At 36.9% G+C, this 72,089-nt stretch overlaps 2 protein-coding genes, 1 long non-coding RNA gene and 1 pseudogene across 4 annotated transcripts; 2 read left to right on the top strand and 2 right to left on the bottom strand.

Annotated features, from left to right (window-relative positions):
- The first annotated feature begins 31,857 nt into the window (after nt 1-31,857).
- On the top strand, nt 31,858-33,752 carry LOC148844395 (uncharacterized). The gene is made up of 2 exons (XR_016103645.1): nt 31,858-31,990; nt 33,042-33,752. It is a non-coding gene; the product is annotated as an uncharacterized LOC148844395 (long non-coding RNA).
- A 115-nt stretch (nt 33,753-33,867) lies between these two features.
- LOC148844394 (squamosa promoter-binding-like protein 3) lies at nt 33,868-41,035 on the top strand. Of its 2 annotated transcripts, XM_088959192.1 has the most exons (8): nt 33,868-34,528; nt 34,723-35,213; nt 35,304-35,487; nt 35,746-35,882; nt 37,813-38,079; nt 39,336-39,587; nt 39,665-39,723; nt 40,760-41,035. In XM_088959192.1, exons 2-8 carry the CDS (start codon nt 34,799-34,801, stop codon nt 40,841-40,843), a joined length of 1,398 nt encoding a protein of 465 aa, XP_088815318.1. In that variant the 5' UTR covers nt 33,868-34,528; nt 34,723-34,798; the 3' UTR covers nt 40,844-41,035. The 2 variants fall into 2 exon arrangements, with proteins under 2 accessions (XP_088815318.1, XP_088815317.1); XM_088959191.1 differs by having other exon boundaries at nt 34,723-35,487.
- Nucleotides 41,036-44,855: 3,820 nt separating this feature from the next.
- Nucleotides 44,856-62,053, bottom strand: LOC148844393 (ranBP2-type zinc finger protein At1g67325-like). Its single transcript, XM_088957650.1, has 10 exons — nt 61,605-62,053; nt 61,058-61,103; nt 52,354-52,469; nt 49,940-50,213; nt 49,614-49,684; nt 45,989-46,040; nt 45,791-45,900; nt 45,644-45,668; nt 45,397-45,548; nt 44,856-45,191 (listed from the first exon to the last, which is right to left on the bottom strand). The coding sequence occupies exons 1-10, from the start codon at nt 61,611-61,613 to the stop codon at nt 45,189-45,191; spliced, it is 858 nt and encodes a 285-aa protein (XP_088813776.1). The 5' UTR covers nt 61,614-62,053; the 3' UTR covers nt 44,856-45,188.
- Nucleotides 62,054-63,985: 1,932 nt separating this feature from the next.
- Nucleotides 63,986-66,663, bottom strand: LOC148844392 (putative E3 ubiquitin-protein ligase ARI2 pseudogene; annotated as a pseudogene).
- Between the last annotated feature and the right edge of the window lie 5,426 nt (nt 66,664-72,089).

Raw genomic sequence — 72,089 nt, 5'->3', positions numbered from 1 at the left:
TCTTTAGGTAGTGAGTAGGTCAATGGTCAGTCAAGGGTGAAGACAGGATTACTCTCTTTTCTTTTATTCATGGGTCCAATTATTTGAACCCAGGGCTGTAAACTGCTAAACCTTAGCTACCCATCAAAGCATAAGCAGCCGGTTGGTTGGCTCAGTTCTCGGAACACTGACACCTCCTCCCCACTAACACCACACACTGCTAGGGATAGTCAGAGCACAGCACAGATGCTTATTGGGGCGTGGGGTCCTTTCCATTTTTTTTTATTTTGAAATTTTTGTCACGTTTTTTTTTTTTTCCTTTCCTGTTCTAGCCTCTAGGCAAAAAGTATGGGCTCCTCCGGCCCAATTTTACTCAAGAACGGGCCAAAACCGAAGGCAAAAACGCCTAAATAGACACTCACACATTGCCAAAAGCCCATTGGTCCTTGGGTCTGGAGAAGGACAACACACTGGGCATACCCTCCTCACCTACGCTACGTAGTTGTTTAATTAATTTTCAATCAATATATAAATAAGAACCAGATCGCTGCCTCTCCTGTCATGTGGGTCCAAGTTGGGCCGTTCCACACTTCCACCTATATTCATGAAAAAGACCAAGAAATTAATAAGACTTTGAAAAGTCTAACCTTCTTTTCGTTTATTTGTTTATGCATTTTGTTTTTCTGGGACAGCCTACTACCTACTCCTCCCTTCCTGTTTCTTTTGCATCTGTAGTCTTTTAGCCATAGCTATCTAGTGAATCTAGTTTGTTGGATGTGAGAATAGCATGAGTCCTCCTCCATTCAACCCAAAGATCAGAACAGATGAACAACTCCTGCCGAGCTGTTGCCCCAGCGTGCAGCCAACAAGGCAACGAGCAACCGTTAAAGCCAGTGGAATTGGGATCTTCTGTAAATTAAAAAAAAATTATTTATTTATTTATTTTGGAATGTATTTGATGGTAGATGATTCGGATTCCAATCTAGTGGTTTTGCTGCATGCACCTGTTATTTATTTATTTATTTATTTTGGTTGATAAATCCAAAGAGATTATAAAATACCGTGCACCATGATTACAAGCATCACAAAAACAAATGAAGTCTAATGTCCACGGAAGTTCATTAATAGAAAAATATCAATCACTAATGTGGCGTTTGATAAATCTGAAAATTCAGATTTAAAAAGTTAAAAAAATATAAAAAGTGTCTGAAATCTGAAAAGATGTATAGTTGTTTTTTTCTACTTTTTAGAGGATTTGAATCCATAAGTTTATTTGTATTCGATGAACCTTTTATCATCTGAAATTTACTGATTTTATTATTTTACCCCTAGAACATACTATTTGGAAATGTTGAGTTCAATTTGCATTATCTCATAAAAAATAAATTTTAACCTCAAAATAATATTGAAATAAGACAAATAATAAATAATAAATTATTAATTAATAATTAATAAATAAAACAATTAAAATTTAAAAAATTAATGACTATAAAAATATTAAAATAATTAATAATTTACACAAATAAAAACTAAAAATATTACTATTACTCACCGAACCACCGTTATTACATGTTGTAGCAATGGTGGCGGTGGTGGGAAGACAGCGGAGAGAGAGAAAGGGGGGTAAGACAGGGGGAGCCGCCACTGCAACTTGCAACAGTGGTGGTGGGAAGACAGGGTGGAGAGAGAGAGAGAGTGAGAGTGCAGCTGCGGTGGTGGCAATGGAGCTTCGTTTCGTCGCAATGAGGGTTCAGTTCGATTTACATGAAGGACAAAAGCATGTAATATTAAAATTTTTTAAGGGCATTTATGTCTTTTATGCACCTCTAAATTAGGTCTAAGCGCATTAAGCAACTTCTCCACCTCTTAAAAATTAAGATCTAAAATCCAATTTCAGATCTATAATAAGAGGCCATACCAAATGAAAGTATTTGAAAAGCAACATTTTTAGATTCAGACATCTGAAAAGTGCAATCAAACGCCACCTAACTTATTGATGAATTGATTATTCTGCCGCACCTTCCGAATAAGGCAGCAAAGGGAGGGTGTTCTACCAACATGAATTGTTTTTATTTTCTCAAACAAAAACACCTGCCTTGTCAACAAAACTAATAATTTTTGCTTTGCGGATGTGGCAATTTGTACACCTCATTCTTTTTATAATAGCAAAAACCTTTTTTTTATTCAAACTTTCCCTCTTGGGGAGTTTATCTCTCATGGCCAAACATAACGCATATATATAAATATACCAACCATCTTTCTCCCCCTAGGGTATAACAATTAATTAAATCTTTTCAACCAAATCCTTTATGAACACTTAATTGATTTTATTACAGTCCTAGTTGTTTGACTCCCAATCCATATTTGATTCTACTTTTGCACTATCCACTATCAACACTCCATCAATCCTACACCCAAAGTTCTTTAAGGGCATATTTTTTACCCAATTAATCATCATCCCGCAGTTTACATGTCTGCCCCTTTTCAATTTTTTAGGCCATACATTTCTTTTTGGCCCTGTTCGCTTTTTGGTAAGTTATTTATCCAAGTAAGTGTAATTACCTAGGTAAGTTTTTCCTATGAAACACTTACCTAGGTAAGTGCATTTACCCATATTCTTTTATTTTTCAGGTAAATAAGGTAATAATCATTTTAGTCATAAAAATTCATTATTAAAAGGGGCATTTTTATCCCATTCAAGTGTTAGTAACTTTCCTTCTAGGTGGGAAAGTTATTTACCCATCTAAGAGATAGGTATTACTTACCCAGGTAGCTGATACCCTCATACCCAGGAAAATAAACTTTCCCTAATCTCCACATTAATCCGAAAAATGAACATGAGATTCTTGGCCAATGGAAACCAAAATCCCATTGACCAATTCCTCCCTCCCCACCCCAAGTTTTCCTTCTGGTTGAAGATATCTCTCTAGGCCCATAATGTTTTCTTCCGTAAGATTGCGGGAAGAAATCTCATTTTTTGAATATTCAATTGACTATTCTTAGCTTCATTAATTAGCTACATCTTTCTTAATCCTAAACCCCCATTTGATTTAAGCATGATTGCTTTTTTCCATTTTTCAAGATATATATATATATATAGGGATTTTTTTTATCATTTTTATTCCGCATAAGAACATATGTTGAAGCTTGCCCATCTCTTTTTAAGTTTGCTTGGGGAGTTGATACAAGCCCATCTGATATTGCACCATATTTCCAATATTAGCCTTCAACATTGTAACTCTTTCCTCAGTAGATAGGATTCGACCCCGGCCTAAAACTTGTTTTTGACTTTTTGCCACACTCTAATTGAACAATGATCTTTCTACCATTAACTCCCTTCGTAATATGGGATCAGTGACAATTATCACTGAACTTCCATTTGCAATAAGACCCTCCTGAACTTTCATCTTGCAACGAATATCCCTTGATCATTAAGTCAGAAGACAGAAAGCATTAAATTACCGAAATAATGAAAATACCCATTTGAATTTTCTTTATTTTCTTTTCTCACCATTTCTCTTAAACCCTAACTGACCCACAAATACCTCCATTGCAAAGTTCTTCCAAATAATCTCAAAGCCTTGTCTGCGAAGCACCTCATAATTGCCGATTTTTGTTCTTACAATCTTTCAAGTCATCCAATATTGTTTTCAAATCTGCCAATTGATGTGTAGAATTTTCTATTGCTAAAACAATCAGCTTTTCGCCCTCAATCCGACTTCTTTGAAGGTATTGTTGGAGATTGGTTTGGGAAAAAAATGCAATTTGAGAAACCACATAGGATTTTTGTATGCCTGTGAATAGATTTCATGTTGGTTCTTCACTTGCTTTGCAAATTATCTAAAAGGGTTTCATGGAATCAGGGATTGACAACTGAGAAGACTTTGAAATTTGCAATTTTCTTGTTGCATAGAAATCAAATAAATAAGAAAAGGGTAATTTGAAGATTTAAAAAACTTTGAACAGCCAAATTAGAATATTTTTCGAAGTTAACAAATGGAATCCCAATGGAGGGCATATTTGTGACAAAGTGAAAGTTTAAGGAGTCTTTATCATAAATGAAAACTTAAGAGGCAATTGTCATTGACCCCATAGTACAAGGGGTCTTTGTAATTTATCCTTTTTAGTATCTTAACAATAATTTTTTTTAATATTTCAGAAATGTTTTTGGAAAAAAAAAATATACAGCCAAAGAAGAAGAAGAAAAAAAAAGAGCTAGAGATAGAATGAAATCATACCCTAATATTTGGTGCAATCACTCAATCTAGCACACTACCTTAGAGCAACAATTTTTCTCCGTACACGGTAATGAGTAAATTAACTGCAACAGCTTTCATGTGTTAATTAATGCAGCTATTAGCCATCAGGTTGCTTCTTTTTTACTTTCTCTTGAGTAAAATTCTATAGTGCATGAACTGTACCGTATATCAAAAAATGAAAGGTAAATTTCTTAAATTATTCTTATGGCTTAATTAATTGACTAATTGTGTTCTTATTTTTTGAAAATTAATTTACGCTACTCCTATTGTTTCTAACAATTGATTAATACTTTTCTTATCATTAGTGTTCATTAACATAAAAATAAAAAGACTATTTTGCCCTTCATTTTTTTTCAAAATTTCAAAATAAAATAAAGAAAAGAGGAAAGAAATGCTGAACTCAGTGACTCTGTAGGCGATCTCAGCACTTACATCCTTATCATTTTTGCACCTAAAAACCCCATTGGTAACATCGGGTTCTGCACCTAAAGACCGGGGAGATGAGGGAGAGAGGGGAACAAAGATAGATAAATAGATATATATAGAGAGAGAGAGGGGAACAAAGATAGATAAATAGATATATATATAGAGAGAGAGGGAGGTCGGTATTGAGAGAGAGTGAGAAGGCACTTGCCTTCTGTTTCCTCTATGTTTAATCTATCAATCGGATGGCAATGGAGACTCCTAATTTTGAGAACAAAGAAAGGGAATCAAGTGAAGAATTACTGGATGTTGCGTTTTTCCAAGAGAAAGTACTCTTTCTGCATATTCTATTTAAGTCTGGACCAATCAAAGATCGTCGGACGGGTGGGGTGGAAGAGAATTTGGTCGGTGGAGAGCAAAGACGGATGGTGGATGAAAGCATGGAAGAAGGTAAGGCAGTGGTCAGAGATCATGGTGGGGCCTAAATGGAAGACATTCATCCGACGATTCAACAAGAACAACAGAGGCAGCGGAGGTGGTAGGCTTGGGAAATTTCAATACAACCCCTTAAGTTATTCTCTCAATTTCGACGATGGACCAAGGAAGAACGGTAATCTCGATGATGAGATCAGGTACCGTGATTTCTCATCCTGGTTTGTGTCGATTCCAATTTATGCGAAGTCATCTATGGATCTCGGCAAGGACATGCCAGCCTTCATGTAAGGAACGCATGCCATGGGTGAAGGATGCGACACAATGCGCTACGCCAGCCTTCATCTATGTGGACGACAGAGAGGTCAATCTCTCCATCCCAGGTGCTGAGTTGTAGTCTTACTTGATGGGCCATGCCTTCAATAGGTTTGGCACCTGTGTTAACTGCTTTGAGCCAGGTAGGCTCTTTGGAAATGGCCAAGTTAAGTTTCTTGGCCTTTGCGATGGATATGAAGTTGTGAGTGCCCCCTGTGCCAACTAGGGCCCTGGTTGGCCTCCTGCAATGGTTACATCAACATACTTCAGTCATCTTTTGACTGAGGAGGGCTGTTTGAAGGTAGCCCCTTTCTTCATCATGGCATTGAAAAGTTGGAGGGCGCCCACTCTTGGCGCCTGGGTACTCCGTTCCCCATCACTCTGCTCGTCATCACTTAGCTTGGCAATGAGGGCATTCAGCTTCGCTCACTTTGGGCAATTCTTGGTGAAGTGCTCTTCCCCACAAATGTAGCAAATGGGAGGACGGCTTGGTCTCCTTTGATATCTGTTGTTGTAGTAGCTTTGACTTCCTTGTGGCTGCTTCCCCTTGTGGTGCTCACCTGGTTTGTGGTTGAAGGGTGGCTTCTCTTTCGGAGGACTGGATTGTTTATCTCCCCCACTCAAAGGTGTGGTACGCAAGTTGACTGGTCTGCTTCTGTCGTCATCCGAAAATCTCTGTTCACAAAGTTGTTCGGCCACAGCCATGGCAGAGGCAAGGTCCTGAACATTGCGTTGTTGGAGCTCGAGCTCGGCCCAAGGCTTTAGACCATCATGAAGTTGAACAATAAGTCCTTGTCTGACATATCTGTGACTTCTAATATGAGGGCTGAAAACTCTTTGACATAGCCATGGAGGAAGATGACGTGCTTGAGAGTCTTCATCTCACGACGAGTGAGGTATTCCACATTCTCTGGGTAGAACTGTCTCTTCAACTCTCTTTTAAAGTCAGCCCAGGTATGGATAACACACGTACCACGTTCTATATCAACACACCTTCTGCGCCACCACAACATAGCGACATCAGTCAAATACATAGTAGCAGTACGTACCTGAGTCATTTCATCAGTCACATTGGCGGCGGCAAGGTACTGTTCCATTTGCCACAGGAAGTTGTCGAGCTCTCGTGCATTGCGGGTACCCGAATAGGGGGTTGGCTCCCTAATCTTGATGTGGGAGGGTGTATGTGTAAAGGAAGTGCTGGCTGGATTAGCGACGGCCCTCTTCAGGATTGCACATTCTGCTTTGAGCTCCTCTAATTGAGCATGGGTGTCGGAGGAGGAACATGCGACGAACTTCATTGAGGCCCACTCTGCTCTCATTTCATCTAGTTGGGCCTAGACGGCCATTAATGTGGAGGTGCTTCTTCTCCACGTTGCCCACTCATTCTTCATCTCGTCAAGCTGGACTTGAAAACTATCAAGCCTGTCTTGGACCTGCGAGTTGGAGGAGCTTGCTTCTTGTTGGCGTGCAGTGCTGCAAATTTGCTTGAGCGTGCCATTGATTATGTCTCGGACCTCGTCCACGACTCCACTCAAGCGACCTTCAATCTCGACCAGTGTGTTGTCTATGGATTCCATGTTTTGATGCAGCTCATCTATCGAGTCTCGCATCTCACCTACGGTGGCTTCGCAACGTAGCGTGCGCAACTCAATGGCTGCATGCTTGTTGGAAGATTTCTCACGTTTGCTGGGCTTCGGTTCCTTCTCCTTGCTGATGTCATCGACGGGTGCATCATCAGCCTCATGGGCTGTGGAGAGTACATGCTCGATCTCCACCGCGATGTCCTTGTTGTGCTTCATGTTGTCACTCACGTCGCGGGTCGAATGGCTTAAGAGGAGCTCCTGCTCTGATACCAACTGTCACGGGGATAATCGTTGGGGCCCCGTGCGGCACTTGAAAGGGGCGAGTAAGCCTACGCAACAAAGCAGACACACACAAACAGGCAACAAGATGGAACTCGAATTAGCAAAAGGCTACTTGTATTGCAATAATCAGTGGCAAGCACAAGCACACAGTACAGTGTCGAGGGGATCCCGTGCTTAACCTTTACACGCTTATGAGCTCACTCGACTACCTACCTCCCCTCAAAGAGTACGTTAAGCTTTTGGGGGAGTGACAATAAGAAACATCTAAAAGGTGAAAAAACATACTACAATATTACAATAGTGCCATTGGCAGTCCCCCATACAAAAGTACATGCATAGCTTACCCATGACACACACTTGGACGCTGGAGTGGCGGCTGTAGGCACGGTGGTTGGCACTTGATGGCGCGGTGAAGAGAACACTTGTTACAAAGGGGCGGAGGATGCAACGCAAGGCGCTCCCATCCCGTCGGTTGAGGTTAGATTGCCTTCTCGCTCCGGTGGCGGTGATGACCCCTCTTCGAACAAAAACAGAGGAGTGAAGGTGAACCAGTGACACCCCTCTGGCCATTCTCTCCCATTTTTCTCTCTCTCTCTCTCTCTCTCTCTCTCTCTCTCTCTCTCTCTCCCTCTCTCTCTCTCTCTCTTTATCCATTCCTCTTTTTACAGTTACATCATCGATCTCTGCTCAAACTAGAAGCGACGACGACATTTTCTCTCTAATCTCTCTTCTTCTCTCACACTTTCTCTTCTTTTTTTCCTCCTTCTTGTCTCCTCTGCGTCCTCTCTCTCATTTTATTGCTTCATCATTGTTGCCACTACTGCAACTCATTGTAGTGGTGGATCTGAACATGGAAGATAACCAAAGACTAATTCGAGTCGATTAGTTTGTTGTGGATTTAAGGAACACCAAGCTTCTAATCAAAGTGGTCCCTTCTTTGACCCATCTCCTACATTCTGGATGCCCGATCGACCACACTAATCACTTTAAAGCATGTCAAAATCCTAATAAACCAAATTTGAGCCCAAATGCCCATAAACCCACAATTAAATCCACATGATTACCTTTTAATGGTCTTGATTATGCCACATCACCATACTTGATCCCCAATCAAACTCCATCACGTGAAACAAAACCCTCAAACAAACTACCACAAAAGATTTTAATCCTAAATTCTTGGATTTAGCCAACATCCATAAGAGATCCCATTTCGACGCACTAAACACTACGATGCTCCTCAAACCTAAAACCTGTGATCTCTATATACCTAACACGATCAAACCCTTCCAACAACCTCATAATCTCGATCCATACTTACCCACCAAATTTTATCCCAAAATTCTCTCATTTGACCCAACATCAAGCATTGGTTCTGTTTTGGCAAATCTTATTGATTAAAATCTCATTTGTCACAAATCTCCATCATCCAAATCTTATTTGACCAATCAGACCCCACTACCATGTTCAGAGACCCAAAGAACCCCAACACATCAAATTTCATGGCCAAACACTTCCATTTGACCATCAAAAAAGTAAGATTCCTTTTAAGACCCTCTCATTGATTGGAAAAACATAAGACCGTGATCTGAACTGGACCAGTAAATCTATACCTCTGATCAAAGATCCATCACTTTCTTCAAATTCAGTATGTTCAAAAATGCCTACCCACCAAATTTCATCCCAAAATTCCCTCATTTAACCCTTCATCAAACAAAGGTTATGTTTCAGCAAATTTTAATGATCCGAACTTGTCAACCATAGATTTCAATCATCTCTACCCCATTTGTTCAATCATACCTCACCACTATATTCAGAGACCCCAAAAAACCCCAACATGCCAAATTTCATGACCAGATTTATCCATTGGACCGTTAAACTAAAGAGATGCCATTTTAATGTACCAGATTGGATCACCACATAAACTGTCCAACCTAGCATCTTAAATGGGAGGGGACTGATGTCAGCTCCTTACTTGACCCCCTTAAAACACATGGACCAATGAATTTGAGCCTAATAGGATTAAAGAGCTCAAAATACCAAACAAGTTCCCACTTAAAACTAAGAAATGACAAAACATCTTTTTAAAGTTTATTAAATTTATGTTTTTTGCCATTGTCAGCCCCAAATACGAGGCTGCAATGCATGGGACGCCTTAATCCCTCATTGGACTCATGAAACTCATAAGAAACCACCCAAAATCGAGAAAATATGTTGCACAAAGAATGAAAGGTCAACTGCAAGCCCTTTTCTCTCAAAATCATTGCCTATTTCGATGAAAAAACTCTAATGAACCACAAACACTATAGTTGGTTGAGTTTCAAACCCACTTCTCTCCATTTTCTCTATAAATAGAAGCCCAACTCGAATTTGAGAGGGAGAGATGACATTTTTTCAACTTCTGTAACCCCCCATTCTATTTAAAATCCCGAAATCCCTGAAGCCAAGCTCAAGCCTCATCCCCTGCTTTCCTAACTTAACACCAAAAATGTTCAAATCAGCTCCTGCCTTGCTCAAGCTCCATTTGAAGTCCTTTCAGTTATTGGAAAATTGGTTTCAAAGTTGTACACGAGAGGTAAGCCTCTCACCCTCCCATCTCTCTGCTTAGGTCTAGTTTCAGATTGCTTAAAATCCTTAGATTCTGGGAAACTTGCATTCCAACTTCCTCCAGATTGAGAAAAAGAGGTAGAGAAGCAAGGGTCTTAGGAAAAATAGTACCTAAGACCCGATAACATTACCTCAAATCAATTCTGGGCAAAGTTGGGAACGTTTTTGTTGAATTTCAGGATCTTTGAGTAGTCCCGTTAATTGGTGTTTTGTCAGAATTTAAGCCTGAATTACTCCCGTAGTGAGTTGTTATAGCAACTTGGAGAAAGGGTGCCTAACACCTTCATTCTCCCAATCCTTTGAACCCAAAGCCTTTCGGTTCAATGCCTTTCCTTGGCAAAGAATGGAGTCACTATCAAGGCCAATAAACCATTTTCTAAACCCGAAAATGAGGGCCCATTCCTCTAAAAAATGGGTGGCGATTCCAAATCTTTGAGCCGGCCATGAGTTTCACGGAGCTCACGAGAGAGAGAGAGAGAGAGAGAGAGAGAGTTGGGGGGGGCTCAGAGGACGAGAGTAACATTGGGTTTTAAAAAAATGTTATAGGTCACGTGGAGTCACATGTGAACAGACTATGACGGATCATTAACGGATGCTAATGAGATGAGTAGAGTTAGTCAATTGTCAAAAATAGTAAGAATAGCATTAGTCAATTTTCAAACAATAAGGGTGCACTTAGCCAATTAAATAAACCATAAGAATAATTTATAAAATTTACCCAAAAATGAATCAGTAGTAATAATGTGACAGTAACCAATAAAAATTTAGTAGATCATGTGACGTCTTTAACATTATTTAACATTTTAGGATCACGACCACATGCTATTGATTGAAAATTTGATTTATAGTATATCAAATATTCAAAATGTATTGTAGTTGAAATCTTTTTCAATTGATTTATAGTACATTTCCCTACTAACTACGACGGACCAAGCAATTCTATCTTGTATTAAAGGAGGATCAAGACCCGCCATTAGATGGCCCCACCTAAGAAATCAGCATCGTCAGATAATTCATCTAATTTTTCAAAACTTCTAATAGGCTTAATCATATTATTTACAGATTGTCTTTTGCGGATAAATTGTTACATATATGAAAACAAAAATATGAGTAAAGTTACGTAATGAGTACTGAAAATAAATTCTGAAATTAATTTTCATCCTTGTTTTTGATACTTATTGGAGATAAAATTTGTCTTTTATTCTTAATTCCCAACAGGAATGGATTTCTCGTGGGGACCTGAATCCCTAAAATATTTTCAGATAATAATTTTTTTAAATAAATAAAAAAATTTAATTATAAATTATATTTTAAATATATTTTGATATATATAATATAAATAATATATTTATTAATCTCCATCCTCATCTTCACGTATGGGGAAGTCGGGTCCCCTCAGAAATGGGGATGCAAAAATTGCCATCCCTAAATCTGACATACTCAAATGTTCGTTCATTAAAACATCAAGTGACAACAAGTAGTTCAGTTCAGCTAATTCAGTCATTTTAAAACAATACAGAGCAGTTCGTAGTTCATTAATTTTGCGCTTTGTTAAAGTTAACAGTTGAATCTTTTTCACCATCTCAAAGTACTTAAAGCACACACTTGTTTCAAAGATGGCTTTTTGTACATTTTATTCTTAGTAGTGACATGCTAGTGGGACCCATTAAATATTGGTGGACCCAGATGCTTTAGACATACAAGATTTTGCCTTTTTTGACTTTTGTCAAACTAATAGATGAATAAGACGAGATTAACCGACTTTTTTCTCCCTGAGCATGTAGTCTTAAGATTGTGAAAGATAATGGAAGAATAATTAAAACGTACGTTATAAAGAGGATAGCTAGTATGATGAATACGGAGCTTGGACCTGATACATCCACACCCAATAAAAGGGTGTCTCCAATTTGAGAGAGAGGAAATGAATAGTAAGGGATGAGGAAATTAAAATATATGGGTCATTACAAATGTTTTTAAAATTGGACCGGTCTGGACAATTGGACCGAAAAACCAGGATGACCGGTTCCATTTTACTCCCAAACTGCTATTTAGTAAAAACTCATTGATTTAGTCAGCAAATCACTGACTTGTGGTTGAACCGTCGAATCGGTTGACCTAGGAATTATTTTTGACCTTTTTGGGTTTTTTAAATTTTTTATCTTTTTATTTTTTTATTAGAGCAGGTCGTCCGTTTGGACCATTCAACTCGGGAATCGGATCCCAGAACGGTTCCCTGTCCAATTCGATTTTAAAAACCTTAGTCACCACTACTTAAAAATAAGTAAAGATAAAACTGATTTTAAAATAAAAAAAAAAATCCATAATATGGGAAAACTAGATATAAGTGCCCATTTGGGAGGATAGAAGTGTAGTGGTTTCTGGGTTTTGAGATTTTCAACATGGGTCCCACACGAACAACCTATAAACTATTTTTAGTGAAAAAAAAACAGAGACTTACAAACAGGTCTAATATAAATTTTTTATTTCCACTGCAGAGTTATAAACATTTAAAATGTCAAAAACCCACATTCTATGCATCCATACCCTAATGGCACCTACTCCAAATGTACTTTGAGCCTATGAATTCTGACCCTGAGCTGAACCATCATATTCAGCCAGTTTGAATAACTTATCAGCTGAATCTTCAGCTCAGCCCTCCTAAACAGATGTTAATATGAATGGGCTAAGCTGATTTTGCTTGATGTGGTGTTTCTCCAATATGGTTTTTTTAGGGATTTTTGGACTTGAATTCCCCTCATAAATGTGATTTGCACCCCCTCCCCCCATAAACCACATCCTGTCCTTAAATCCGGCATCAATCCACGGACAGGATTCTAATCCACCCCTAGAAATCCTAGCTCCACATAAGGGTGGACTGAACGGTAAAAAACACTTTTTTTTTTTTAATTTATTTATTGTGAGTTTTAAAAATGAAACGAAACGAAACCAGATAATTTGAAAAGAAATTGGCTCTCTAAACAGAAAACATGTTTTTAGTTATATGTATATTTTTTGTTTCCAAAACTAAATAAAAGAAATGTTTTCTCAAATTTCTCGTTTAAAGAACATGTTATCATCTTGTTATTTAAACACGTTTCTATAAATCATATGATTTCTTATCTCTAGTGGACCTCTCAGTAGGAAACCATATGGTTGGAAAGCAGATTTATCTCAAAAAAAATTACAGAAAACATGTCCTTGATTTATATGTGTTTTTATTTTCAAAACTGAAACCAAAACATGTTTTTAAATTTCTAATTTAAACATGTTTCTGTCTCGTTGGTTAGTTCATATCATGTTCCATTAATTATATTGTTTCTACACTACAAAATTTATTTATTTTTAACCATTAATATTTTGATGGTTTCAAAAGAAACAAAACTAACTTGTTTTTGCTTTCAAGTTCAAGAACATGATTTTGTTTCTTTTTTTCTTTTACTGATGTGGAAATTTCAAAAAATAAAAATTAAAGGCATTCATGTTGTAGAACACTTATTAAATTTGTTTTTTTTTTTTGATGGTTTCTAATACATGTATTATATTATTTTTTGTAAGACAAACCAACTACTTTTCAAAACAGAAATACAATTCAATAATGTTTTTATTTTTTTTGCTGATGTGGCTATTTCAAAAATAAACAAAAAACAAGATCATTCATGCAAGACATGTTCTTGAACTGTGTTTATTTTTTAAACTAAAAAGAAGTCGGTTTTGTTTCAAAAAAATAAAAAAATAAAAACAATACATTGAAACCATCAAAACGGTGATTTTTAAAACAAAAACACATTTTATAAATTAGAAATAATATGGTTTATGGAACATGTTCTTTAAACTGGAAATTCCACAACACATTTTTGTTTCAGTTTTGAAAACAACAAACACATATATATGACCAATGACACGATTTTTTGCACTTTACTTTTGTTTTAAGAATCAACTAGCAGGGACCCATGTGACGCACGGAAAAATCTGAAAAATTTAATAATTTTATTTTTCATTTAATGTTAATTTATAAAAAAATAATTATTTTTAATTGAATATGAACAAATATTTTTTAATAAAATTTGTTTTATTAATAATTTATAGTAATTTTAATAATTTTTATTCTTTTTATTATTTTTAAATAAAATTTTGATTAAGTTTGAATAAATAAAAATAATTATAAAATCTAACATTTTTATTAATTCCATTAATAATTAACAATTATATAGGAATGACAACGGGGTGGGTTCAAGGAAGGGCACCCCATCCCTTTCCCTGCCCCATAGTTAAGACACTCTACCCCATCCCTAATGTCATGCGGGTTCAGGGCAAGGTAACCACTCCTCAATGTTGGGCGAGTTCAGGGGCAAGACATCCCACTCCTCATCAATGATAGAGAATCCTCAAATTTTCCTACCCCATCCTTAGTATTGGGTGGGTTCAAGTAGAGGTGTAAATTGAGTTGTGCTAGGTCGGCACGACACAACTCGCATGTGGCCTACACAAAGTGCGACTCGTGTTGTGCTGGCCCACAAGGCATATCGAGTTGTGCCTCCCTCCTATAGGATAATTTGGGGGGTCGGTTTGGCACAGCCCATGGCCCGAGCCCACACGGGCCCGTACCGTGTTGTGGATCGGACTAGTCCATGGGCCGGACCTTGGTCCAAGCACTCACTCCTCATCCAAGGTTTTTAAAATTGGACCGGATAGGGAACCGTTCTGGGGTCAAACAGTCCGACTGCTCAGTCCGAACAAATGACCCGCTATGACAAAAAAAAAAAGAAAAACAAGAAGGCCAAAAATTGTTGTTTGGGTTGACGGTTCGACTGCCCATGTCAACGGTTCACTAACCAAATAAACGTTTTTGGACAAAAAACAATTTTGAGGTGAAACAGTGTCCGGTTCCCAATTTTTCCAGTCTAACCATCTAGTTTGATCCAGTTTTGAAAACACTGTCCTTGTCAACCTAATATTCAATTTGAAGATAAAATGGATCAAAAGGATATAGTTAGCATTAACCACATGGTAAATGTCTAAAAGTACACTAAATTGTCTTTAATATTCAAAAATGTAATTTTACGAAAATTTTAAAACATTTATTGTACTAGTGTAATTTTGAAAATTTATTCAAATTTATTTCATTTTTATTAAATAGTTTATTTTCTTTTTAAATGGTTTACTTACAAAATTATACTAATTTATCTTATAATTTCTAATATAAACTAACCAATAATTTCCCTTTTCCAATATTATACTAATTTATCTTAATAATTTGTGTAATTGTTTGTTCAAATTATATTTTTCCATTCACCATAGTCATTTATCTTTAATAATTTTCAATAATTTGAAATGAAAATTACATGATTTTTCAATGGTTTTCCAAAATCTATTAAATATAATAAAATTTCCTAAATTTTCAAAAATATTATAATAATTTTCAATAATTATTGAATGCATTTTAAATAAACTTTCAAATACTTTATATCTTTTAATTTTAAAAATGTTATTTTACGAAATATAGTTTTATGAAAATTTTTGAAAAATTTATTACATTTGTGTAACTATGGGAATTTATTTAAATTTTTTAAAATTGTTATTAAATATATATTTTTATTTGGTAGTTTACTAACAAAATTACACTAATTCATCTTTTATTTTTCAATATAAATTAATTAATAATTTCATTTTCTAACATTATAATATTTTGTTCCCCCATTTTTATTTGGTTATTAATTATAATAATAACAATAACTAAAATTTTATACTTTTTGGTAATTGTTAAATATAATTCTCAATTTTATATAAATTAATTAAAGAGTTTTCAATTTCTATAAAATGTTGTTAATGAGTTAATTAATAACGATATCTATTAATTATTGGTAATTTACTATCCATGTTTATTAACTTTTGGTAATAACACTATTTAATTAATTTTATGGAAATTAATTAAAGAGTTTTCAATTTCTATAAAATGTTGTTAATGAGTTAATTAATAACAATATCTATTAATTTTTTGTAATTTACTACCGTATTTATTAACTTTTGGTGATAACACTATTTAATAATCATTGAATATGGGTGGTATTAAATATTAACCATATTTAACTATTTATTAATTAATATGAATATTTTAAATGATGGAGAGTAGATATAGATTGGGGATGCATTTTAGGAATTGATTAGGGAGGGGCAACATGATAGTTTCCTATTAGTTTAAATGAAATACCTTAGGAGAGAGATTATAGAAATACTTTTAGGTAGTTGGGTGATATAGCTTAATGAGAGTGGTGGGAAGGGGAGAGGAGAGAAAATTAAAGAGAGTGCAGGGTGGGAATAATGGAGCAAGGAGAGCCACGGTGACGGGACCGGCTTTGTTAAGCGAAAGTTAAACAATAGAAATACATAAGAGTATATAATTGTTTTATATTTTAACTTTTTAATAAATAATCCGATCAAACTCAACCCGAGTTGGTCGGTTTTCTAGTATTTCATATTGGCTTTGGTTTAATAAATATATCTTAATATTTTATATTTTAAATTTAATTTTTTAATAGGGAAAGTAGAAAAATTCACATACTTCTTAGTCTAAAATATTTTATATCATAGATTAAATTTTTGTAATTTATTTTTAATAATATCATTGTAATTTATGAAATTTAAAGTTAATTTTTAAGTTTAAATCTTTTGAACAAACAAACTAAACCTAAAATAGACCCAAATCGATACAACCCGAGTTGGTGGATTTTCACTAATGGTCAATTGGTTTCAAGTGACAAATGGTGGACTTGACCAGATCGATTTGGTTGGCGATACAGCCTACAACTAAACTGAACCAATCATTGAACACTCCTAATTTCAACTAAATTTATAGCTTAATTTCTAATAAATAACAATATTTTAATCTCCAATAATTATTGAAACTTTATAGCAAACGAACACAATCATTGAAAATAAATTTATAATGAAAATATAATAGATATATAATAAAAATACAATAATTACAAAAATTTAATAAATTCTAAAAATATACTAGATTAGTCAATAAATAGTGTAATCTCAAATAATAACTTAATCTCTAATAAGTATTAATCTATAAATTATAAAGAATATATATAATTATTAAAAATAAATTTATAACAAAAATACAATAAATAAAATTTTAAAATTTAAATAATAGTTGTCTAATCTCCAATAATTATTGATAATTTTCTATTAAATAACAAAATAAAAATAGATTTATAAATAATAATTGAAAATATATTTATAAAAAACAATACATAATTACTGAAAATAAAATAAATATTAATTATAGTATATATAAATATATAATGTAAATACACTATTATTGTAAAATTATTACTAATAAATATAATTTTGTTGATAGTTATTTTGTATAATTATAAATTGATATAAGTAAAATTAGTTATTTATAATATTATTTAGTTATTGGAATAATATTGTTATTTAAAATTTTAGAATATTAATTATTTATTGAATTTAATAATCCATAAAATTATAATTGTACTATTATTACATAATTTTCTATTAATTTTGTAAAATATTAAATTATTATTAATATGAATATTATGAATTCTATTATAATTATTTTTCTACTTTTAAGAATTTTTTAAACTTATTACATAATTTCGTTATTTTAACTATTTAAAATATTGTCATGTTAAATATTTTGTTATTTACATATTTAAATATTTAAATAATATGTAAAATATTTAAAATTTTTCATTATTTGAATTTTATTTATTTTAATGTTATTACGTAATATTAAATATTTTTTATATTATTTATCTATTTTTAATGTTTTTAATTTAATATTTTAGTTATTGAAATATTTAAATAATGTTTAATTTTTAATGTAAATTTTTATTATTTGAATAACATTTAAATTGAATAATTCGTAAAATTATAATTTATATTTTTACTACATAATTTCATGATGAAATTTATAAAAATATTGAAGTATTAATAATATGGATATTATTAAATCTATTAGTTTAAGAGATATATAGGAGTTAGAGATAATTTAAGAGATAAATAGGAATTAGAGACAATTTAGGAGGAAGTGGGGAAAAGTGATGCCACTTGGCTAAACATTGGAAAAGCAAATCCATCTTTCTTTATGGTTGTTAGAAATAGTTAAGCATATGTGATTTTCTTATTGGCTTAAGTGATATTATGTGGATTAAAATATATATATTATTTTCAAACCATCTAGTATTGTTTTGTTTTTTTAACTTGCAACAAGAAAAACAATTCACATTGAACAGCACCCCTTTAATATGGCATGAATCCTAAAAATTTCACAATCTGCTGCTGCTCTGTTTTGTTATATCCATGGGCCCATAGGCAATGTTGTACCATTCAGACCGACTAGAAATCAGAATGTTCACAGATCACGGTTTTTCCATTGTTTCCCGATTTTTATGGTCCAACCATCCAATTTGATCCTAATCTCACAATTTTTTTTCTCTCTAAGCGGCTACACAATAGGGCAGGATTTGTAAAACCAACTTGGAGACTGAACCGGTCAGGGGTCCAGTTATCGGGTCGAATAGTCCGATTGTTTGAATTGAACAATCAACTCGTTCTGACAAAAAAAATTAAAAAAATAAAAAATGATCAAAACCGTTGAACGGTTCAAACAGTTCAAATGATTCAATCACCTAGGTCAATAGTTTACTGACCAAATCAATAGTTTTTTGAAAAATTCGGTTTTGAGGAAAAATAGAACTGATCACCTGATTGGTTCCCGACCGTCCAATCTGATCGGGTTTTAAAAACCATGCAACAGGCGTATCCCATCCCCAAACACATAAACCCCTCAACCCAGTAGATGGGATTCGATACCAAGTCTCCGCTCCAATAAGTAAGAGAACTTACTAAGATAATGATCACCTTGAAATTTTATTAACCATCATACAAACATACAAAAAAAAATTGACCCGTCTGACATTCCCCCAACATTTCAAGGCTTTCTTGAATTGAGTGAAAGGTTGTCTCCACTACAGAGCCTGATCACATTACAACACAACCCCGGAGGCTGGACTGATGTTGGACTTAGCATCTGAACTCAGCTAATCAAATCAACACAAAGCCTTATTCCAACCAAACCATACGTGGCCATTTATAGTCCTTAGCTTTAAATAACCCCACGATTTAATTAAGAGGAAACTTATAATCAGAAAGCCATGAGACTTTACGAGCACAATGCCATTAGTATTAGTACATGTCGGTTGTTAGGGCTCATCTTCTTTATCCATTAAAAAGCTATCAATTAGCCATTGGATGGTGGGTCACTAGCTCTGCCATTGTTCAGCTGTTAAAATTAATAATTAGGGTTATTTTGCCTCTTTTCACATATATTTATAATCAAATTTTTACAGTCGGAATTGGAATTGGAATCAAAATCCAAATTTTCTGAAATCGAAATGGTTTATTCCCATAATTTGTTTAGTTTAGATAGAAATAAAAATGAAAATTAAAATTAGCAGAAATAGGATTTTATTCTTAAGAAAGGAGCAAGAAATGGCCATTCCCTCAAATGAGAGAATGCCATTTCAACAAAAATAAGAATTAGATTCTAATTCCGTCCAACCAAACAGTTGAAATCTGAATAGCCCATTCCGATTCCAGACCCCTATTCCCGCGAACCATAGGGGGCTTAAGCATCATTTTTCGGTTTTTTCGGTTTTTAAAATCTACAGGTTGATGTATAATTGGATAAGCATCACAAGTTGGTTGATTAGTGCAAATTTAAAAAATAATTAAAAAATGACAATTAGGTGATCCCCTAGTTCTTTGTTATATTGCAATTTGAAAACCTGCAACTCTGCCAATTGCCATGGACGAGGATAGCATGTCTCCCCGAGTCTCAAACAATTAATTAAGTTGTGACTAGTGCAAATTAATAAAAAAAATGTTTTCCCCTTCCTTACTTTCTTCTTGCTGTCAAATCAGATCCCAAAAATCATTTATCGGTTTTTAAAATCTACAGGCTGATGTATAATTGGATAAGCATCACAAATTGGTTGATTAGTGCAGATTAAAAAATAATAATAATTAAAAACTGACAATTAGGTGATCCCCCTATTTCTTTGTTATATTGCAAATTGAAAACCTGCAACTCTGCCAATTGCCAGGGACGAAGACAGCATGTCTCCCCGAGTCTCAAACAATTAATTTAGTTGTGATTGGCACGGACGAAGACAGCATACTCAGAGCTTTGAGAAATTCTTCATTCAAGAAGAAGAGCTGGTATGGGGTTTTACCACATAGAGAGATGACGGGAACATTTGGTCTATTCATATGGTGAAGAATCTAAGGTGGTGTTTGGCATGGACGCCATTTTCTGAGAAACGGTGCTATGTAGGTATCACATAAAAAGAAGTGGTGTTTCAGAAATCGGGAAAGTGTAGTACTACATCTTATTTGGTACTGTTTTTTAGAAAAAAACATTGCTTCAGATAACACCTTGGAAATCGGGAAAGTATAATATGAAAAAATGTCAAATTTAATGTTACCTCAGAAAACAACCCATTGCTGCAAACAGTACTGCAACGATGTAGCATAAATGTGGCATCATCTTGAATGTTGAATCATATGACTATTGCTAAAAATGGTTCTACAGAATACCAAACAAAACCAGTGCTATTTTTCCAAAAATACAGTCTATGTGGCAGCACTGCTTCCAAACAAAACGGTGCTTACAACTCGGCCATGCCCAACACTTTTTTTTTTTTTTTTGAATGAAGATATGAACAAACATTCTTTTGTTACATGGGAAATATGGTGTATTGATATTTTTTGTTTTAATGTTTTTCAGTTTGATACATCTATAAATAAATATGTTACAATGACAAATCAATACTTTTAATTTTTAACCTTGATGATGGGAAAGAATTAATGAATTATGGAGCTGAAAATTCAACAAATTGAAAGATTTGATGCAAAACCAACTATGTCCATTGTCATTTTTTACTAGGGGTGCTCACGGTTTGGTTAACCTAATTATAGGCCTAAATTTTAAATTGAACTGATAAATACCGATTTTTTGAAAAATTGATAACTGAAATCTAATCGAAGCCAATTAATTTGGTTTGTCAGTTTTTCAGTTTTTTTTGACTTTATAAAGCATATTGCAATATATATAATATGGGTTCGATGATATGGAAAAGATATAATATCTGAAAACCGTCTGGTCAATCAATTAGAATCATAAACATGGTAGCCAATAAGGTTTTAATACCATATCTGAAAACTGGTACGTTCAGTTTGTCCAAAATACTGAAATGAAACCAAATTGACTGGATCAGTTAACTGGAAGATTCGACTCGACTTTTCGGTTTTTCTTGCTCACACTTATTTTCAGCACGGGCTTGCCTTAAATTGCATATTTTTTAAAACAAAATTATCATCATCCTTGGAAATCTTTTTAGAATGCTATTTTGTTGGCCATCATCATTTCGTGATTAGCTCTGTTTCCAATAATGTGATTATGCCTTAATTTAATCGTTAGATGAAATGAGTTGTTGCCCTTAAACCACGTAATTCTACATGGGGAACCAAATATCTTCTTGCTGATGTTATTTATTTATTTATTTAGTTTTCAAAACTAAAACTAGAAATGTGTTCTTGAATAGGTATATTAGTTTTTTTTTTATCTATATTTATACTATGAACATAAAAAACCATTTGAATGTGGGTTGGTACGATATCAGCCTTATGAAAGTGAATATATATTTTTTTTGTTTTTAAAAAGTATTTTTTTCTGTTTCAGAAATAATATTATTTGTTGAAATCAAACTAAAAACATTTTCACTTTAATTATTTTGAAAAAGCATACAACATTTTTTTTAGGCTCTGTTTGATTTGTGAGAATAGGGATCTGGAATCAGAGTTGGAATAGATTATTTCGATTCTAATTGTTTGGTTGGGCAGAATTAGAATTCCATTCTCATTTCTACTGGAATGATATTTTTCCATTTGAGGGAATGGCCATTCTCTGCCCCTACTTGGGAATGAAATCCCATTCCTACTGATTCCCATTTTCATTTACATTCTTGTCTGAACCAAATAGACTATGGGAACGGACCATTCCAATTCCAATTCCAATTCCAAAGGATTTTGGTTCTGATTCTAATTCCAATTCCAATTGGAAATCAAATGAACCCTTAATTGCACTCTAGATCCAGTGTGTTTGGACTAGAAAGGATTTTTCTTTCAAATCCACTCATTTTGTGATATGTCAAAAATAGACCTGTTCGTGGGCCGAGTGGCTTGACGGGCCGGCCTGTCTCGACCCCCAAACGGGCTTGAACAGGCTTTTTGGCCCGCAGGCTTAACCTCGGGCCAAAAAGCCTGGCCCGCATAAAATTCGAGCCGAACTCGGGCTTTGCCAAAATAGCCCAGCCCGAGCCCGTCCCGGCCCGACCTATAGTTAAACCTGAGTAAAAACCCTATGTGATGTCCATTTGAATAATTTTTTTGTTATTTGAGAATGTTGTTGATTCAATTGTAGGCCCATTGTTCATTTAAATAGGGGAAAAAGCATCTAAATTAAAATAGAAAATGTCCATTTGAATAGGAAAAAATTTGAATTTCTTTTATTAGGTCGGTTTTTGGGCTCGGGCGGCCTAATATTTTTCTGTTAATAAAGAGTAAAACTTGGCCCGGCCCATTAACAGTTCTAGTAAAAAAATATTGCACGAGCTATTTGTTCTTTCTGTGTCTTCTTCTAGGTTTTAGCTAACGGAGAGTTTAGACTTGGTGGAGGAATCGAGGAATGTGATGAAAGAAAATGATGTCAAGTATGGTGAGAGTTTCTGCCTTTTAAAGATTTCTAAATGAGAGATGGAGCTAATGTGGGAGGTTAATAGGGCCAAAAGGCTGCCGGTTCTGATCTTCTGGAAAAAGGATTTGATTGCATAAAAGATCACAGTGGGGAAGGGGTGCATTGGTATTTTGAATCACACGCTTTCTATTTTTTTCTTTTTCAAAATTAAAGCTAAGAGGTATGCTTAAGCATGGCTTAACATATAAAACAGAAGTTTGGGTATTAGTCTTAAAAAAGCAAGGTTTTTAAAATCGAATTGGACAACGAACCGGTTAGGGTCCGATTCTCGGGTTTAACAGTCTGATCATTTAAACCAAATGGATGGCTTGTTCTGATAAAAATTTAAAATAAATAAATAAATAAATAACAGTCAAAACCGTTGAACGGATCAACCACCCAAGTCAGCAGTTTGCTGACTAAATCAACAACTTTTGGTGAAATAACAGTTCAGGGGTAAAACAGAATCAGTCACCTAATCGGTTTCCAATTTTTCCAATCTGATCATCTGGTCCGGTCTGATTTTGAAAACCATATAAAAAAGGGGTATCAGCACCCTGCCGATTATACACGAATATGGAGTGTATTGTGTGTATTGATACTTTTAACCTAACCACAGTAACTTGATAGGGCATCAGTCTGTTTACCGAGGAGAAAAAAAAAACAATTCATACCAATATATTAGAGAACAGAGAGTGAGAAAGCAATTATCAACTAAGAAAGAAAGAATAACGGAGACGGAGACGAAGGAGTAATTGTTGCCTAAGGGTATCAATGGACCAGTTTTAGATTGGACCCCGTCTAGTCCAAAATCAATTTGGATAGACCAACAAGACATATTGGATTGGACCAATCTGGTCCAAAATATTTATTAAATTGGATTGAACCTGATCCATCTGTAACAAATTTATATTGGATTGGATTGGATTAAACCAATATCTGGTCCATTGATATAATATTAAGAATATATGTGTCAATGGACCGGGTTTGAATTGAAACCATTCTAAATCAAAATGAATTTGAACAGATTAGACGGTCCAAACATTGAAATGGACCGGTCCAAATTGGTCCAAAACATTCATTGGAATGGATTGGACCTGGTCCATTTATAATGGACTCACATTGGACTCGGTCGGATTAGACCAAATCCAATCCAATTGACACCCCTACTCTTGCTTATCCATTTCCATGAAAATTGCCCTTGTTATTCTCAAACCTGCATAAGCACACCCTTGATCCCAAACCCATTTAATTTTTCTTCCTAGCTTCCCAAACCCACCAGGTATCAAATATCAGGTATTCTAAGGATAAAACCCAAATCATATAGGGTTTTAATCTAAAATCTCAAACCCTATAGGATTTTGATAAACATGTTCTATTAGGGTCGGGATGGGTCAAATACCTAAAAATTCAAAGAAGATTGCCACCCCCCCCTCTCTCTTTCTCCACCAAACAACAACTGCTTTCTATTTCCCTCACCAACCAGTCAACCCTCAACCCTTCTCTTTTTTTAACCTTCTTTTCTTACTTTCACGGGTGGGTTTTGATTGGTCAAAACTCTTTCCATATCATATGTTTTTTGCATCATAGATTTTCCTTTTTAACTTTGGGTTTGACTATGGAAAAGATATGATATGAGAAAAACAACTGACCAATAAACTAAAATTACAAACATGGTAGTAAATAAGGTGTTATTTATCAAAATTCATGGATGGATTTTGATTGGTCAAAACTCTTTTCATATCATATATTTCTGTATCATAGGTTTATTGACTAAGTCAACAATTTTTGGAAAAATCCGAATTAAATGAAAAACCAAACTGGATAAGTGGTCAATTTACAGATCAAATAGTTCAACCACCTGAGTTAACAATAGTTTTAAAACCATGACTCGATGGGTATCAGCCTGTTTCCGAAGGAAACCAAATTGTATAGGTGAAAACAAAATAAAAATAAAAATATAACCACTACCTTGTTTTGTATAAAGGGAAGGCTCTATCAAGTATTGATTGGATCAACAACTTTTATTTACTAACTATCGCCATTATTAATCCTTGTTTCAAGTGGAAGATTGGGTTCTAAAAATGAGGAAATTATCCTACAACCCTGCAACAAGAACAACGTTAAGAATCTTAGGAGGATTAAACCGGATTTTGTTGATTACAATGACTGAATCATTTCAGTTTATTCATCATCTTCCTCCCCCTGTTCCTATTGGGTAAAATACAGTGGACGTGTTGTAAAATGAGTGGAGTTTTGGAGTTTTTTTATTTTTATTTTTTATTAATGATGTGACATTTTGGAAAAAAATAATATCATTCATTTTGAAGAAAAATGGAAAAGAGAGAGAAAAAAAAAAAGAATAGAAAAGAAAAGAAAAGATTCTTCCACACAGAACCCATATTGGCTTCCTATTTGGAGGCACAGACACAGTGTCCTCCTTAGGTCAAAACCATTGTTGGATTGAGTTTGTATGGTCCAAATTGCCACTAAGATCACAGTGTGTTGAGGTGGGATTTGTTTGGCGAACACCCAATTAGTGGACATGTTGCATAGAGCACTTGTACTGCCCGTTCCTGAAATCAATGCAAATTTAATTTAGGCTGTATTTGGTTGTATAGGGTTTTTTTTTTCTTTTTCTTTCCTTTTCCTACATTTTCTTCAAAGGCTCAAACCAAATACAGTCTTAATAAAACTGATTATTTTTGGACAATTTTTCCCATGTAACACTACCTATGTTCTTTTGATCATGAAACTTAATAGGTGTAAGTTGGTAATTTACCATTTTTACACATATTTTATTCTCAAAAGGGCAATTCTGTCTATTAGTGTTTTGACATTTTTCCCCAAGTTCATATTGGCGCCCCACAGAGTGTGTCGACCTGCCAACGGGCACCTCACATGCACATCTCAGCATGCATTGGGAATATCTTCCATAGTTGTCATTTTGGGAGGTGTTCTCAATACATGATTGGTATATGTGTTGTGGGGCAAGTTCAGATCTACTCCTCATAGAGTGCTCCTCGCATTGACCTCACAACATGTCTCAATCGTACATCAGGAACATCTCCCGTACTTGTGCTTTATTATTCATGGGAGATATTCCCAATACATGGTGGGATGTACTTGTGAAGTTGGTGTGAGGTGCATTCAGTGAGGACATATCCCAATTCCTGAGGGGTGGAGATGAAAATTCTTTTTCCATCCCTACCTACATGGGAGATGGGTATCATAGGGACTGTTTGGATCTCCTTTCCACAAGAATCTTGCTCACAAAGTCACACCTACTCACAAGACACCATAATTGTACATCAGGAGATGCTCTCAATGTATGGTTGTGGTAAGTATGGATAGGTGTGGGCAAGATTCTTCTTGGTAGGAGATCTTTACTACAATAGGAAAATTATTTTACCATAAGATCTGTACTTATTAAAAAACAAATATGGAAAAGTTGGAGAACTTTCACATTGATGAATGCTTCTCCTCTATGTTGAAAGGAGACCACACATTAAGGGGTGTTCTACGGCATAGATGAGAAATTGGGTGGTGTGTTTTCATCTGCACCATAGGTGTGGTGTGGATGAAAACACACCACTCCCCAATAAGGTAATTGTTTTGCATCGTTGATATGACAATGCAAAACACACCACTCCCCAACAAGGTTTGTTACATTTCAGTCCACACCTTGTGTTATGATTCCATGCATCTTAATTACAATATGGCTTAAGACACGATATGACAATAATTGGAAATTGGGAATGATGGTAGATAACGAGGGTAGGGTGCAAATGGATCAGATCATGATTTGATCCAATCCGAGATCTGATCCTATTTGGTTGAATTCAAATCACCCATGTTTGGATCTTTGGGTCGAATAATAGGATCCAATTAGAAATCAGATTGAATTTAGATCACCCCTATCAAATCCTAGAAGATTCGATCCGATATATATGTTATATTTCATATAAGCATATATAATACATATATATATATATATATATATATATATATATATATATGTTATTTATTTATTTATATTGTATTTTTCAAAATTTGCTATATTATTTATTTTTTATAAAAAACATGTATATATATATATGATGAAAATAATTAAAAAATACTTGTATTTTTTGTTTTTTCTTTATTTAAATTGGTATAATTTATTTTCTTTTAATAATTTCTTATTTTTAAAGAAAATAAATCAGACTAGATTAGATTTGAATATCCAACTTCCTGATCGGATTCAAATTTAGATCCAATCGAATCGAATATGCAATGAACAATGTTGGATCATATTCAAATATACCTTGATTCAAATCCAATTTGATCCGTTTGCATCCCTAAGGGTGGGAAATGGTGAGCAATGGAGATCTCCCCAACAATGGATTAGCAGTAGCAAGCCTTGTAATGACCAATGAAATCAAATGGTAAGAGTGAAATATTGCACAAAAAATAAAAACAAAATGACAGTGAAAAATGGAGATGAATCACTTACATATGACGACCCAATGATGCAGTGGTGTTCGGAGTAACAACAGTGCATGGTGTGAGATAGAAAGGTAGTAGATGCGAGCTTCCCAGTAGTGAGCCCTAATTGCAATGGTAATATGTTGAGAGTAGTGTGAAGTATGAAAAGGCACACTATAAAGTAGTGCAAAGCATGAAAACAAATTGAAGATAAATGTCCACGATAACAATGGACTGTCCACAAAAAATAGTTGTAAACAATGTTTTGCCCTGTGGTATAGACCAGTCCACGATATAGTATGATTTAGTCTACACCACGATGCAACCGAACCTTTGATTTTGGGTGGCGTGATTGAAAACACAATATCTTGTGGTGCATCCACACCATCCAATACCACCTAAAGTAAAAAATACAAGAGCATATTTACCAATATATATATAATCTATTCTAATATCCAAACCAAAAGTGACCTGACTACGATATAACAATAATCGAGGGCCCATTGAGACTTCATGTATTTGATGATCATTTTCTTTTATGCTGAATTGGCATAGCGAGTTGAACATTTGTTTTCCGGTCTACAAATGATGGCTAGCTAACGTGACAATTTGCTATGTTGCCCTCATATGACATAACTACCTAACAAACAAAAGATTGTGGAAGAATCCTCTCTTTGAAAAACTGTATAATATCTTGATCTACAAGGAGGAGATTTTGACCTCTTCTTCCATCCAGTCACTCAAAGCAACCCAATCCTGAGACTTTCATAGACCTCTTCTTCCATTAATCGTACTTAATCCAATTTTTTAGAATATTTTTATGGTTTGATCCTTCTTATGGATTTTTATTGATCTTTGGATGTTATTTTATCAAAACCCCACTTTTGCTTCAGTACCCCTCTCCCTTGAATTTTGATTGATTTTCCTAATTCCAATCAACGTTTTAAAAAATGACTCAGAAACGAAATCATTTTGACGATTGGTTTTTGGGTTGACGGTTTGACCGTCCAATTCAAATGGACGGCTTTTTCTGACAAACAAATTAAAAATAAAAAATGGTCAAAACCGTTGAATGGGTCAATAGATCAATGGTTTGACTGTCTGGATCAACGGGTTAATGACTTTTTTAATGGTTTTTGACCAAAAACAGGTTTGGGGTAAAGCGGAGCCGGTTGCTTGGATGGTTTCTAAGCTAAACGGTCCGACCATCCAAATCAATGACTATTCAAAAACCTTGATTCCAATTATGAGCTTTGGCACTTAAAACAACAAAAAATATAAATAAATAAAAGCAAAGGATCAAGAATAATCACTTTCAAACCAACCAATTAAGGATTCATTTAGTTGATAGCCAAAATCGGAATTTGAAATCACAATGGTCTATTCCCCCACCTATTTGGTTTAGATGAGAATTGGAATTGGAATTAGAATCAAAATTAGCCGAAATAAGATTCTCATTCCCAAGGGAAGGGGAGGGAATGACCATTCCCTCAAAATGGGATAATGCCCTTCCACTAAAAATAAGAATCGAATTTCAATTCCAGCCAACTAAACGTCTGATTTCAGATCCCTATTCTCGCAATTCGCAAACCCAGACAGACCCTAAGCGGCCGCTTCATTCCTATATATATATATATATATATATGGAATTTCCCTTTTAAATCCTTTTTTATTTGGTCTGACCAGAATGAAGAAGGTTAAACCCGACCCACACCATTTTTTATGTGCTTTTGTGCTTAATTAATAACTATGATTTCAAGTGAGCTCCCAAAGTGTAATTAATTCAAAATGTCGGTATATCTCTCTATATAAAAAGAAAAAAAAAATCAAATGTCGGTAGTACTTAATCACACCAGACTAAGTACACCACATAATAGTCAGATAATTAAATAATTAATTAAAGCCCTGGACATTCAGAGAGCTGCTGGTGGTCGCACAATCTAATGTGCGCACGTGGGTTACCCCATCTAATTATGGAAAAGTGAGATCTCATACCCACAGTTTGAATCACAAATTTCCAACCAATAACTCATGTGGCTCCAGCCTTAAACCCACACGGTTGAGGCTTTTTTTTTTTTTTTTATGATAAATCAAGTGCTCAAAAAGACGGTCAATTTTTTAATCAATAATTATATTATGGTATCCAATTAAAAACCCGTTTTCAAACAGCATGCTCCAAGATCCATGACCCACCCACCCGTCATCCACATGGTGCCAGCGTGGAAATACACAGAGGGACTGCCATTCTGAATCACGATCATCTTGTATGGATGGATATATGCTTGCCAGGTGGCAATGTTGACTTACATTATTATGCTTTAAAATGGGCAAATATTATGGTGTAGAAGGGTAAATAATAACAAAATATTACAGCTTATGTTTTTAATATTATTAAAGTCTTTTACACGATTCTTATGAAATATGAATTAATGAAAAGATAAATAGACCACGTGATGCTTTTAACATGATTAGTTGATATGAAGATTTAACTTCCGGTAAATATTCATTCTACATCATAGTAAGATTATTTAAAATGTTATAAAGAATCAAATCAGATTAAAACTGGAATGATCAATGGCTCACGATTTTACTAGCTAATCGGGCAATGACCTTGCTCAATTTATAGAAACCATCCTTATTACAATTTGACCAGAACTCAAATGGGTGATCGGTTCCCACTTCTTACAATTTGACCATCCATCTATTTCCTCACAATTAAATCTGTTCATGGGTCAGGCTTATGGGCTCGAAACAATGTAAAATGTTAATCAGCAAAGCCCTAAGTCTGGCCTGTAAATAGGTTCAATCACAAGATTACTTTAGGCGATATTTGGCATTGATGCTGTTTTTTGAGAAAATGGTACAGTGGCACTACATCAGAGAAAGTGGTGTTTCAAACAATGCTTTACTGTTGGTACCGTTTTTCTAAAAAAACTGTTGTTCTTGGTCATGCTTTGAAAATCAAAAAAATGTGGTTTGGAGCAATATCAAATTCAATGTTTTCTAAAAAAACGGCGCGGTGCTGTTAATAGTGGCAATGATGTGGCATCATCTTGGACGTTGGATAATATAAATCGATATTGAAAACATTACTGCCAGCACTGATACCAAACAAAACTAGTATTGTTTTCTCAAAAAAAAATGCCTATATGACAACATCGGTTTCAAACAAAAAATAAATATCATTTTTAAGAAAACGATACTTGTAACTCCTCATTCCATTTTTATGAGAAAATTGTGCAATGTTCCGACCACCAATACCACACACATATTTAAAGTATATGATTATGCTTACAAATCAACTTCCACTAACATCCATAGCCTTAATAAATTAAAAAAAAAAGTCATCAACTAATCCAACTTGTTGAATTGAAAACTAACATAAACTAATCTAATGATAACCACCTAGAATCTTTCCTTGTAATCTAACATTAATCCATTATTTGGTTCTCTCTTGCTGAATGTACCTAGCACTCAAACTAAGATCATATCTTTTGGCACTTCTCTAATTATAAAACCCAACAAGATGCAGTATATCGTGGGTGGGCCCCATCACCCTAAGGAAACTTTCTTTCTTCTCCCAGTTTTGAAAACGTGCTTGGATGAAATAGAGCGCACTTAAAAATGTGAATCAAAGCATCAAGATCACCAACAAACAAAGCAAAGTGGGGGCATATCATATAGTACCCATGATGAACGGGGCTCACAACCAAACGGGCCTGGATTGGATCGACCCGATTGAGGTGGTTTGAGTGGTTTCTAAGGCAAACACGGATGCGGCATGAACCGTGGATCAGGGGGAGTGGGACCCGCACCGGCGGAGAAAAAGCAGGGGCAGAGGCACTTGATTCCAAAATGCCAAAATGGACGTCCAAACAAAGCCCATGGAGGAAGGACATGATGGTAATAATGGCGAAAGATGTCTTAGTATTTCGCCACGTCATAATCATGTCCCCCTCTTTCCGGCTTTCCCACCTCCCCTCCCCTGTTTGACCTCCCTCCTACAACACGGCGCATGTTAGAGAGTTCCGAAAACCCAAGTAGATCGGTAGACGGGATCACAAACAAAGAGAAGAGAAAAATATATAAAAAAAGAAGCGCATAGAGCCCCCCCTTCCTCTGCTGTCGCTATCGAGTATCTATGAAAATAATAAAAAGAAGAGTACTGACAGTGGCACTTTTAGTAGTTTTACCAAAAAGCAAGGGTATTTCCGTTTAGTCAACAGAATTCTCTGTTTGTCCTTCCCAAGTCCCAACCCTAAACCCATTAATAAAATAGGTGGAGGACCGCTCGGCCTTTAGCATCACACTTCAATAGTTCAATTCCACTTCCACGTTACAGTAAACCCACCCTATCCGCCTGTTTACACGTGGCAACTTTTCAACCCTAAAATTATTTACCCACCTGTCAACATTTTTCTCCATGCAACCATACAGCAACTTGCCACGTGGTTGTGGTTTCACGCTCACTGTAATTCACTTTATTCTTATCTCTCTCTCTCTGTGTTGAGTGTTGTCTCACATGCATACTGAGCTGAAACGGTAACTCGGGTAAACTCGTTTCGTAACTCTCTGTAAAACATCATGTCATATCATATGCCTTGTTTCTCATTCTCACTCTCTCTTTCTCCTTTTCTGTCGCTTTGTGTCTGTCTCTCTCTGTATTTAAAGGAGTGTGGAAGAAGGGGAAAGGAGGAAGACTCTGAGAGTGGGATCGGTTGGTAGGGAGTTCGTCCACCTGTCTTGCATTTGAGAGCTCTGCAGCTTCATAAAATGCCAGACTCCGCACATGATCACCATCAGCACCTTTTACGCCCGTAAGTTAAGCAAACCTCTCTCTCTCTGTCTCTTGTTAAGCTACTGCTGCAACTAATCAGCCTTAATAATCTAAACTGGGTAGCATAAAAGAAGCCCTATTTCTTCTTCTTTGGGAAAATTTCCCGGATTCAATGTTCAAGTACATGTATTAATGGCCACAAGTACTTGAAAGCTTGCAAATATCTGAAGACAAGAAAAATCGAAAGTCATTTCTTATTTATTCTTTCAGAAGGAACCCTAGATGGATAATTCCGGATACAAAAGAAAAAAATTCGTTAGAAATGTCTGAAAACGGTAAAAATCCTGTTTCTCTTCTTTGCTCGGCATAAATTCACCGCCGGAATTTCTTAAATCAGTAATTCGAAAATAAAATAAGAGTGGAGTTTGTAGATGTGGGGCCTTTTTCCCGGTGGAAAGCCGTATAGAAGACTGCGATCGGAGACCGAAGCTCATGCATGTTTTAGAGGAGAGAGAGAAAGTCAGAAAACCTAATTGTGATTTAAAAAATAATAATAATTATGAATTTGAGAAAAAGAATCTCCAGTTTTGAAGATTTTCTGATATTTTCACAGACATTTCTGACCTTGACGAAAAATCCAATCTTTTTTCCAGCTTGAAGCAGGCTCTACAGAGAAGAAAAGCTTACAATACTTCCAAAGTGTAATCAGAAAAAGAAAATTAAAAGAAGAATCAATAATGCTTTTCTATATCTGAAATATTAGCCAAACAACCATTAAACTATTAAAAAATGTAATGAAAAAAAAAAAACTTGTTTTGCTTTATGTTTTTGCGAAGCAAGCTGAAAAGGCTCCAGAAAAGGGATCAGAACTTGAAGTTCAGATCAGACACAGAGATGAAAAAGGAAGAATTCCTGACAGTATATATTGGTCAATGAGAGTTTGACTCGGTTTTTTTCATATCTATCCAGAAACTGGAAAAATGAGTTTGACGTGTTAAACTCCTTGTTCTTGAACTCAGATGGTCAATTCAGCGTTTTGTTGGTTTACGTTTTGATTTCAGTAAGTAACAATGCCTTTGTGGTTTGATTAGGTGGAGAAAGCACGTTGAGGCATAGTTTAGTTGACTGCGAGAGCCAAGGTCCTTGTCTTCATTGTTGCAGAAGATATTGCGATCATGAAGAATTGATTAGTGTCTAGAAAGTGGAGTTATTTGCAACCCAACAAAGAAAAAAGCATATTCTTTTCTTTCTTTCTTTCTTTTTGAGATGGTCTGATCAGAAATTCATCATTCATATGCTCTATCCAGTTGAAGAAGTGGAATCTTCTCATCTTCTATATAATTCACCATTAGGGTTTTTTATCTTTTCAATAAATTTTTACTTCTGCAATGGGAGGTGGTTATCAGATGATTTTTGGTCTTGGGAGCTCCCAGGATTGTAGAAGAATGGATGGTTAGATTGAAAATTAGATGAGATGTGATGATTATTAATTACAAGGTAGAAACTAGAAAGAAAGAAGGTGGGGTGATGGGCAAAATGGTTATTATGTTTATTTTTGGAAAAAATTAATACTCACTGCTAAGGCTTCAACTCCGAGGATAGTTTTAGTATAAGGCAGTAAAAGTTTTGACAGATACAAGCTCAGTTGGGTCCAGAAATAATTGGAAAAAAGTGAATAGCAAAAGGATATTATATAAAGAGGGGGAGTTAGAGTCTTTGGACGGAAGAGAGCGAAATGATTGTGTAGAGGGAAAGGTAGAGAATTCTAACTCATTTGGGGTGGTGGGTAACGGTAACTTTTTTCGGAAACCAATTGGGTGTGGTGAAAATAATAAGGAGACGTGATCTTTTGTGATCTCTCTCTCTCTCTCTCTCTCTCTCTCTCTTTCACAGAAGCAGGCAGGGAGCAGGTTGGCTGGTATCGAGGGGGTGGGTGGGTCTTGCTGGAACAAAACAGTTTTTCTTACATAAAGGAACTAAAAAGAGATAGTTTTACAGCTTGATATCTTCTGATGATTTTGAGGTTTAGATTTCTTCTGGGAACCCGAGGAGACTTAAAAGTATGGAGATAGAGGGTTGGGGGTGGGGGGAAGGATCATCTTCATTGCTTTAACATGTTAGAGATTGAAGATGACAAGGATGTTACTAATGCAATCAGTCTGTATCTTGGTGTTTTCTTAGGTTTTTGGGAGTTCACCTCTTTCTTTCTCTTCTGTCTCTCTCCCTCTCTCTCTGTCTCTGAGATAGAAGCAAACGTTCTCTGTATCTGTTACATTGGACTCTTGACGTGACATATATAGCTAATTAAGGAAGAAGATCGTAGCCTCAGGATCATATAGTTGAGAGTGCTCTCTCTCTCTCTCTCTCTCTCCACCCTTTGACTTCCTCCTGAGTGTGGTGGAGTTGGGTTTTAAGGGTTATCAGCGGTAGTCGTCTTGCTCAGGGAACAAAAGAAACTAATTTCTTCCATTTGAAGGGGGTTTGCTTCTTGCTGTCCATATGCTGTTGATCTTCTGTTGCTGACGATAGAGGAAGCTGAGAAAAAAGACTCGACAGTTCTATTTATATGATTTTGGAGGTATGTTTGGATTTATTCCTTAATGAATTTTCATTAATAACTGAGAAAGAATACACTTGCCAATCTGAGTTGATGCAATGGTTTCCCACTTGTTCACATGGATCTCACTCGTTTATGCTTGATTACTTTCCTCTTTTCTTTTACTATTAGCTCGCTAACATTTCCCCCTTTTTATTCTCATATCATACCTACAGGATCTGGTGCTGTCCAACAGAAACGAATTAGAGTCTGCATATTTTATGGAGTTAAACGGTTTGTAAAAACTTTTCTATGAGGACTTCTTCTGTGATGGAGTGGAACCCAAAGACTCCCTCTCAGTGGGACTGGGAGAATCTAGTGATGTTTAATGGAAAAGCAAATGAGATTCCTAGGCAGGTGCAACCAACAGATTGGGGGATCGAAGGAGATGGGGGAATTGACAATGGGTCTGTCTATTCATCTGCAGGCGGTGGCTGTTCTGGTTCTGATTTGGGACATGGCTCTTCTTCCAAGAGCTCGATCTCTGCATCTGTTGACTCATCATCAAAGGGGGGCATAAAAATGTCCAATTTTAATTTTGAGACAGCTGAAGCTTTGTCTAAAGATTTTAGAAACAAGAAAGAATTACCCAGATTAGAAGATACTGAAACCTCTCCAACTCTGGGAGTTTCAGGCTCCACTGAACCGTTGATTGGTTTAAAGCTTGGTAAGCGCACTTACTTTGAAGACATTTGTGCCGGCAGCACCATTAAGCATTCCTCTTTTTCTGTTATTCCAACGTCATCTTCTACCACAGCAAAGAGATCCAGGGCATCTTATCAAAGCACACAGACCCCGCGCTGCCAAGTAGAAGGTTGTAACCTTGACCTTTCATCAGCTAAAGATTATCATCGCAGGCATAGGGTCTGTGAAAGCCATTCCAAATGCCCAAAGGTAATTGTAGCAGGCCTGGAACGTCGTTTTTGCCAACAGTGTAGCAGGTATGCTTCTTGTAAGATAACTGAATAGTTGGAATGACCATCAGTTAGGTGACCAATGTTCTGTAGTTCAAGTTTTGATTGCTTTTATTCAACTTTGCAATCTTTCATCCACAGATGGTATTCTGGCATGCTTTAAATCATATTATTATGTTTCTATCCATTGTAGTTGAGAAGTTCTGCTCCAACTGTATAGCATTAGCTTATTGAAATTGCTAGAAGGACATTGTTGTGACAATTGCTTGCTTGATTATGTCAAAGGTTCCATGATTTGTCTGAGTTTGATGAGAAAAAGCGAAGCTGCCGCAGGCGTCTCTCTGATCACAATGCACGTCGCCGCAAACCACAACCAGAGGCAATCCAATTCAACTCTGCAAGGCTTTCTTCATCATTTTATGGTGCCGTCTGTCTCTTTGAACAACTTTTCTTTTTTGTAAATGTTGAGTTGTATTAAATGTTCACATTATGTGAGTGTGTTACAGATGTTAGAATTATATACTGAAATCTTATGTGCTTTATGCTGTGATCCCTAGAAATAATTCTAGGTAGCAACCTGAGTAGGTGGATCCCTAGAAATAATTCTCAGCTGATGCTTTGGCAAAGACAAGCAACAAGGCAGAAACTTGTATTGGGAATACCTGGGCCAGGATTGAATTCATTACATTGATCTACCCTAGTATCCAATTCTTTGGGGTGGTATGTGGAGATGTACCAGAGCAGCAATCCTATGGTACCTGTTTAGAAACCATGGATGTGTTTACTCCCTTTTCAATCATTGATATAATCAGAAGTTGGCAGCTTATTGTACTAGTAATACTATGGTCCTCTTCTTTGGAAAATATCATCTAACTAAATTTTGATAGGTGTAGCATGGATAATCCATGAAACTCGGGAACTGGTGGAGATTTTTTAGGAATTGCCAAGGTGATTTTCTTGCTTTATTTTTTGGACCTGTTGGTTAAGATGAAACAAGGGCAAAGCTTTGGGCTGTATTACATGGGTTGACAGTGGGTAATCTCTAGAGATATTGTGGTGGAGGGGAGATTGAAGTCATGGGATGGTTCCAACACAATAGCACAGGCCCTTGTAAATATTGTCATATTCTAGGGGAGGTGAAGAATCTTGTCCTGGAATTGTGGACAACTTTCAGGGGGGACTCAACGATCAGCAAACAGCATGGCAAATGCCTCCGTAAGAGAAGGAATAAATAGGAACCAGTTACATTAGGGTTTTGTCTCCTAAAATGGGAAATCATAGTATGTAAACAAAAGGTGCAATTAATGGACTCAACGATCAGCAAACAGCATGGCAGATGCCTCCGCAAGAGAAGGAATAAATAGGAACCAGTTACATTAGGGTTTTGTCTCCTAAAATGGGAAATCATAGTATGTAAACAAAAGGTGCAATTAATGGGGTGGGTATTAGGGGCTAACCCAAAGAAAAGGGTTTTCTGGCACACTAATAATTGTATTTATAATAATTTTTTTTTGTTGATTCAAAAACAAAGAAATTCATAATTAAGCAAAAAGGAGAGAGTTTGGGTCAGCTTAGCTTGTATACACCCGTCTAGTGCATATGTCTTTTTCCTGATAGGAAGGGAGTGGGTTGGTACAGATATGTGCTGGACATATGGGAATATGATCATCTTTAAGATCTTCCATAAGACGTGAATATATTATTGACATAGATCACTTCCAGTTGCTCTATGGTGTATACTTTGTTTTCTTCTATTCATATCAATCCGTTAGACTACCAGCAGATGCCACCATTTGTATGGCATTTGTGTACATGTAAGAACATGATTATTTTTCACATCTTCTATAAGATGCCAACATATTGTTGCAACCAGGTCATTTCTCTTGGAATTGATTTTTGTTTTTCTTTTAATGTTAGTCATTCTGTGTTGGACTACTAGCCAATTCATGGTTTCAATTCTGCTCTCCAAGTTACTTATTCTTGGGCATTAATTGTCTCATCTATCTCTGTATTTGACTACCAGCTGATATGGCATATCCTTGGACATGTAAGAACATGATCATCTTTTATGTCTTCTCTATGATGTCAATTGCCTATTTTTTTATTTGTTTTGTACTTGGTTTCTTTTTTAAGTCATGTTATTCTTAATTATATTAGAAGTGGATTTATAGTTTCAATTCTGTTCTCCAACCTAATAACTTCCGTTTGGGCATAGACAGTCCTGTTTTTGACTCGATATCTCTATGATAGCATGTAAAGTTTTATATTTCCAAGAAAAACATCAAATATAAGTGAAACTTTTCACTGTTTCTATCTTTCTAGTAATTGACTTTATTGTGCCAATCTTCACAGATGGGAGGCAACAGATGAACGTTGTTTTAAACAGGGTGCCACTTATTCATACTAGACCTGCTGCAGATCCAACTTGGGAAAGTGCATCTGACTATAAGCTTACACAAACAAGAGGAGGATCTCTGATAAGACCAGCAAAAGCAGGAGGCATTGATGGACAATTGCATTTGCCAAACAATGAGATGCCAAATGCCATTTCTAGACATGGTCATGACTCTGATAGGCTTTTGTCATTCAAGGGCACCAATGCTGAGATCCTTAGTCAAGGTAGAATATTTTCATTCATCAGGAAAATAACATTCTATAATGGTTCTTATGATTAATATTTGATGCACTATTTGACATGCCTACAACTGAAGAAGTTATGGACCCTGACAATTGTTTTAGAATCCAGTTTCATTCTAATATTACCTAGAAATAATCAGGTAAAAATTGTTGGCCCTTAACCACAAATAGTTGTGTCACAAATACTGTGGATTAGGACCTATTTCTGGATGCACCATACCTAGTGATTTCTAGAACCTTCTATTGTATGAGTGCCAAAATTTGGATCTTATTATACCAAGAAACTCCAGTCAGACAGGAACAGGTTTAGTTACTACTCAGATTCCGAGAGTTTCCTATTTGAAAATGGGGTCTGACTTCTCATTATTACTTTCTAGTCAATGGAAATATAAATCCTTCCTTAGTTTTTCATGGCCTTCTAGCAAGTAATTAATTAATCTAACTCAACCACTCTTAGGACCCACCTCCCTACCTCAAATTCTTCCTGTATGGCTATCTAACTTCCACCAGTGCCACCATTATTTCACCAATATGGTCTACAATAGTAATTAATTAATCTTATATAAGTGTATAACAACTATAACCAAAAGTATTCCTTGCAAGTATGCGTTGTTACTGATTCATTTTGCAGAGGGTTCTTCCTTGTTGCCATTGGAACCATACTGACTGGTTGTTGCCCTTATTTCACCATCCTCTGCCATTACCACTCCAATCACCACAACCCCACTAACCCAACCAAGATGATAGTTTTATGTGTATTCATCTTGGATTGGCTAAAGGTTTTTTGTATTGACTGCAAACAGGGCACAGCCATCCTGTATACAACAACAATAACAAGAGCAATGATAATAATGTAATACAAGAATTAGTTGCAATGAAACATATAAATGGATGCTAAGATCAGCGAACTGCTAGTGGATTGGCTAAAGGTTTTTTGTATTGACTGCGAACAGGGCACAGCCATCCTGTATACAACAACAATAACAAGAGCAATGATAATAATGTAATACAAGAATTAGTTGCAATGAAACATATAAATAGATGCTAAGATCAGCGAACTGCTAGTTGATGCTTTGGCATGACATGCCTAGGCCCCTTTAAATTTTAACAAATGCTCAACCTGAGCCCACCTAAGTTGCATTCCTCATCCCATTCGGTAGGTTCTTGGAAGTTTGTCTTCCTGTGTCTTTCTAATATTTTCATGTTGTTGGTATTAATCATATGATTACCTTTTTCAGGTCTTGAAGCATCTGGGGTCGCTTCTAACTTGGACACAACACCGGATCTTCGGCGTGCTCTCTCTCTTCTGTCAACTAATTCTTGGGGTTCAACTGATCCTGAACCCACATCACTTGATCAGATCATGCATACAAACCACACAAGGATGGCTCAGCCAGTGGTGCCTCAAGACTTGCCACCACCTTCATCAGAATACTGGCAGGTTGAACATCAGCCAGCTGTATCCAGAGTACATTCATTGGGTGCAGATGGTAATGGTAATGGTCAATTTCAAGAGTTTCATCTGTTCAAGGCATCATTTGAGTCAAGCTTCTTTTATTCCAATCAGATGAACTGATGAGTGGAACCTACCAACACCATCCCCCCCTGAAACGGCTGAATCCAAAGGTCTGTGGATTCTTATTTTCTTCCCTTTATTTACTATCTAACTAGCATGACTTATTTTAGTGTTCAATGTTTGCTAACAAAACATTTATGTGTCCCTAAATGGTGTGGCAGTGGAAATGCATGCATAAACCTGTAGAGAAAATCCAAATTCAACTTGTCATCTGATGAATATGCAAGGCGTGCATTGAATTTTGATTCATTAATATAAACTGGTATCTGATTCAATTCAAAGTTCATTAAACTTGTAAAAACTAGTATGGATCTACAAAATTAAATATAAAACAAGAGAATATATCATAAATAGATAAAAATAGATACATCAAAATCCCACATCCCACTTAATCCTAAAGAATAAATTCTTAAAGTGCTGGGTTAAATGAATCAGGTTCAAATTCAACTCAGATCAAATCCTATGTATTTGCAGCCCTACCATCCTGTCACTTCTTTCGGGGGATGATGGATGAATTTCCTAAGTAGTTAGGAATGTTAAGTTCGGTATAGTCTAGCAACATCGAACAGATTTTAGTGGTCAAAGAAACCAACATTTGATGGCTTACATGAGTATCCAAATTCCTTCTATGAGAACAAATTCTAGAAAGCTATTTTAGGGCTGCAAAGAATACACTGATTGGACTACATTGTTCTTCCATAACACATGAACAAGCATGTCCATCCAAGTGGCTGGTGCCTTGGCTTTAGTAGTAAATCATATCTCACATGCAATTCTGACTTGCAGTACCATATATGTACGAGTCCCTTTGACTGCCAAAAACACATGGCGAAACAGGATTATTGGTTACTTCCGTATGCTTTTCTAAAGAGTGCAAGGAAAGCAGTGCTTTCTATGGATCCTTACCCTACATTGAAAGTGCTATCATTGCCATTTTGAAGGACTTTATACTTCCACATTAGTAGCGGAAATATATATCTAGTAAAATCAGGCCAAACTTTTGGAGAATAGCACTTGAATGCTACATTTGTCAATCATGGAAAGCTACCTCCATTTGCAGCACTAATAAATTTTGAACCTTTTCAGGAATTCAATGCAGTTTTGGCATGGAAAGTGAAGTCCTCAACTCTGTGTAGGAGTCAAAATGCAAGTGTAAATTCCACGTTCTGAAAGTTAGCTACCACTTTCATCGGGTTGTTTGCCCTCTAGATCTCTACTGCATAATTGCAGTTTTCCATGATGTTGGTACACTAACTCCATCCAATGTCTTTTTTGTTGTCCATTTCCGGAACCCTGAAATCTTATGCTAAACAGGTCAACTGCATACGACATTTAAGATGGCAATTTGATTGCTTCCTTTAATTTCTTTTGTTCATACAGTAGAATCTATTCACTCAGTTAAATTGCAAAGCTGTTCTTTATGGAATTTTACAGAAACTCACATTAGATCATGATGCATTGTTTGGTGAAAACCTGGTTTGGAACACAAGATATTTGTCTACTTGATATATCGCCTTATGGCTTGTTTTATTCTCTTTTCCAGACAACAAGCCCTTGGTGTTTTGCTCTAGTCATTGAGCTTACTTTATTGATTTGCATAAGCGTGCAAATAAATTAAAGCAATTAAAATATATTAATTAGTAGATGTGAATGTTTTAAAAACTGAAGTAAACTGATGGTTGAACTGGAACCATCAGTTACTGAAAACAGGAAAAAGAATCTGGTGTCTAGTTTGTCCTAGTTAGAAAACGATTTTCCTCTTTTTCTTTCAACCTTCAGTTGTTTGTGATTTTTATTTTCTTTTCTTTAGTTTATTTTCTCATTTTTTATGTTTATATATATTAGCTTATTTTTCTCTTCAGTTTGGAATTTTTTACGCTTATATTTTCTCGAGGAGGTATCTTGAGAAATGAGAATAGTCGTCGGTCCATCCAAACTTTTCTGTATTTAAATTTTCTACTATTATGTGAAACCTAACACAAACTTTACCAGTAGAAGGGGATTATGAGGTCACGGTTCATTCTCATATCATATGAAACATGAATCGACCATTCCGATTCCAAATCCAATTTTGACTGTGAACCAAACGGATCCTACACGTCACATGTGGATTTAAACCAAACGGATCCAGATAATTGGATCGGATCGGTTCTGTTCAGCTCTGTTGGATCTGAGTCCAGATCACCTGCCAACAGAATACTTTCCAACTCCTTAACATCTTACACCGTACATTTCATTTCATAGTGAGAGGGGTGGTTAAGAAGTTAAGATTAAGTTGGTTGGGTGTTGGAACGTGTTTTGTTGGCGGGAGATTCGAACTCGTTGGCTGCCCGACCCATTATATTATGTGCCCACATCCATGCAGGCAGCATACAAGGCCTAATTTTAGTTACACGTGGCAGATCTTGTGTTCAATTATTTATATTGTTGCGTGTAAGGACAGATGGAATTTTTCCTTTGGGTTTTTTCAATTGACTGGGCCACCAGCAAGACGAGGGTATTTGGTTATGGTTATCCCTCTGGGAATAATCATCTCATCTTTGGGTAATCAACGGTCCAAGAACACTGGCAAGCTCCATTCGAATACGGTCCAAAGATTTCTACTGGGATTGTGACACATTGATTAATAGACCTAAAAAAGCAATTTCCTGGATCTGATGATCCTATCATCCAGTTCACTGTAAACCTAACAACAGGTAAATAAAACCTCTCTTGGGAATTCATATCTCCTATCCACAAGAATCCTACCCACACACTACAGCTGTACATTGGAAACATCTCTACGGTAAAATGTGAATATCAGAGATGTTCTCAATGTACCACTGTAGTAGGGCATGGGTGGATAGGAGATCCAAACTGCTATCTTGGTACCTGGTACTTAGCAAGGTGTCGTAGAAACAACGGTATGAATGATTTTTTTGCCACGTTGGTGTTTTGGCCTTTTGGGAGTCTGGAACTCTGGATTTGGTAGTCGGTACTCGGTAGGCATAATGGGTGGTGGTCACTGAACGTGTCGTGCGTTTTTTTCTTTTCAAACCACTGTACCTTTAAATACCTCCCACCCCACATTAAACAAATTTGTGAGTCAAAAGTATCTCATTTTGTGGAGACTAGAAGAGGCCCATGGACTGGTGTGAAAAAAGATGCCCTTGTTACATTCAGATTCTTAATTGAATTGGAGTAAATAATTCCAAATTTAATTTTATATTTTAAAAATCCAACAAAAACCACAAAATTCAAAAAGGGTTTGTAAGCAATGTTGGGAATCTGACATGGACAACTGCATTTTAGATTATAATATAGATTCAAAAGAAATCTGTGATGCCAGAAAGAAATAATACCAGAAGAGCTTTGACCAATCAAAACCCCATTTAAACTTTGACCAAACAGGCTTAATTGGTCACACAGGCTTCGACCAATCAAATGCCTGTAACATGTATATCACGTGAACAGGTAGATAAAACTTACATACGAAAATCCACATTCATATGTATCATGTAACGTTTACACGCATAGATAAAATGGGTCTTAGCTCTAAAATAATTTTTACCTTTGCAGTCTTTGTTTTTTGATGGTTGATATTCACATATTCTTTTTTCTTCACTACCAAATATTCACACTACGGTGGATCAGTCCTAAATCGATCATTAATTGATTCTACATGGACCCAGACAAATCAATTATTAATTGAATGACATCTATAACCATCTGTGATAATAACAAACTTAGAACTTCATTCTTAAAAATATAACCTTAAAAAATAACATTAAAATAGCAAACCATTATATATTGATAAAATAAGTGTTTTTCTAAAAAATTTTGGAATTTATCCTCGATAAAAATTACAAGAAAACAGGGAAATCTCAATATATTATATACGATTTAATTGATAGAATCAACTTATGATACCGGAAAGGATTCAACAATGAAACCAGAAAAGACATGATACCAGAAAAATTTACAGCCAATCAACCGGTATCAGATAAGAACCAATCAGGCGGTTTTCATCAAAATTTATGAAGCGCTCTGATTGATCAAAGCTCTTCCGCTATCATGTCTTCCCAATATCATAGATTTTCCCTACTGAAAATACTTGCGAGTCAGAAAATTCAAACAACCAAAAAGAAACTCCTATAACTAATAAGTTTCTGAGCTAATGAACGATAAACTGGAGTGCACCGCCAATCATGTAAGAAATTCCTCGTTCAGTAATCATCATTTCATCAATCCCCCTGAAACCCACCAGAGGGTGGCAGTGGCACACTGGTGGGTACGAGTGAGTAATGATAGATTCTGACTTTCACGGGAGGATAAAATCATAAAATAAATAAAGGAACAGAGATTTTAATTATAGAGATTTATCTTAAATTGTGTATCTTTTTTCCTTTAGGCAGTGTTTGGCATGAAGGAAAAGCTAGGGAAACCTATACAAGGTTTGTAAAGGTTTCCCTATCTTTACCTTCCTTTCCCTACATTTTCCTTCAAACCAAACACAGCCTTAAAGTAACTCTTTGAAACCCCCACCGGTCAAAATAAAAAATTACGCGGAGGACAAGAATTTTGGCATACAGCGCCCCCCCCCCTCCCAAACTTTGACTTGATTTCAAATTGGTAGGCACAAAGCTCCGCCACCTTAGGTACAATAGAAGGTTTTGACCAGGTGTGGGGAGTGGGAAGGAGTCCCAATGTCCCAGGCGTTAGGTAGTAACTTCCTGAGCTAGGATTTAGTGATGTGAATCGACCTGGATCTATTAGTAATATCACTCGGCAGATTCCATAATGAGCCCGGATTCCTAGGTCTTGGACCTTTCTGTGCATGTAACGTACCAATACACTAAAGTGGAAACAACAAACTCAAATAGCCAAAACAGACGCCAAGCAAAGCATCCACAATGCTCCATTCCTACAATGGAGAACACCTGACCAAGGTATTCTTAAACAAGTAATATTCCCATTCCAACCAAAACATGAAGATAAAAAACCTTAAACAAATCGAGTTGGAAATATGGTAAATCTCTGGACTAATCTTTTCAACAGGCCACTTCCACAACTTCATAGACACGTATGAAATGTTGAGAACTGCCATGAAGTGCAGCCTTGCTGAATCCTATCATTCTACAGATTTATCTATAAAAGTAACCAGGAATGTACATAACATACCCACTAGATAGACAAAAGCTCATGTCCAAAAAGTATAGGGGGCTTACCTTCAAATAAATAATGAAAACCAACTCGTAAAAGATGACACCAGTCGACCTAGCCGATACATGACATGTTTTGAGGAAAAGGTGATAAACAAAAATAACGACCACAAATGACATTACCCAGTAGTAAACCAGTAAACATGGGGTTGCTGCAAATACAACAACTTGACACTGATCATGATAACTGGTAAGGCAGAGTAACTTGACAACCGCTGCAACATGACGATGACAAGACTGACTTTCAGACACCCATATTGAGCAAGCCGGACGAAGACTCTGGACCTTCTCAACCCTCAAAAGTGTACTAGTACTCACTGGAACAATAGACAACTATGAATCAATGGAAAGTACAAAAATAATTTGAGGAAAGAAAGAAGAGCAACCACTCCAGATCATTAATAAATGATGATTGTAGTTTATGTTTAATGAGTTTGTGAGATATACAAAGAAGAGAATGATGTGAGAAGCCAACAATTTAAAGCAACAAATGGATGTACACAAACACATCTCACAACAAACCTGTTCATCTTCTGATGATGATGGTGAAGGGGACTTGTTTGTTTCAGATGGTTTTTCTGCCCCACAATTCTGTCTATTGCACTTGGTCCTAAATGGATAATTTATATTGTTACATTTCTCACACTTCCAGCTACCCTCAGGCATCTTTTGTTCTGCAAGACAAGTAATTCATAGTAAGAAGGAATATCGGGATATCAAGACAGAAGAAATGACAATTTACCAGTGAAAAGAAAAAAAAAATACTTACTAGAATTTTTCTCAGATTTAGCAGCCTGCATAAGAAAACAGAGGCTCAGTAAAATGTGAATCAAGAAAAACTTGGTCTAAGGGGGGGGGGGGGGAGGAATAAAAAATGCTGCTTGACATTTTCTCCAACAAAATAAGCAGTACAAACCTGCGTCCCAGGTCTTGGGGTATTGCACTTCCTCATGTTGCAGACTGTTCTAAATGAAAAGTTAACATTCCCACATTTGGGGCACGTCCAGTCACTATCACGTGTTGTATCTACATAGAGGAATAAAAGGAGTTAACAAATACAAAGAAATGCAACAATGAAGAATCTGCAAAATGCATAAACTAAATTGTTGCCTACCTGCAGGCGGCTTCTGAGGATTCTCATCTGGAAAAACTCCTGGCCTTGCCCCCTATACCAAAGTTGGAAATTAAAAACTCTGACAACACACAGATACACAATATTTCATATCTAAGATGCCAAATGATGCAGGAGCACGAGGGGCCCACATGTAACCCTGCTAGCAGCTGGTTCCTAGAGGGGGCCAACCTACTTATTCATCTTTGTTTTCTTATTTTTCTTGAGTTATATATCCCATATGGGCTTTATAGTTGTTTGTTAGTGTTTGTCTTTTATTTTTAAGTTGAGTCATGTGAATCCTTAAGTTGGGGTATTTTGGTCAAATTAAGTGTTAGATCGCCACTTTGCTTGGAGGCAGCTATAAAAGCCTCAAATCATTTTTGTTGCTTTCAAACCCTAAAGATTTATACTATGCACTGAAGTGATGATTTCAGCCTTAAAAGTGGATTGCTCTTCATTCCAGCTTTAAGTATATTGTTTCACTTCAAGATTTCAACACTTCTCTTATTTCCGTTATCTACTGATTTTATATATCTGCTACATCAGATTTGGTAATCAGAGCTTAAGATACTAGATCTGAACCATGGCAGCTCGTGGTAAAGGGACATGGAGGTAAAGGAAACCAGGTTCAGCAAGGGGAAATGTTGGAGATGAGAGGTATGATTGAAGACTTTTCACGGGATGTATAAGCCTTGCAGCAGCGAAAGCGAGCAGAAACCTGCATGGAGATTTCGGAAGGCGACCATGGACCTTCAGACAGGAAGGTAGTGTTAGAGATGAATTGAGGTTGAGGAAGAGAATCCTCTCCATTGGCCTAACAATGAAGAGGTTGAACATGGTGTGTTGGAAAAATGGTTGTGGATTGGGAAACCAGCATGGAAAATTACTTTGAATGGAAGCCAATGGCCAAGGAACGGAGGGTGTTGTTTGTGAAACTAAAATTGAAGGGTGTTGCATTTCGATGGTGGAAGTGAGTTGAAGAGAAATGTTTTCACATCAAGGGAAGTAAAAAATTAATACATGGGAGCACAGTAGGCAAAGATGAGGAAGCAACTTCTACCAGCTGATTCCACCATGAAGTTGTATGAGAGATTCCATTCATTGAGGCAAAAGGGGATGACAGTAGGAGAATACACATCAGAATTTAATATCTCTGTATCCAGGTTCTTCTTAACAAGAGCAATGAGCAACTAACAACTTGTTAGTTGAGATGAGTGTAGTGGGACTGTTTAGTCTTGAAGATGCTCGACAATATGCCTTAATGGCTGAAAAACAAGTATTGCATTATAGTGCAAGAGTGCTGTTAAGGGTGCTCGGAGTGAGCAAACAGGTGTTAAAAATGCGAAAGGAGTTAACACCATTGGTTGGACAACTGTGAAAAATCCTATTGGAGTTGGTAAGGGTGAGAAAGAAAAAGAACCAGCAAGGTTCAGCAACTCCAACTGTGCAGATGGGAGTACTTCTAAAGGTGGCAGCAGAAGCAGAAGAAGAAGAAGAAGAAGAGACATTTACCCAGCTCAAGGTGAAAGCTCCAGTGCATACATCATTTTGAGACCACTTGTAAGGTTTTGTACCTTGTAAGGCTTTGTAGAAAATCAGCTCGAATGTACACATCATTGAGTTGCCAGGAGGCACTTCAAATAAGTCCTATCTTTAATGTTGCTGACTTATATCCCTTTTGAGGGATTTGATGGAGAAGTGCAGATACCAAAAACCATGTTTCAACAGCTCCGAATAAGCTACCAAAAGTGATACAAGATGTTTTGGATGTGAAGGAGGTTCGATCTAGAAGGGGAACCACCTAACAACGATTTTTAGTGAAATGGTTGGGAAAATCAGCCACATATACTGAGTGCATGAAGGTGTTCTTGCCAGAGTAAAGTTTCCAACCCAGGGAGGTTGATGCAAGAGCATGTGGGGCTCATGTGTAACCCCACTAACATCTGGTTTCTGGAGGGGGCCAAGTATTCATCTTTGTTTTCTTATTTTTCCCGAGTTATATATCTTATATGAACTTTATGGTTGTTTGGTAGTGTTTTAGTTTTTTATTTTTAAGCTGAGTCATGTGACTATCACATGAGTCACTTAAGTTGGGGTATTTTGGTCAAATTGTGTGTTACGGTGTCACTTTGCTTGGAAGCAGCTATATTAGCCTCATATCATGTTTGAACTTTGTAGAAGCTTTTTGCTGTTTTCAATCTTTAAAGACTTATATTATCCACTAAAGTAGTGATTTCAACCCTAAAAGTGGAAAAAAATCGAGCTTTTCACAAGCTATTCAAGCTCGGCTAGTAAGGTTTACGAGCATAATACATGCATACATGCATACATATATACATATTAATAAATAAGTTTTATTATATGTATAATAACATTTCATATATATAATATTTTTATTTTTATGTATAATAATAAGTAATTTTTATAATTCTTATTTTTTGGCATGTAAAATAAAAATTATTTTTATATTATCATAATAAATATTATATATATATAATACTTTCCTTTTTATATGTATGATAATAAATAATTTTTATAATTCTTAATTTTTTTGCATGTAAAATAAAAAATGAGTTTTGTATGTATAATATTTATTTTTTATAGAAAGCTTGGCACGCAATCGAGCTTGAGCCGAGTCAAGCTTGAACATACGAGCTTTTGAGCCAAGCCAAATTCGAGTCAAGTCTCTAGCATAAATCGAGCTCAAGCTTGAACCCAACATTTTTTTTCGCAAGCCGAGCTCAAGTAACCAGATATTCGACTTGGTTCGGTTCAAACCCACCCCTAACTGAAAGTGGGTTATCCTTCTTTCCAACTTCACGTGTATTGTTTCACCTCAAGATTTAACACTTCTTGTTGTTCTCTACCAATTTTATACTTTTGCTCCATCACCAAAACCTTCTGGTTCTTTTGTACCACACCCTGCCCCGCCGTCTTTCATGAACCTTTTTTGTGTATGTGTATTTCTTGAGAAGAGGGAACAAGGTGATTATGGCCCAGATATATTAGTGACTCTTGGAACTGTAAGGCTTTTAAAATATTTTAGAAGTGTCACTCCCCCCTAGCTAGGTTTGATGATAAAATACACCACGTTGTGATCTTTAGTTTTAAGGATCATGTGCAAGCATACTAGCTAGCTGTATTTTGAAATGTAATGCATGTATACACAATAAAAGAGTTCATAAACCTCCCAAGTATTGGTGTCAATTCATTTAACTCCCCTCCCCACTCACTCACAGGTTAAAGTATCTCCTCTCATAGAGAACTCATCATCCATCAGCCTTCTATATCAATGGTACTTTTTTTGGATAATTGCTCCTGTATCAATGATCTTGATCAACCAGTACCTAATTTTGTAGTATACCCTTCTCAATCTAATTAAGAACCTATTGTGAACTCCATCCTCCTTCTCAATCTAATTACATGTAGAATCATCATCCACCCACACCACAAGCTACATAAAATTAACTAAAACCCCAAAATGATCTAAAGTGAAATAAAAGAGCGAAGGGAAAGAAAGAAAAGAGAAAAGGAACTATTTAAGAACAAAACTAACAAGCAACCATAGGAAAGCAGCTCATGCAACTATTTAAGAACAAAACTAATTAACATGCCTCATACATACCATAGCAGTGTGACCCATGGGCAAACCCAAGCCATATCGGTCCATTAGAGGGGCCATACCGTACATCCCACCTAAGAAAGAGAAGAAATCATAATCAAGGTAACCCTACCAAATGCATATATTGAAAAAAACAAGATATGATAAAGAAAAGAATAAGGTACGGGGGCAGAAGCAAGAAATAAAAATGACAAGCTGATTTTTCATAAGCAACAGTAAATAGTAAATTTAAATACTCTAAAAAAGCCTTGCTAGTGGAAAGAAATGCAATGGTAAAAAATAAAGAGAGACAGGAAAAAGGAAAGGAAAGAAATTAAAATGGCAATTACCAGTTCCCAGCATAGATCCACTAGAATATGGTGGCGGTCCAGACAAATGCAGTGGTCCATAAGGGCTGCCAGCTGAGAGGCGGCTGCCATAGTCATAATGATATCCAGACCCCCCAGAGAATGGAAGATCATAGGGAGGAAGAGATGTTCCACTAAACAGTGAAGAGCCATATGGTGGAACTCCCAGGTACATAGAAGAAGGTGCACCTGAACCTAGATAGGCTGCTGATGAGGAGTAACTTTGAGGGGCTTGAAGTGGCTTCGTAGCAGATTTCTGAAAAGTAGTGGTATAATTAGGTGCAAATTCATAAATAAAAAACATCTTTTACACCTTCTATCAATTGGATAAAGCAAGCCATATAATTTTTTAAAGTAAGCAAGCCATATGATATTCAACATGCCTAAACACATCATTAACTTTCTTGGCATGAAAAATGAAAGTTAAAAGAAAAAAAAATATCAAGAAAGGACACCCAAAATAGCAGAAATCAAAATTTGTCTGATAAGAATTAAACACCTGTTTCAAACTTAACTTGGAGCTTTCAGATACAAAATGATGGTATCTTCAGAATATTACCAAATAAAATTAGGCATGTGCAACCTATGTTACCCAGATACAGCAAGGACAGGGCTAAACATGGAATTCAATACTGATTTTACACTATAAATTGAAGTTTTTTTGGTAAGTAAATCATTAAATTTCATTGAAAAATATAAAGATATGCATTGTTACAAGCACCCCACAGGGAGGCACAAGATGCAACCTCACTGTTAGAACAGAGCTAGTACAGATACAGAATTACAATTGCACCTAATACATCTGATCCCTAATCACCCCTTGCTTAGCTAATGAATCAGCCAAAGCATTAGCCTACACTTAGATTCATCTGTTGTGTTAACCAGTGAAACTTCTTTGTTTCATTTCTATAACACCAAATCACTGAGCCCAGATCTCTCAACCAACCTACCACCACCTTGGGGTCCCCTTCAATTACCAAGTTCTCCAAGTTCCAAGTCTTTTGCATTCTGACACCTTGTAACACTGCAAACAGTTCAGCCTTTAAAGAGTCTATCCCTACCGGTCCTGAAGAAAGTGCGAGTATGATCCCTTCTGTGTTCCTTATGACTCCCCTCCAATTCCTGAAGGACCTGGATTGCCTTGACTGCTCCCATCAAGGCTTAATTTCAGAAAACCTTCAGGAGGAGGTGTCCACACCAGCCTTGGTCTGATCTTCTGCACTGAACTAGATGCCACTGAAAACCTATTCCTCCAAATATCAGCAAAGGAGAATTGTCTAAGAGATCCAGAGTTAGTAGCTAATCAATTGCTGCCCCAGTTAACAAGGGCAACAATGAATCAGATATATTAAGGAGTAACTACTTAACCAGATACCAAAGTTCTAGAATAATAGTAGACATTCTCAAGTTTTAAGTCTTAATGGCTCATCAACAGTGACTTTAAAAAGGTTATGCCTTTTCCACAGGTAATGGCCATTGATTCTATTTGTTCTTTTTGGTTTGGAGCATCAATCTGATTTTAGCAGCTGCAGGGACAGGTCCATGAGTTGTTTTTCCTAGGTTGTTGCTTGGCCCGGTGTTTATATTGCAAAGCCATTTTTTTAACCAACAAAAAATGGGTTCTGGCAGGGGAAAGTTACAAAATGTGAATAAACCTATTCATTCTTCTGTAAGATTATTCAACAACAATCTTGGTGAATTTGAACTTTAATTCTTCAATGTTCTTGACCAACAAATTAATGCTAAATAACATAATGTACCTTTCATACAACCAGCTGTAAGAAAAACAACATTAAGATGAACTATCGTTAAATCAGGATTCCAATTTGTTCAGAACAGCAAAGGGAGGAACAATTCCATTTCTCCATAAAGATGTAAATCTATGTAGAGCAAGCAAAAGCCAATACCAAAACTAAAGTTTTTCTCTGATCAAAACTTCAAGACAAACAGGGGCACGCAAAGCATGCTTGGAAATTTTTCTTGCAACATTGAAGCACTTTCATAACAGAGCTTTACAGGAAAATTATCTTGCACAAATGGAGCACCCATAAACAAAATATTTAGGAAAATTGAAAAATGAAATGTCACATAAAATAAAAAAGACTATACACAGAAAAATAGAAATGCCATATTAGGATTGTTCCAAGCAAAAATAAGCCATCCAGTCTGTGACTTGTACATGAATGCCACTAAACCCAACATAAAAGAAAACAAATAAGTGTATAAAACTCTTAATGATGAACCAAATTAACCAATGTATATATCACATCTTCTTTGTGATAATGCTGTACTATAATAATAGTTAGCTCATGGCCTTTGTTGCTGGACTCATGAATTTTTTGCTTGGCATGGACCTCAATCAATAATGAGATTATGGCAAATTAAACATGGCTTACCGAATTATGATCAGCTGGCCTGGATTGAGTACAATTACGCATATTGCAGGTCGTCCTAAATGAAAAATTGACATTACCACAACTTGGACATGTCCAATCATCTTCCCGACGACTACCTAAAACGACAACATCCCAGTATAACAACAGCACATAAGTATAAATGGATTACAGTATACAAATATGACACCCAACATTTGGAAACAATTCTTCATAGCATATGGTAGTCCGGATACAACCAACATATTTAAAATGACATGTGAGAATCAGACTCAGCTAACCTAACTGTAAGTGTTCAAAGTACTGCTCATAATCTTTTTTTTTTATTCTTTATTAATAATCAATAAAATTTTCAGTTAGCCATAAAAAAAACCACAGGCTCAGCAAAACATTTTATACAGAAATTAAGGGCACAATACCAAAATGAAGATGAAGAATACAATACCAAATTAGACCTATTTTTTATTGGCAAAGGATTTTACTGATAACCAAGGATTGAAGTAATGTATCACACCATATTGTATGATACATATTGGTTGTTGGAACCAAGTGATAGACTAAAAACTAGGAATTAGGAATATCTGTCGATTTTAAATAATAATAGTAGCAAGCATGCAACAACGGCTGAAAGATTGGCATTAAAACATAGAGTACCAATGCTTTTAATTGCTTGATACTGAATTTGTGGTATTGAGTGTATTGATACTTGGAACCTTGTTGGTAACAAGAGATGCTTACAACAAGGACAAGAAAAGAGGGGGCAAACGAATCAGCAAACACCTCAAATAAAGGTTATAAAAAAAACCAGCAAATTAGAGAAACTATGAGGAGAACAGGATATGCAAGATTAGAACAAGGGAGAAGGATCACAAAAAGAAACCTTAAATATTATGGAAAGATTTCAGGTGTTCAAGACATCTGGCACAAACCTAGCCACCCTAAAGTTGATGCTTTGTGTTGGGAAGTGTATTATGGAAGGATTACTACTACTATGGACAATCTACAAAAGATAAGGCATTTTCTTTTCTTATCTCCAAACTAGGTTTGCCTTTGTAAAGCTAATGGGGAGAATTGTTACCACTTTTTTTTACAAGTAAAATTTCATTAAAAGGAAAAAATGAATACAATCTAGGTAGGTGATAAGGTAGCACCTAACAACAACAACAAGTACAAAAACTACCTATCTTCAATAATCAATAATACAATTTTGTAACCCCACCACCTCCCATAGGCTTTCTCCTAAGTCTTCTCTCTTGACCAGAGAAAACTCTGGTAAGATCAAAGCCCAATCTACAAAAGATAAGGATTACTACTACTATGGACAATCTACAAAAGATAAGGCATTTTCTTTTCTTATCTCCAAACTAGGTTTGCCTTTGTAAAGCCAATGGGGAGAATTGTTACCACTTTTTTTTACAAGTAAAATTTCATTAAAAGGAAAAAATGAATACAATCTAGGTAGGTGATAAGGTAGCACCTAACAACAGCAACAAGTACAAAAACTACCTATCTTCAATAATCCATAATACAATTTTGTAACCCCACCACCTCCCATAGGCTTTCTCCTAAGTCTTCTCTCTTGACCAGAGAAAACTCTGGTAAGATCAAAGCCCAATCTGCAACAGAATTGCCAACAGCTGCCACCAACTTGTCCAGCTTCCATTCCTTGTCTTCGAAAAATCTTCTATTCCTTTCCTTCCAAATATTCCAGCAAATAACAAATGAAGGCTCCAGATTATTCTAGCCATCCTCCCTCCTCTGATTCTTGGCCATGAGGAAAATTTTTCAGGTGTCCTTGGCTGAAAATTTCTAACACCAAAGATAGACGAGATGAGGTTCCACAAGAACCCTGTGATTTTGCATGTAAAAAAGAGACGGATGATTGATTCCTCTTCTTCTCTATGCAAGTAACACATGTTGGCCATACTGAAACCCCTTGTCTTCAAGTGATCCACTATCAACACACTACCCATAGCTATTAGCCAAGCAAAAGCTTCCACCCGAGTGCACCAGGTTACTGCATAACCCAGATTTCATTCTTCACTCCTAAATCAAAAATTTCCAGCTTCATCTCTTGTAGCATTAACACATCTGGATTGAATTTTCTCACTACACTCCTTACCAACACCCTTCTTCTGTCTCTCAAAACCCTGACATTCTAGGATAGCAACCTCATTTCCAACTCAACCTCCACAACCATTTATCTATTTCTTCAAATAACATCCAACTCAACCTCTTCTCCTATCTCCGATTCCTCTCCCCCTACCCAATAACTTTTTTTATTATTTTTTTCTTCTCTTTTGTTTCTTTCAAACTACTCAATTGCCCTTCTAACCACCCTCTCCCCTCCCAAAAAATAAAACAAAATAAAACAAAAACCGAAGAGATTTACGCACCTCCACCTGTCTCTCCATAAGCTTCTCAATTTCCACCCTCTTCTCCCCTAAACCTCCCTCTTTTGAAACCTCCTCCCCCTATAGGGCCACAAACTCCTCGCTCCCCTCCTTTATCCCTTCTCCCAATGCCTCCAGCTCTCTCATCTCCCCCTTCCCACCACCATCATCTTTAAATCCTTGATTATTATTCTTCTTTTTCTATTGTAAACCCTTTCCTACTGTCCACAACTTTCTTCCAGATTTTAAATCTTTCTATTTTTTTTGTTTCCCCTCTCACCCTCATCTTCAGCTCCAATTATCTCCTCCTCCCTTATCCTATTGACTTCTTCCAATGTTTTTGAATCAAACAGTTTATTCAAACTTACCTCATTATTCAGACAAGCAACAATCTCTAAACTAAAGATCTTGACCCAGGCTCAGCAATCTCCTTTCTTCCTATCGTTGTTGTAGTCCACCTGGTTGGCATTATCTTTCTCCTTATCGCCAATCCCTGCATTCCTTTTTCTTGATAAGTAAAGCGATTTTATTAAATAATAAAGATAAATGGAGTACAATGATAACGTCTCCCTCAAGAGGCGTGAGATGCTGCCTGCAAAAACCCTCAAAGTTACAACATAGCCCAAAAGAGTTGTCAATCCCGATGCACCCCTTGCTTCGCTAGACAGTCTGCCATCCCATTTTCCAATCTTCTTTCCCATTGAAAACTGGCAGAGATATTTGTAGTTAGCCATTTAAATCTCCTCAATGCTCCCCTAAATGACCAGGTCACTTTCTCTGGATTATTCAGCCACCCAATTACTAATTTAGACTCACCTTCAATTAATATTTGTTCAATGTTCAGCTCTCTAGCAATCTCTACTCCTCATAGAACTGCATGGACTTCCGCACTAACTGAATTAGGGGTGAGCAAAAAAACCGAAAACCCGAACCGGCCAAAAAAACTGACCAAAATCAAACCAAAAAATCGGTTAACCAAACCGATCGGTTCGGTTTCAGTTAACCAATATAAAAAACCAGCGGTTAACCGAACCGACTGGTATACATATATTTCTATATATTTTCTATATTATAAATTAATAAATATGCATTATATAAAAATATATATTTATAATTTAGTATTATATATTTATATATATTTTTAAAATATATATTGTAAAAATTAAAAAACTGAAAAACCGATGGTTAACTGAACCGGTCAACCGGTTAACCGACTGGTTTTGGTTCTGTTTTGGTTACCGGTTTTCCAAAAACCGATAGTACCGGTTTGGTTAAAAAAATCCCCACGGTTCGGTAACACAGTTTGGTTGGTTAACCGAACCATGAGCACCCCTAAACTGAATCCATCTCTCCAATAGGACCAAAAAACAAAGCGATTATTTGTCCTTGTGCATCTATGAAAACTCCCCAATCCCTAATGGCCCTGGATTGCCTAGACTGTTTCAATCAAAATTTAGCTTGGTGATACCTTCAATTCCTACATTCCTCAACACTCTATTCCCACTATCAGTATCATGCTATTGACATTACACCATAGTTGGCAAGATGATTTGGCTCGAAGAGATGCCAACCTGTCCACAATCAAAACCGTGATATTGAGAATCCACCACCTCTTCAAACACTAAAGCTCTTCTCAGTTTCTGGTCGATTGATCGTGCATTGGTTTCCCCATATTTCTTTGCTTCACCGCCATCACTCGAGACAATCTTCTTTCCTCCTTCACATCTCACAATCACCCAAACCCATTCATCATATAAACTCTCTCGACCTAAATTTTTTCATTTGTCCTTATGTTTACTCCTACCAATCAATCCAACTATCTTTCCCGCAAAAGCCCCTAAGCACCCGCAACCACTTGTGCTGGTTGAGATTCTTAAACCCCTTACCAAAATTCTTTAAGTGGTGGCCACCACATTTAAAATGCTTTGTGTGAAAACCACATACTACATGTTGATCTTCTAACTTCTTAAACCTCACCTCCTCCGCATGGACATCTCTCGCTTGTCCACCTATGCTCAAATCACCCATGTGTCCATCTCTTAATTTCTCCCCTGCCACCTCATCATTTTCTTCTTCCTCTTCTCCCACAACCCAACTGTTCAACTCCCTATCCTCCCCATCCCATCCTCTAGCCTGCTACATGAAGCCTCTATGCCTGTATTACCTCCCACCTGCCCCTCATCTCCCCTGCCACCTCATCATTTTCTTCTTCCTCTTCTCCCACAGCCCAACTGTTCAACTCCCTATCCTCCCCATCCCATCCTCTAGCCTGCTACATGAAGCCTCTATGCCTGTATTACCTCCCACCTGCCCCTCATCTCCCCTGCCACCTCATCAGTTTCTTCTTCCTCTTCTCCCACAGCCCAACTGTTCAACTCCCTATCCTCCCCATCCCATCCTCTAGCCTGCTACATGAAGCCTCTATGCCTGTATTACCTCCCACCTGCCCCTCATCTCCATCTTCCTCAAGATTCTTCTACTCTTCCATCAAACCCTCCTCCCCCACTCTAGTTCTACATGCTCTATAAATATATACTGAAATATAAAAAGTATTTTGTTCTGTGTAGCAGCATATATCTAAAAATATTCACCAAGTGACATTTTTAAAGAAACAAAAAGATGACAAAAAAAAATAAAGAAGAAAAATATATTAGTATCAGAATCAGGACAACATAGTCATAGTCAGTGTATTAGTTTTTTTTTTTTTTGAAGAATCAAGAAGAAAGAAAATTTATCAAAAGAAAAGGTTACATCCTGTATCACATTGGTTGTCTAGATGACACACCTATGCTCAGATCACCCATGTGTCCATCTCTTAATTTCTCCCCTGCCACCTCATCATTTTCTTCTTCCTCTTCTCCCACAACCCAACTGTTCAACTCCCTATCCTCCCCATCCCATCCTCTAGCCAACCAATGTGATACAGGATGGACACATGGGTGATCTGAGCATAGGTGTGTCATCTAGACAACCAATGTGATACAGGATGGACACATGGGTGATCTGAGCATAGGTGTGTCATCTAGACAACCAATGTGATACAGGATGTAACCTCATCATTTTCTTGTTCCTCTTCTCCCACAACCCAACTGTTCAACTCCCTATCCTCCCCATCTCATCCTCTAGCCTGCTACATGAAGCCTCTATGCCTGTATTACCTCCCACCTGCCCCTCATCTCCCCTGCGACCTCATCATTTTCTTCTTCCTCTTCTCCCACAACCCAACTGTTCAACTCCCTATCCTCCCCATCCCATCCTCTAGCCTGCTACATGAAGCCTCTATGCCTGTATTACCTCCCACCTGCCCCTCATCTCCATCTTCCTCAAGATTCTTCTACTCTTCCATCAAACCCTCCTCCCCCACTCTAGTTCTACATGCTCTATAAATATATACTGAAATATAAAAAGTATTTTGTTCTGTGTAGCAGCATATATCTAAATTTGTCCCTATGCATCTCTAAAAACTCCCCCAATCCCTAATGGCCCTGGATTGCCTAGACTGTTTCAATCAAAATTTAGCTTGGTGACACCTTCAATCCCTGCATTCCTCAACACTCTATTCCCACTATCAGTATCATGCTATTGACATTGCACCATAGTTGGCAAGATGATTTGGCTCGAAGAGATGCCAACCTGTCCACAATCAAAACTGTGATATTGAGAATCCACCACCTCTTCAAACACTAAAGCTCTTCTCAGTTTCTGGTTGATTGATCGTGCATTGGTTTCCGCCATCAGTCGAGACAATCTTCTTTCCTCCTTCACATCTCACAATCACCCAAACCCATTCATCATATAAACTCTCTCGACCTAAATTTTTTCATTTGTCCTTATGTTTTCTCCTACCAATCAATCCAACTATCTTTCCCGCAAAAGCCCCTAAGCACCCGCAACCACTTGTGCTGGTTGAGATTCTTAAACCCCTTACCAAAATTCTTTAAGTGGTGGCCACCACATTTAAAATGCTTTGTGTGAAAACCACATACTACATGTTGATCTTCTAACTTCTTAAACCTCACATCCTCCGCATGGACATCTCTCGCTTGTCCACCTATGCTCAGATCACCCATGTGTCCATCTCTTAATTTCTCCCCTGCCACCTCATCATTTTCTTCTTCCTCTTCTCCCACAACCCAACTGTTCAACTCCCTATCCTCCCCATCCCATCCTCTAGCCAACCAATGTGATACAGGATGGACACATGGGTGATCTGAGCATAGGTGTGTCATCTAGACAACCAATGTGATACAGGATGGACACATGGGTGATCTGAGCATAGGTGTGTCATCTAGACAACCAATGTGATACAGGATGTAACCTCATCATTTTCTTGTTCCTCTTCTCCCACAACCCAACTGTTCAACTCCCTATCCTCCCCATCTCATCCTCTAGCCTGCTACATGAAGCCTCTATGCCTGTATTACCTCCCACCTGCCCCTCATCTCCCCTGCGACCTCATCATTTTCTTCTTCCTCTTCTCCCACAACCCAACTGTTCAACTCCCTATCCTCCCCATCCCATCCTCTAGCCTGCTACATGAAGCCTCTATGCCTGTATTACCTCCCACCTGCCCCTCATCTCCATCTTCCTCAAGATTCTTCTACTCTTCCATCAAACCCTCCTCCCCCACTCTAGTTCTACATGCTCTATAAATATATACTGAAATATAAAAAGTATTTTGTTCTGTGTAGCAGCATATATCTAAAAATATTCACCAAGTGACATTTCTAAAGAAACAAAAAGATGACAAAAAAAATAAAGAAGAAAAATATATTAGTATCAGAATCAGGACAACATAGTCATAGTCAGTGTATTAGTTTTTTTTTTTTTTTTGAAGAATCAAGAAGAAAGAAAATTTATCAAAAGAAAAGGTTACATCCTGTATCACATTGGTTGTCTAGATGACACACCAACAACATAAGTACATACTTCAATTACATGTCCAGAACATTAAACTGAGAATACATCTACATTACAAGGCTGTAACTCAAGTGAATTCCAGAAATTTTCCAATAAATCAACTTAGGAGGCTTGATCAAAATCTAGGAGCCCAAGGACCCACTCTGATATCAGATTGGACACTGAAGCTATCAGGTATTCTATATTGTTGGCCCTTTTCTCAAACACTCTTCTGTTTCTCTCCCTCCAAATAGACCAACATATTGCAAAAGGGATGCAGCTCCAAACAATATTGGCTTTCTTACTTCCTCTGAACTATGGCCACATAGCAAATATTTCTGCTGGATCTAACGGCTGGAATAAACACATCCCAAATAAAAAGGAAAAGAACTTCCATGTGAAGCTCGCTATGCTGCATGTGAAGAACAAATGGAACACAGTTTCTTCCTCCTCCTTGCATAAATAGCACCTGCTTGCCATATGAAATCCCCTAGATTTCAGATGATCAGTAGTGAGGATGCTGTCATATGCCACCAACCATGCAAAGGCCTCTACCCTTGGGGGTATTGGATTCCCCCAAACTCCATTTATATGGACTGAGTCCCCCTCTTCTTTGATTAATGCTTTGTAGAATGACTTAACTGTGAATCTGCCCTCCTTACATTCCTTCCACCAGAGACCATCTTCTGCACCTCCTAAAATGTTAGTTCCTTCTAACTTTTCCAACAGTAGTATACATTCTTCCACTTCTTGATCTAGTAAAGGTCTTCTAAACTTCAGATTCCAGATCAGTTGCTCCCCTCTCCACTCATAACATTGAGCTCCCCTCACTTAACTTCCCTATCTCCAGCCACTCATCTTCCCAAAACCTCAACCTTGAGCCTTCCCCCACTCTAAATTTGACAAAACTCCTGAATTCTTGGTTAAAGCTCATAATTCCTTTCCAGAAACTCACCCCATAGGATCTCCTAACTTCCTTTGATTCCCATCTAAATCTTATCACTCCATACTTCCCGACAACCATCCTTCTCCACAAAGCCTCCCTCTCTCTCCCTTGCCCAAACCTCCACAACCACTTCCTTATAACTGCTTTGTTCATCAGCTTTACCCTTCTCAGCCCCAACCCCCCCCCCTTTGGTTTGCATACCTTTTCTCACTTGACTAAGTGGAATCTTTTAACTCCCCCTACTCCTTCCCATAGGAAGTCTCTTTAAACTTTTTCAATTTTCATGGCCACTTCAGTAGGAATCCTTAGCAAAGAAAGATAATATGACGGTAAACTAGCCAAAACACTCTTAATGAAAGTGATTCCTCCTCTTGGCAAATTGCTAATAGATTGATGGTTATCCTGAAAAAACTATGATAGCGGAAATCCAAAATAAAATAGATCTCAAAGAAACCAAGACCGAGCATACCATCAGTTCGAGCACGCTTGGTTGATGAAGAATTTCTGTTATCCACCTGAAAAAAAGAATCATTAGGAAAAAGCGCGGTGTACGATAACTCTCATCATTTTCAAAACCAAAACCGATGAACGACGCATTGCAACGTATATCAAACTATTAATAACAGGAAAAAACAATAACAACACATTGGATCAAATGAGGCAAGAATCCCGAGTTCTGTATTCGAAAAACCCCTAATTTGCTAAAGAATAAACTCTCTCGAGCGCACCATTGAAGAAATAAAAGAGATGAGGGATGGAGACAGAGAGACTTAAAGATCATCAAATTCAAAGTTTGCAGCAATGCAAACACGGTTGAACAGGAATTATCTAGCCAAGAAATGACTGGAAAGGAGACAAAATTTGCAATGAAAGACGCGGCTTTAGAAATGATGCATAAATTTGGCAGATAATGTGTAAAACAAAAAAATAAAATAAAATGAAGACGGTTCGACTGTCATAATCTTAGAAACAAATGGAATGAAATTGAAAGATAAGGAGGGAATAATTCGAAATACCTGAGACATGGCTGGAAGAAGATTTCCTTGGAGCGAAGGATCTGGACTCTCTGTCTTAGACAACAAACAAGAAAATGAAGAAGAAGAAACACTACGAGACGCCGATAGATAATGGTTTCGACGATCTAGGGTTTCGGTGACGAAAGGAATGTAGTGCAAGGGATGGGTGGTGCAGTCATGGTCCTTAGGATGACAACTGAAGTTTTGCCGTTAAGCCCTCAACTGTTTGATTAGAACATCCCCCAGCGCCCGATGCTTCTGCTTGTACAGAACAAAAGGGAAGCACGAACACGACCATCCCCTATCAGGGGTGGCAATACATTTACCTGGGGTGGGGTGCACGTCGGGCCGGGTTAGGTCCAATTGAAGTCGACCCAAACCCGATCCGACCTATGAAACCTTCAATCCTAACCCTAACCGAAAGTTGGGATTGGCTCTAACTTCTCTCCTTCCTTTTTATCAAGTATTCTTATTTTTTAGGGGAAATTCCTTATTAGTACCTTGTACTTTGAGTATAGTGTCACTTTGGTCCCCAAACTTTAAAATGCAACAATTCAATATTTGAATTTTCAGATTGTATCAATACAGTACCTATCGTAAATCAGCTGGTTAAGTAACATTTGAAAAAGATATAAATGTCGTTGAAGTGTCATTTAATTTTCTTTATCAACCATCCAAGCGTTGGTAAAAAAATTAATAATCATAAATCCTTGCCTCATTTATTCAAGAAAGTTGGGGTCCAAAACGCCCATTGAGATGTGACCTAAACTTTCTTTAATAAAAGAGACAGATTTATGATTGTTAATTTTTTGTCAATGTTTGGATGGTTGATAAAGAATTTTATATGATACTCAAAGGGCATTTGTGTCTTTTTCAAATGACACTTAACAGCTGGTTAACGGTAGGTATTTGATTGACATATAAAGTTCAAATACAGAATTGTTGCATTTTAAAGTTTGGGGACCAAAGTGACACTAGGCCCAAAGTACAAGGTGCTAATCGGGAATTTTACTTATTTCTTATAGATTCAAACGTTGAAGTGAATTCAGGGTCTGTTTGCTTCACAATTGGACCCAAATAATCAAAATTAGAATTGCAATGGTCTATTCCACTCATTTGTTATCGAATTGGAATCAGAATTGGCTGGAATGAATTATCATTCCCATAGAAGGGAAAGGAAATGTCATTCCATCAAGAATGGGAATGGAATTCCAATTCCACCCAACCAAACAAATGGACCATTCCATTTCCAATTCTGGACCCCTATTATGGATGTGTTATTAAATATTTTCTTTTAAACTTAAAATTGTTATCATACATGTATACATTCATGCATATAGATATATAATTTCATGCAAACATTAGATGCATAGTTTCACGTACATACATATATAATGTTTATATAACATTTATACATACAAATATGAAGCTAAGGGCCAACTCATAACAACCCCAAAATGAAACCTCACCTGGACCCAATTTGATGTCAAAACCCAAAAGTTATCGAACCAAACTCAATCAAATTTCTATTCAACCCTTTGCAGATGGGCATGCTTGCTGGTTCAAAGGTAATCTGATTGGTATTTCTCTGTTTTGTTTTAGAATGGATTATGAAAGAGTGGAGTGCAAAACATCTATTTCAACAATATTTTTCAAAAAAAAAAACATATATTTCAACAACATTGCAATAGTAAAAATCTACTTGGTCATCAACAACGCATGTATACTTGTTTGCTAGGAGTTGGAGCTTCTTTTCAAACTGTATATACATATTCTTCCTTGGAAAAGCTCACTAGATCACCGGGCCACTGGTTCAACCATTTAGTCCCATCCGAATCTAAGAGATGGCGAACTGAGATTCCCTTGATCAAGGATTGTGAAGTGAAAACCTGATTGATGACTATAAGCACTCAATTAATGTGATAGTTATTTTGGATCTTACACCTTTGTTTTTGTCATGTTCTAACAATAGAGTTGGAATTTCCCACGAACAAAACACGTTCCAACAGCCTACCAAAATGATCTCATACCGCACATTTCACCATGACGTTGGTAGGGTACTGGAACGTACTTTGTTGGCAGGAGATCCGGACTCCTAACAATAGTCATCACTATTCACCAAGCCATCATCATCATCATCTAAGCCTTGCCCCAACTATATGGTTCAGCTACATGAATCCAATTTCACCGTTCCATTCTGCCGAGTGCCAAATCCATGATTAAATTTTGGATGCATCTATATTTGCAGGAAAATTCTATGATGCCAGAAAGACATGATACCAGAAAGGCTTTGAGCAATCATACCCCCCATGAATTTTGGTAAAAACCCACCTGATTGGTTCCTACTTTTATCAGATTGGTTGATTGGTTGTAAGTTTTTTTCAGTATAATGACTTTCCGGCATCATAGTCGAACCCATATTCAACCAATAACTGTGTTACTTGATCCAGAGATGCACACACCTTCGGATTCAGCTGCTGTGGCGGATCCTGAACCTCTTTGCACTTCTGCCTGCTCCAATACTGCCCACTCCAGAGGGAATTCAGGTTAATTGAATGGGATGGCTCTTCAGCTGGCTGTGAATCAATGATAATGCCCCACGCCAGCTATAAAATACATGGAACCACAGTTAAAAGTTAAATAGTTATGGGTCCCATGTATTTTATTATTGGCATGGAGTTTTATCATTGGTTCCCCAACCTGCTGAACAGCTATTGCATTCAGCTAATCCTTTCTCCTTGAGAGCACAGATTGGGTTCTCACCCAGTTTCCATACCTCAAATGAGGAAAATGACAAACTATAATACTGGGATCATTATCACTAACAATGGATTAAATGTTAATAGAAGAATACATAGAAAAGATAAATGCCTAGTACATGATAGCTCTGTATCTTTGCTTTTCCACATGAACAGCGCAAGCTTTCCACTAGGATTCTAACACCTTTAGTAGAAGTTACTATCTCAAATTGATAAAAAAAAGTTACTATCTCAATGATACATTCAAAACCACCCTGAACCTATTATCGAATAAACAAGTCAGTTTTGCTTTGAAGACAATTAATGTGACCATCAAATTGAGGGATATATGCAAAATTACTTTGACCATACAACGCGTTGTAATGAAAGAGAAATCTTTCAGTGTTGGTTGCTTGCTTTCTGAAAGAGAAATCTTATCCTGTATGGTTTACTTGAGCATGGTTTATAGTTTAAAGGAATCTGTATGGGCTTTGTAACGGCTATAGTAGTGCATGTACTGATGCAGGTCATGCTTTTCATGCTCAATTCTCTTCACAAGATCTTCCTTGTATCGACCACAGCTGTGACCACTGATACTAGATCATGCATAGTCCCGACCAGTAGCTCCACCACACAGACAACTGCATCAATATCAAGAAACAATGAGCATCAATTTCATTATAGTCAAGCAAAATCCTAATAACAGGAGAGGTAGTAGCTGATGGTAGAAGTCTGCAGATTAGATGCAGAAAGAATGATGCAAACAAGATGCACTAGACTGTCAAATGTCAACCTAGTAGGGAAAAAAACATAAGCACATTCCCTTCTGAGAATGCATCTTGGTTCTGAGCTAGATGACCCATAGATGGAGCTGGAAGCCCTAGATTGCTATCACATCAATTACATTATACCATTGATTTGTTATGTAAAATATCAAAACTGTCATCTTTAAAGATAAAAATTGAACAGTAAACAATTATAAGGGCCCTTGTTCAATGTTGGTCCTTGTCATAAGAGGACCTTTGAAGGGGTGAACCAAATATTGACCTAACCTTTGGCACTTTCTTCTAAGGCTGGTAAAATTGTTATTTTATATCAAGAACATTCTTGTAATTTTTAAATAATGTACCTTGGGGAAGTTGGGGGATTATGGTGAGTATTAGTAAAAAAGGTCTAAGGCTCATCTACTACTTATGCAGATTTCAATCTACTGGAGCCCCTCTCTACCCCTTGCCATGGACCCCTCCCCCCAGCCCCCCCCCCCCAAAAAAAAAAAAAAAAGAAAAAAGAAAAATGGTTTTATTCAAAGAACATTCACATAGAAATCAGAATCAACTGCACTTTCAAATACTCTACTGGATCCATTCTTTTAGGACATTCACTTTGAGGGGCTGTTGATTCATAATTTCAAGTTTCAACAAATAAGGCAGACCTATGGCTGAATACTTAAGCAATTAGCCTGCAACCTTTTAAGGGTACGAGTGTATCATAAATACATGGTACTCCTGGTTAGGCCATGAGCAACCATAGACAGATTTGGTAGCTTACACATCATAATGGAATTGGGAATGAAAAATCCATCATGAGCTTCCATGCTAGATAATACTCAACCACATTGCAAAGTGTAATTACCAACAAAAAATAGAAACAAAAGGGCTATGGATGGCATAGTTGATAGAATGCAAATCAACCTAGACCTGGATGAGCTAGTGGGCAATAAGCCAAAAACATCAATTCTAGAGAAAATGCAAATTTGCATGAGCATGGAATCTTAGTAAAAATTTAACTGTAAGTTCACATTAGGAAAGCAATGAAAGTACTTGGAAATCTACCACAAGATCTTGCATAAAATCACAAACAAAAATTACAAGTGAAAAGAACTCTCACCAAAATGCTTGTCCACAAATACAGATCACTAAATTGCAGCTTCCATTTTTCTCAACTGATTTGTGACATCTTGGGAAAGGCTTTGTATTTACTGCCATCCAATTAACAGTTTATGAGTTGTCCTGGCACTTCTTGGTCCAAAGCTCCCACATCAGGCAAGAACAAGGTGAATGTGCCTCTGCTGAGAAACTGAAATAGAACTGTAGCCCACAATGACATTCAATGTCACAAAACTTATCTCCCTCAACACGTATTGCATTACCACAATCAGGAACACTGGGGCACCTTTTTACCATTTTATTGTCCTCAATAGATGATTCTAAAAGAAAATGTTCAAATCGCTAAGCAAAATCAGGATGCTTTGAACTGACTAGATTTCTTATTACAGCATCACAAATAGCATTGCACTTGTGTGCCATGCACCTAATTCACCTACTCTGACCCTCGTTTATCTTCACAATGAAATGCTCCGTCCAACCTATTTGCAGAAGCCCAAAAATTAAAAAGATTCAATAATCTATCTTTGCATTCATATGGCTATTTTTTGTTCCCTTGTTTCAAAGTAAAGCAAAAAACAGAATATTCTTCATTGTATTACATGGATATCCTTACCAAGACTTGGGGTTAGAGGTACAAGAGTTAATAATAACTAATCCAAGCAGATTTTTTAATTAGTTTATCTGTCTATGCACATTAGAGCAATCAGAACGATAGTTATTCAAACTTGAGATGAAGGATTCCGTGCTTTCTATCCAAAGGCTTTGAAATGTTGCAACTAATCAACCATAACTGCTTGCCATGGTGATATTGCAGAAGCCATGACCACAGTTCATTGTTGTGATACCATTTAACGGTGGGCAAGCAAAGGCAAACTGCGTAGTTTTCCCTTCTCCAAAAAGAGAGGGAAAAACAAGACTTATAGACACTTTTTGATTGTTCGTTTTGATGAATAACACTTTTTGATTATTGTGTGATAGGATATATAATTAAACAAACAATAAGAGGAAAGGGAGAGTGAAAATTTGAGGCCTGAGGCATGACAGTGAGAAGACGAGCTCTGTAGTCTTCGTTACTCCTTATCGGCCACGCTACAAAGTACAATGCAGGAAAAACTATCAAATAGAGAGGGGATTTACAGTTTATTAGGCAAGCATAACTTTACTGGATTGACTGATCAATGGCTAAAACATGAGGCAAGCGTAACTTTTAACTAGTTCGGCTATAATTCATGGCTTAGTCCATTGATTGTTTTACTACATTGGTAATTGATAAAGAAAGGGATATCTTCAAATTGCATTTCCTAACTAAATTAAAGCATATAATAAGGTACCTAAAGAGACTTTACTGGATTTTGCAAAAGAAGTATCAAGAAGACATGTTTGGGGATGTGTTATGGAGCAGTAACAAGTGAGGTAACTAGATATAAGTGAGCTCTCTGATTACAGTAGGTGTAGGTGTACAATGGGGTTGGCATTGAGCACTTATCATCTCCACATTGGTTATGATTGAGCACTTTACTGGATTTTGCAAAAGAAGTATCAAGCAGACATGTTTGGGGATGTGTTATGGAGCAGTAACAAGTGAGGTAACTAGATATAAGTGAGCTTTTTTATTACAGTAGGTGTAGGTGTACAATGGGGTTGGCATTGAGCACTTATCATCTCTACATTGGTTATGATTGAGTTAGGAACATACTGTTGGAGATCTTTCCATCATAGTTGTCAAGGCGGCACCTACGCAGGCCTTGACAAAGGGATATCTTCAAATTGCTTTATAAGGAACTTTCTCTTAACTATGCTTCTCCCTTTTTTCTTGACAAGTAACTTGATTTTGGCAAGGAAGAAAGACTCGATCAAGAGATGAGAGGAGAAGAAGAAGAAGAAGAAGAAGAAGAAGAAGAAGAAGAAGAAGAAGAAGAAGAAGAAGAGAGGAGAGAAGGAAGAGGCGAGAAGATTTAGACCAAAAACTAAAGCTGGCGGTGCCAGGATTTGTATTTATATGTTAGGGCGACTAATAAGAATTAAAAGGTAAAAATGACAAAAGTGCCGTTGCGACACATAACTAAGATTACATCACTCCCCCTCAAGTTGGGGTGTAGATATCAATCATCCCCAACTTGTCACAAAGATTATAGTGCCGCATGGAATTTAATCCTTTAGTAAGGATGTCTGCAAGTTGTTCCTTAGAGCTAATGTAGGGAGTGCAAACTTCTCCTTTTTCCAATTTTTCCCTGATGAAGTGTTTGTCAACCTCTATATGTTTAGTTCTATCATGGAGAACAGGGTTGGTTGCAATGTTAATAGCAGCCTTATTGTCACAGTATAGTGACATAGGATCACTGAGAGGAAAGCCCAATTCACCCAGGAGATTCTTTATCCATAGAAGTTCTGCCACACCATGAGACATGGCTCTATATTCAGCTTCTGCACTCGATCTGGTCACCACACTTTGATTCTTACTCCTCCAAATAACAAGGTTTCCCCCAACAAAAGCACAATAGCCACTAGTAGATTTTCTGTCATCCACAGAACCAGCTCAATCTGCATAGTAAACCTCAACTCTCATATGCCCATGTTTTTCAAACAGGAGTCCTGTCCCAGGGAATTTCTTCAAATATCTAAGAACTTTGTGTGCTGCCTCCAAGTGTGTGGCCTTGGGAGCATGCACAAATTGACTAAGGATTCCCACTGAATACGCAATGTCAGGCCTTGTCATAGATAGGTAGATAAGTCTGCCCACCAATCTTTGATATTGCTTTATATCTGCTATGGGCTCATCATGCAATATCCGAGCCTGTGGTTTACATCTATAGGAGTGTCAGCAAGTTTTGCTCCAAGCTTCCCATATCTTTCAAGAGATGAAGAACATATTTCCTCTGGGAGATGAAAATACCCTGATTAGAGCGGGTCACTTCAATTCCAAGGAAATAACATAATGGCCCCAAATCCTTCACTTCAAATTGAGTGGCCAATAATCTCTTCAATCTTTGTATCTCTGAGTCCCAATCACCGGTGATAATAATATCATCAACAAACACAAATAAAGTTGCCATTCTTGCTCTCTCTTCAAAAAGAGTGTGTGATCAGACTGGCACTGCTTAAAACCCATCTGTTGAGCTGCCTTGTGGAACCTATTGAACCAGGCCCTTGGAGACTGTTTTAAGCCATACAAAAATTTCTTCAATCTACATAAAACCTGGAGGTTGGATCATATACACTTCTTATTCTAAGTCACCATTCAAAAAAGCATTTTTAATGTCCAGTTGATGAAGTTCTCAATCTAGATTTTCTACTAAAGAAAGGAGGACTCAAATAGAATTCATTTTTGCTATAGGTGCAAACGTTTCCGCATAATCAAGTCCATACACCTGTGAAAAATCTTTTGCAACTAGTTGGGCCTTGTACCTCTCCACTATGCCATCTGCCTTATGTTTTACAGAAAATACCCATTTGCACCCAACAGGTTCCTTTCCTTTAGGAAGATCTACCATCTCCCACGTGCCATTTTTGTGAATGGCATTGATCTCCTCCTTCATTGCATCTGTCCACTCAGGAACAAGTAAAGCTTCTGCAACACTCTTAGGAAGGGAAACACTGTCAATAGCAGAGAGGAAACATGCTCATAGGATAAGGAAAGGGCCATTGGATGGTGTGTGGTGCATGATCTGACACCTCTCCTCTTAGCAATATGAAGATCCAAATCACAATTAGAAGTATCAATATCAATGGGCTTAGGGATGTAAACTGGAACAATAGTACCTGAATGCGATGACTGATTCAACCCCTGAGAGTTTGATGGCATAGGTTGCATAGCTTCAGGATGCTCTGTGTCTATTGAACTTCGTTGATCACGGCCTTGACTTTTGTACTGCTGTCTATGAAAGACCCAAAGTGGAGGAGAGTCAGGAGGAGAAGGCAACAAAACCTGTCTCTGTTTCTCCTCACTTGGACTCCCCCCCTGAGGAGAAGTAGGAAAGAAAGCACATCTTCAAAGAAAGAAACATCCATAGATACTGTTGTCAATTGTTTATGTATTCAGGTTTAGTGCCATAAGGGTACTGTTGTAATTTCTCCTATGTTTATATTGTTCGACTGTACTAGTATAAATAATAATATATCATTCTTTCGCCCTCCAAGTTCTGAAGGGGCTTTCAGTCCTCTCGGCTCTCCTCTCCTCTCTCCCTCTCTTCTCTCCTCTCTTCTCTTCTCTTCTCTTGCTCTTGCTCAACATGGTATCAGAGCAAGTCGTCCAGGCCTGAAGGGTGGTGTCAAGCAAACCTGTTGTTTAATGTCGAGCAGATAGTCTCTTCATCTCCCAGAGCTGTATCCATCGAACTGCTAATCAGTTGTATTCAATTCAACCCAGAAGTTATAGAGACCTTTCATCTTCCAGCCCAGAAGTTGTATTCATTGTCTGTTCGACTGTAGAGAGGCCATCATCTGAGGTAAGTAGAGGGAGTTCTGGTTTACAGAGAGGCTATCATATGAAGTTAAAAGAGGTATTGTTCATTTACTGTTCGGCTGCCCTACGGATTGACTATTTATTGATTGACTGTTCAGCTGATTGATGGACTATTGATGGACTATATTTCTTTAACAAAGCAGTTGTATTCGACAATTTTTTTTTGTATTTCTTTACCCTTTTGATGGACTGTTGATGCCCTAAAGCAGATGTTGTATTGATCTTAGTCATTGACTGTTCGGCTACCAAGCCTGCCGATTAGGGGTGTGGTGAACTTCACCTTGTATTTTCCATTTTGTTGGGGGGTCATATGACCTCTGTACAATTGTAGGTCATACAGACCTGGTTATGTACTGCAACTGCAGTGTTGTTTTTTGGACTCCTACAAGACCGTAGGTTATACAGACCTGTTCCAATACTGCAACAGCAGTGTTCAGTCTTTGCTCCCAGTGAAACCGTAGGTCAAAAGGACCTGTTTCTATAATTGCCTTGTACGGAAGTACCCCTTTGGTTGCTGTTTTTTTCTTAAACCCGAAATCATGAGTAGTGAAGATTCAGCCACATCTGGAGTTTCCTCAATGCTGAATGGAATGGGTGGGGGTGACCTATCCTTTCCTATGGCTGTTGTCCCTCTTGATGGTTTAAATTACCTAGAGTGGTCAAGAGGGATCAAGTTATACATCACTGCAAGGGGGAAGATAGGCTATATTAATGGGAGGATAAAAGAACCATCCTCCGGGAGTGCTGAATATGATAGATGGAATAAGGAGAACAATATTGTTATGTCCTGGCTCTTGGTTTCCATGCAACCTCAAATCAGGAAGAATTTCGTGTGGGCTGAAACTGCGAATGAAATCTGGGAACAAGCAAAGTCTACATATTCAGAATTGCGACACTATGCCAAAAATTTATCAACTACAGGCAACATCTTCTACTTGTAGACAAGGGGAGAGGTGTTTATCGGTCTATTACTTTGACTTAATATTTGCCTGGAAGGAGTTGGATCACTACTAGAGTGTGGATTGGAAGTGTGATGAGGATGCTAAGAAGTACAAACAGCTTGTCTCCCAGCAAAGGGTGTTTGCATTCTTACATGGTCTGAATCCTATGTATGAATCTATCAGGGTTCAGATTCTCAGCTCTAAGGATCTCCCTTCTGTTCAGGAAGTCTATGCTCTTGTACAATCTGAAGAAAGCAGGAGAAATTTGATGAACAGACCTGGTGGGGATGCTGTTGTGTTAGTTGCAAAAGGGGGTGTATCTACTGGTGTGGGATCTTCTTCCCAGAAAGGAGATCTCCAGAAAAAACAGAAGATAAGGAAAAATTGTGGTGCACTCATTGCCAGAAACCCCGACACACCAAAGATACCTGTTGGGATCTTCATGGAAAACCAAAATG

This window comes from Nelumbo lutea, chromosome 8, assembly GCF_056320005.1.
Source record: "Nelumbo lutea isolate HS-2025 chromosome 8, American lotus-T2T, whole genome shotgun sequence".
Classification (NCBI taxonomy): Eukaryota; Viridiplantae; Streptophyta; class Magnoliopsida; order Proteales; family Nelumbonaceae; genus Nelumbo; species Nelumbo lutea.
This window is presented reverse-complemented; position numbering and strand designations above follow the sequence as displayed.

Bases quoted from the DNA above. Each gene is read 5' to 3' on its own strand.
- LOC148844393 (XM_088957650.1), bottom strand. The intron at 50,214-52,353 runs GTAAGCCATGTT...ACTACTTTTCAG, and splicing joins GGCCAGCTGATCATAATTCG to AAATCTGCTACGAAGCCACT. The intron at 49,685-49,939 runs GTAATTGCCATT...TCTCTTTCTTAG, and splicing joins TGGATCTATGCTGGGAACTG to GTGGGATGTACGGTATGGCC.
- LOC148844394 (XM_088959191.1), top strand. From the start codon at position 34,799: ATGAGGACTTCTTCTGTGATGGAGTGGAACCCAAAGACTCCCTCTCAG. The intron at 35,883-37,812 runs GTGCCGTCTGTC...CAATCTTCACAG, and splicing joins GCTTTCTTCATCATTTTATG to ATGGGAGGCAACAGATGAAC. The intron at 38,080-39,335 runs GTAGAATATTTT...TACCTTTTTCAG, and splicing joins TGCTGAGATCCTTAGTCAAG to GTCTTGAAGCATCTGGGGTC.